The sequence below is a fragment of the Adiantum capillus-veneris genome, chromosome 30 (genome assembly GCF_014529385.1).
Source record: "Adiantum capillus-veneris isolate H3 chromosome 30, ASM1452938v2, whole genome shotgun sequence".
In the NCBI taxonomy this organism is placed as follows: Eukaryota; Viridiplantae; Streptophyta; class Polypodiopsida; order Polypodiales; family Pteridaceae; genus Adiantum; species Adiantum capillus-veneris.
In genome coordinates, this window is record NC_140960.1 from 66,016,071 (window position 1) to 66,088,159 (window position 72,089).

The 72,089-nt window shown below is 40.0% G+C and overlaps 1 protein-coding gene and 4 pseudogenes across 1 annotated transcript; 4 read left to right on the forward strand and 1 right to left on the reverse strand.

Moving 5' to 3' along the window:
• Positions 1-27,282: 27,282 nt before the first annotated feature.
• Positions 27,283-28,152, reverse strand: LOC147418110 (uncharacterized; annotated as a pseudogene).
• A 4,773-nt stretch (positions 28,153-32,925) lies between these two features.
• LOC147418111 (uncharacterized) lies at positions 32,926-33,916 on the forward strand (annotated as a pseudogene).
• A 1,666-nt stretch (positions 33,917-35,582) lies between these two features.
• On the forward strand, positions 35,583-36,324 carry LOC147418112 (uncharacterized). Its single transcript, XM_086507069.1, has 2 exons — positions 35,583-36,145; positions 36,252-36,324. The coding sequence occupies exons 1-2, from the start codon at positions 35,583-35,585 to the stop codon at positions 36,322-36,324; spliced, it is 636 nt and encodes a 211-aa protein (XP_086363195.1).
• A 230-nt stretch (positions 36,325-36,554) lies between these two features.
• On the forward strand, positions 36,555-37,076 carry LOC147418113 (uncharacterized; annotated as a pseudogene).
• Positions 37,077-55,019: 17,943 nt separating this feature from the next.
• Positions 55,020-56,448, forward strand: LOC147418114 (uncharacterized; annotated as a pseudogene).
• Positions 56,449-72,089: the final 15,641 nt, after the last annotated feature.

Genomic DNA, 72,089 nt, shown 5'->3' on the forward strand with positions numbered 1-72,089 from the left:
CTTGCAAAGTACAAAGTTGTTGGAGCTGCAAGCAGCCTCGAACATGATGTTGAAAATCACAAACTTTTGGTAAGCTTGGCGGATATTTTCCTGTATTGATAGGGAAATTCTTATTTCACAATATACCATAATTAAAAATGAAATACAACTTGTGCCTATTTCCCAACCTTAACCCTCCTAAGGTCAGGACCTTATTAAACCATGCTCTGATACCACTTGTAAGATTCCCGATCCCACTAACACCAAAAGCGGGATGGTACCATTGATAGGTCTTTAGGCCTACTAAAGTCAGAGTCCTTAAACAATAAAAATTACAGGGAATTCACCCTTACCATTGGCAATGGTTTAGGTTTATAGCCCTAGAAGAGACCTAGTCCTGTCTCGCAGTGGAAACGGGACCCTAAAAAGAAAAAAATCCGGCCCTATGTCTTCATCCTCTAGATTAAGGTTTCCTTAGCCAACACTTTTTTCCCCCTAGCATATGTGAGGGCACAGCCATTGGTGGATTCCTCATCCAAGAGAAGAAGTTTCTAAATATTTTAGTGCGCGGGAATGGATAGTTACCTGACTAATCAGGTCCACCCGTCCATGATTGACAACCTTAGTCAATCCCCACTTACCACCCCGCACTCACACATGATTCTATTGTTGTTTAATTACTACCACATTCCTTTCACAATTAAAAACAATGATTCCTTTTAACTTTCCAATCTGCATTTCCTTAAGACAACCATTGAAAACAGTATTGAAGACATTATATTAGAAAACAAACATCTTTAAACTTAAGACAAGGTACTGTCATTTTAAAGTATCACTGACCAGTACTAACTTGTCTCAAGACCACCTATACAAGGGTGAAAAACGGCACCCATTCCTTATTTATATAAACCTGGGTGAAAAACGTCTTAGTCCGGGCGCACATACGCCAAAACGAGTTGCCCATACAACCGGGCGGTTCCTCTAGGATAAACTTAAAAGTACTATCCATAAACATAAACAAGCACGGGGTAAAGACGCCACACGTGCCGAGGTAACCGACTCCTCCATGATGGTATCTCCATCATTACTCATTACTTGGAGTAAAATATTTCCAAGGAATCTGAGGTGTCTTGAGACAAGCTATCTTAAAGATGGTCAAAAATTTCTTTCCTAGGTCAATCAGTCATAACCCAATCATTTCTTTCCTAGTTACAACCATTGCTCGGGGGTTTCGTAGAAGTTACCTTTCATTTACAGCCAGTTTTATCCTTCCTAACCTTACGTATGCAATGCTTAACTTAAAATGAGCTTTAAAAGCTATTAGTGAACATAATAGAAATCCACCTGGGACTGCTCGTCCATGTGCTGTGGGGCATGTGCCCGTAGACTCTCCTGTGTTGGCCTATGGCTAGGCCCTGCTTCATGGTCATTAGTTGCTTTGTTGTGCTTGTTACTAACATCCTCTTCTTCAGTCAGAGGATTCCCCCTAGTTCTATTGGGAGCCATTTTGGCAGCCTTATAAAAAGACTTAATCCATTAGAATATTAAATGAATAGCCTTTATTTTCTTTGTGTACCAAAAAATAAGGATTTTTGGAATAAATAGGGATCTTTAATAGTCGATTTGATAAGTTATTCCTCCTATAACCTAATTATGCTATAAGTAATTTTTTTCCACCCTTCAATAAAGATTTTGGACCTCGTTTATTTATTTAAAAATTAGATAAATTTATTTCCTAATTTTTCTTGTCCATTATATACAAAAATCGATTACTTTTGACCAAAATACGTACCTAAACTATTTATCTAAGGTTAGAATAATTTTCATAGATTTATCAAGGTGTATTCCTTCTCTGGGATTGATATCAAAGGTTTTTGGTTTAATTTACTAAATTTCCCTTTTTATTTTTTCCAAAAATTAGTGTAATTTTACTGAGATATATAGTTAAACTAATTTTCTAATGGTAGCATAATTACCACGAGTTTCCTAAGGTCTAATAAACGTCTGATAAATATCTTAATTCAATTAAAATCCATTTTTTAATTTCCCCTATTTAATTTGGCTAAAAAAGAGAGTTTTTCTACTAAAATAATTAACTAGATTAATTATCTAAGCTTCTCCTAGTTATCATGGTTTTCTTAACACCTAATTAATCCTTGAAAAATATATCATAGAATTTTAATTCAATTTATTAATTTTCCCTATTTAAATTACTCAAAAAGCAGAGTATTTCTTCTAAAGTAATTAGCTAGATTAATTATCTGAGCTTCTCCTAGTTATCACAAGTTCTTAAACACCTAATTAACCACTGATAAATATATCACAACATTTGAAATCCATTTAATGATTTCCCTTATTTAAATTTTTCAAAAAACAAAGGATTTCTGCTAAAGTAATTAGCTAGATTAATTATTTGAGCTTCTCCTAGTTATCAAGAGTTCTTGAGCACCTAATTAACCCCTGATAAATATATCAAAGTAGTTTAATTCAATTTACTAATTTCCCCTATTTAAATTATTCAAAAAACAGAGTATTTCTACTAAAGTAATTAGGAAAATTACTCAAAAAATTATAGGATAATTTTCCTAAATTACTGAATATCTAATTCAACTTTGATAATTTATTCAACTTAATCTAAGCTTAGTTAATATATTTACCATTAATTCATGGTTAATTTGGCTAATTTCAGTCCTAATATGATAGGATAATTAATTAGCTTAATATTACTAAGCTTAGTTATAATAATCAGAAGAGATTAATTAATTAATAGAGGTTTTATGATTATACATAGGCCTAATCTTTGATTTATTAACAAATAGCTTAATCTAACCTTGCTAATTAAGAAGGATTAGGCTAATTACCGTTAGGGTTAATCAATTAGAGATTAATCTCTAATGATTTTTGCATAGTGTTCTCTCTAGATGAGAGAGGGAGTATCAAGGCTCCGAGTCTGTGAAATTATGAAGAGAAGCTTTTTCTAGGCACCAGGCAATTTCTGGTAGTTTTTCCACATTCCAAGCAGCCCCCCAGCTTGCATTTTGCGCCATTTGCTGCTATCATTGTCCTTGGCAGGTTTCCCCAGCTTCCACACTCCCCCCATACCTTCCAGAATTTACTTGGTTGATTTTTGCAGATCCTTAATGATGAAAACTGGAATTTTCTAGCTAATTCTAGAACCTTAGTGTAAAGAGTCTTTGTTAATGATTAATACTGGAACCATCCAATTTTTGTTACTAATTGAATTTCTATTGTAATTTTCCAAGGCCCGTAACTTTTTCAGTTTTTATCAGATTCAGATTCTGAAAATTTCTAAACATAGTAAAGCTCTGCTTATGATTCCAAAAATACCAAAATTAATAGTGTTTGGAATCCTTCAATAGTGTTTTCTATTAAGTTTTGCAAGCTTTATACAATCTTTAAGGTTTCAAAAACTGGAAACCTTACAATCACCCCAACTTAAGGAATTGAGATGTCCTTATCTCAACGGAAATTGGGAAAATCCTTGTGAAGGGATACTTCATCCTCCCAGGTGGCGTCCTTGGTAGGGTAGTCCTTCCATTTGACCATATATTCTCTGATACCCTGTTTCTCAAATTCCTTTCCCTAGTGTCAAAAATACAATCTGGTTGGAGTTCAAGAATTCCTTGCTTCTGCATCACAATTTGTTCATCATCTAGAGTATGATTTGGATTTGGGATGTAGGGTTTTAGAAGACTGATATGGAATACATTATGGACCTTGAGGTGCTCATGTAATTTTAGTTTATAAGCTTGATCACTGATTACTTTAATCACTTCATACAGTCCACAATATCTGGGGCTTAGTTTTTTGTATTTTCCCAAGGATAGAGTGCTTCTTTTTGGCCGAACCCTTAGGAATACTTTATCTCCTTGTTTGAAAACCCGATCAAACCATTTTTTATCAGCATACTGTTTCTGGAAATCCTTGGCTGCCTGAATGTCTTGCTTTATGGCTTTGGTTTGGGCACCCATCTCCTCCAACATTTGCTTTGAAGCTTCTACTCTTGTAGTAGGGTCAAAAAAGTTTAGGGGTGATATACACTCATGCCCATAAAGAGCATTGAATGGTGACATCCCAATGCTTTGATGAAATAAAGAGTTATAGGCGAATTCGACCAGAGGAATCCATTTCCGGGGTTCCCTACCACAATAGGCTCTAAGGATGTCTTCAATAACTTGGTTCACTCTTTCCGTCTGGCCATCTATCTGGGGGTGATAGGATGTACTGAAACATAGCTGAGTTCCTAAGGATTCAAATACAGCTTTCCAGAATTTTGAAGTGAATTTTGCATCTCTATCACTGATTATTCTCTTAGGGAGCCCGTGCAATCTGAAGATCTCTTTGATAAAGAGACGGCTTATGTCTGATGCAGTGTAAGTTGTTTTTACAGGCATCAAGTGGGATACTTTAGTCAACATATCCACTACCACCATAATGGAGTCGTAACCCCCTTGAACAGTGGGAAGGCCTATTACAAATTCCATGCTAATGAGTTCCCACTTCATTTGAGGAATGTCTAGAGGTTATCCTTTGACAATAAAGACATTGTCTAATGTAACGGAGTATATCTCCCTTCATTCCTGGCCAGAAATAGCTTTTCCTTATGGCATTAAGGGTCTTTGCACAGCCGGATGGCGGGCAACTGGAGCGTTATGTCCTTCATAAAGGATTAACTCCTTTAATGTTGGATTTTTAGGAATGTAAAGCCGATACTTATAAGAGAGAAGACCCTCCTCAAGTGAATAATCCTTGATTGTGTCTTTCTCCTTTGCTTTTAGGTCCTGTTGATTGATAACCTGTAGAAGTCTTTGATAATCCTTATCTTCCAGGGAAGCTTCCTTAACCTTGTTGAGGATTGGATTGTCAACTGTGAAAATAGCCCCAAGAAAAACCTTACGGCTAAGAGCATCAACAACCACATTCTCTTTCCCTGGTTTATATTTTATTTCAAAGTCATATTCCTGTAAGAGTTCTATCCATCTTCTCTGCCTCATGTTGAGTGTTGCTTGTGAGAAAATCCATTTTAAACTCTGATGATCGGTGATCAATTGAAACTTTCCTCATAGAAGATAGTGCCTCCAGAGTTTTAGAGCATGGACGACAGCTAGAAGTTCCAGATCATGAGTTGGATAATTCATCTTGTGGATTCTTAATTTTCACGAAGTAAAGGCGACTAGTCTACCTTCTTGGTTTAAGACTCCTCTTATAGCAAGACCGCTGGCATCTGTTACTACTTCAAACTCTTGAGTGAAGTCAGGAAGTTTGAGTACAGGAGGTGATGTGAGATTTTGATTTAATTTGAAGAAACAATCCTCCTGTTCTTTTTCCCATGTAAGTTTGGCTGTCTTTTTAAGTAGCTGCATCAAGGGGGACGGCGATAACTGCATAATCTTTAACGAAGATTCTATACCATCTTGTAATGCCCAAAAATCCTCTAATCTCACTAACTGTTATGGGTTGTGGCCAATCTATTATATCTTTAATCTTTGCGGGGTCTACTGAAATTCCTTCAGGGTTTATTATAAAACCAAGATAACCAAGAGTCTGGTGTGGAAAACACACATTTACTCATCTTGGCATATAACTGATGTTGGCGTAGAAGATGAAGTACTTTACGTACATGGTCTTCATGCTCTTTTTCATACTTAGAATATACCAGGATATCATCCAAAAACACCAACACAAAGTCATCCAGATATTCTCTGAATATATCCTGCATGAGACGGTTAAAAGTGGCTGGAGCATTCGTAAGACCAAAAGGCATCACTATGAACTCATAATGCCCATACTGGGTGTTGAAAGCAGTTTTGTAAATATCTACCTCCTTAATCCGGATTTGGTGGTAACTTGATCTGAGATCAATTTTTGTGAATACCTTGGCTCCATGTAACCTATCAAGCAATTCATCAATGCGAGGAATGGGATACTTATTCTTTACCGATACCTGGTTAAGCCCCCTATAATCAATGCAGAGACGTAAGGATATGTCCTTCTTCTTTTGGAATAGAACAGGCGCTCCCCAAGGTGAAATGCTTAGTCTTATGAATATGAATCCCTGTTTAGTAAGCTAAAGAAGCTGTTCTTTTAATTCAATAGCTTTAGGGAGGGACATTTTGTAGGGTCTTTTTGAAATTGGTTCACTACCTGGGAAGGTTTCGATTTCGTGGTCTATATCCCTGGGAGGAGGTAAATTCAAAAGATCTTTCGAAAATATATCCAAAAATTATTTAAGCCATTCTGGAGTTGGGTTGTCCCTTGAATCGTTTTCCTTATTAAGTTTTACTAAAAAGATGTGTTGCCCTTTACGTAACCCCTTCAGAAGTCGACTGGCCTTGACTAAATGAGCCTTAGGTTTCCCATTTAATCCTTGTACTAATGTTTCTTCACCTAAGTGATTTTTGAAGGTTAAGTTCCCTTGAGCACAGTGAATTTGGGCTTGATTTTTTATTAGCCAATCCATTCCTAGGATACCATCATAGATTCCTACTGGAAGAGTTCGAAAGTAGGATGAAGTCAGGGTTCCCCCTAGTTCACACTCAACTTTCCCAGCTATAAATTGAGATAGAACCTCTTTCCCATTTGCTAGTTCTACTACTAATTTCTTGGTAGGATATTGGTTCAATTTAAGTTTCCTTAAACATTTAGGGGAGAGAAAAGAGTGTGTGCTGCCACAATCTATAAGTAGTTCAAATTTTTCACCTTCTCTGATTGCAGTGGTTTGGATGACAGCATACTGTTGCCGAGCTCTAGGATTATCAATGGCGGCAAAAAGAGTAGCTCTTTCATCTTCCTCATCCTGCAAGGTAGGATCTCCTGCTGCAACATAAGCTCTGGCTCCTCTACCTCTTCCTCTGCCTCGTCCTCTATTGCCACTACCTCTTTGATTATTTCCTTGTCCTATTTGAGTCTGAGAAGTGGTTCCAGTAGCAATTTGTGGATTTTTCCCCTCAGGACATTGACTCCTATAGTGTCCCATTCTATTGCATCCACAGCATCTGACGTTCGGGAAAGTCTTCTCTATAGTGGTTGTAGCTGACACTGCCCTCCATTGACCTCCTTGATTATAATTCCCCCTTGCTCTTCCTCTAAAGTTATTGTAGTTGTAATAGCTCCTGGCAGGGGGGTTTCCTTCAGTGGCAAGTGGTTTAGCTCTTAGAAGAGCATCTTGAATAGAGGTGGGTCTCATAGCTTCCAGGCGGTTACTCAAGGATTTGTTTAGACCCTGACAGAAACGAGCAATCTGTTGTTCCATAGTCATTGGTGGTGCGTAATGTCGTAAAGACACATATTTGGTGTAGTACTCTTCCAAAGTAAGCCCTAATTATTTGAGGGTGAAGAACTCATTCATCTTGGTAGCTTGGTGAGTTGGAGGAAGATATCTTTCTTTCACTGCTTGCTTCATTCTTTCCCAAGAGGGACTAATGGAAGGATTATCTCTACAGTATTGTTTCCACCAGAGTTTGGCATCTCCGGTGAGTCGAAACATTCCTAACATTGCCTGATTTTTCTAAAGCAGTTCCTGCTGCTTAGAAATAATCATCCATGGCGTCGAGCCATGCTTCAGCATCACGTTCTAAGTTGGTTCCTTCTCCCTTGAAAGTTGGGATTTTAACTTGTTTTAACAGTAGTTTCTTTTCCTGGGTGGCAGTATAGAGAATTTTGGCAATTCCCTGAGTTTGTAATTAATGAAAATGCTTTAGTGATTACACTACTTTTGTTTTGTCATGCAAGTTCTCTAATTTATATACTTTTTAAAACACTAAAAACAGAAATCTGACACCATTTCAATTTAAACTACACAAGCATGTCATAAAACCATGGTATATACAAAGGTTGATACAACGCTGACACATACTATGTACAAGATGGACTCATACTATATACAATATAGACTCATGCTATTGAAGGAGTACAAGCGGAAGTGCGACGCGAGAGAGAGTGCGAGAAGAAGAGCACGACGATATGGTGAACTCGCTCTACTGTAATGTGTAGAGCATAGTGAGTTCTTATTAGGTTTTAACAAAAGAGTATGTGTACATACCTGGCGGCCCGCCCACTTACCTGGGCGACCACATTGGGCTTTATACCCCAACAACCTCCCACTTAAAGTCCAATGTGGTACTTTAAGTGTGAGAGAAGCTACTATACAAGCTAATATACAAGAGATGTAGAGAAGTGATGTACTACCCTACACCTAACTGCTTGAGAAAATGCGGAAAGCTCTCTGAGGGAAGTCCTTTTGTAAGTAGATCAGCAGGATTTTTTGTGGTGTGAACTTTGACAAGCTGAAGTTGCTTATCATTCGAGCATTTCCCTGATGAAATGATACTTCACATCCACATGCTTTGTCTTTGAGTGATAAACTGGATTGCGAGCCAATTGTATAGCACTTTGACTATCACAATATAACACATGCATCTCTTCTTTGATTCCCAAATCTGTTACTAGTCGATTAAGCCAAATTGATTCTTTGCATGCCTCTGATGCTGCAACATATTCAACCTCTGTAGTAGACTGAGTAACACAATCTTGTAATCTAGAACACCATGATACTGCTCCACTAGCCAATGTAAAGACAGAGCCTGACGTAGAACTTCGGTTGTCTAAGTCACCTGCATAATCTGAGTCTGTAAAATCCTTTACACTTAGCTCTTGAATCCCATAGCATATACGCATACTCTTTGTAGCTTTCAGGTATCTCAATATTCCTTTCACTGCCTCCCAATGTTTCTTGCCTTGACATGTATCGACTTACTAATCCCACTGCAAATGCAATGTCTGGGTGAGTGGCAATCATTGCATACATCAAACTACCCACTGCAGACGCATATGGAATCTTATCCATTTCAGCCTGTTCTTCCTCAGACACAGGACAATCTTGTTTGCTAAGTTTCACATATGGTGGCAATGGAACACTCAATGCCTTTCCCTTCTCCATATTGAAACGTTGCAAAACCTTGTCAATATACTCTGTTTGAGAGAACCAAATCAACTTCTTTGATCTGTCTCTCTCAATGCGCATACCAAGTATATGACTTGCCTCACCCATGTCTTTCATGTCAAACGATTTTTCCATCTTTGACTTCAAAGCTGAAATTTCTTCCAATTGCTTGCCAGCAATCAACATGTCATCCACATACAAAATAAGGATCAACCAACTACCATCCTTAGCCTTCTTTGTATATAGACAGTGATCGAACTCACTACGTTTGTAGCCTTGAGAAAGCATAAACTTGTGGAATTTATGGTACCATGCCCTCGGTGATTGTTTTAAGCCATAAAGACTCTTTAACAACTGGCATACCCAATCTTCCTTGCCTTTCTCAACAAACCCTTCTAGCTGCTGCATGTAAATTTCCACATCTAAATCACCATGCAAGAACGCTGTCTTGACATCCATTTGGTGCAACACCAAATCTAATATGGAAACCAATGCAAGAAAGCATCTCAATGTAGTCATTTTGACCACCGGAGAGAAGACTTCATCAAAGTCAATGCCTTGTTCTTGCTTAAAGCCCTTGGCAACAAGCCTTGCTTTGTACTTTGGCTGACTATCATGAGCGGTGATCTTATACCTGTAAACCCATTTACAGGGTAGAGCTATTTTGCCCCGTGGTAATTTAACTAGCTTCCATGTTTGGTTTTTATGCAGAGCTGTCATCTCTGACTGCATGGCCAATTTCCAATTCCCGGAGTCCTTCATTTGCACTGCTTCCTTGTTACATGAAGGCTCATTGCAATCAGTCAACATGACATAGTTCATAGATGGAACAAACCTATCAAGAGGTTGCGTGACACGTCCAGATCTACGCACAATAGGTGGCTCAAGCTCAGCCACAACCTGTGGTTCCAATCTATCCTCTCCTTGCTCCTCTTGAGCCCTGACATTTTGTCTTGCACGTGCAGGTCCATCTTCTTGGAAGACAACTCTTCTAATCTCCTCAACCCTCTCTGGTTTAGAATGATATTTGGATTCATTAAGTGAACATCATTGCTGCGGACAACCTTTCTGGATTCGGGATCCCAAAGTCTGTACCCCATCTCACCAGAATTACCATAGCCTAGAAAGATGCACTTTCTACTCTTTGGCTCAAGTTTGTTCCTAAATTCCTTTGGAATGTGAGTATATGCCTCATAGCCAAAGACTCTGAGATGCTTGTATGAGGGCATTTTGCCTGACCATACCATCTCTGGCACTGAATCCTTCTGCAAAACCTTGCTTGGAGATCTATTTACAAGATGAATAGCTGTTGATACAGCTTCAATCCAAAACCCATTTGGCAGTTGTGCATTAGACAACATACTTCTGACCTTCTCTTGTATGGTCCTATTCATCCTGTCAGCAACACCATTTTGAGGAGGATTGTAAGGAGCAGTAAGTTCACGTTTTATACCTTTTGACTCACAAAAGTCCTGAAAGGTCTTTGAAACATATTCTCCACCATTGTCAGTGCGTAAGCATTTAAGCTTCTTGCCACTCTGATTCTCCACAAGTGTCACAAACGTTTTGAAAACACTAAACGCTTCATCCTTATTCTTGAGAAAGTAAACCCATACTTTCCTCGAGTAATCATCTATAAATGTCATAAAGTAAGAAGCTCCCCCTAGAGATAGTTTAGGCATAGGTCCACACAAATCACTATGAACAAGTGCCAACTGTGTATCTCTTCTATTGCTTCTATGCTTATGTGGCTGCTGTGTTTGCTTACCATACAGACAATGTTCACAGAATTCAAAATCATTAAATGAAAAGCCAGGCAAATAACCAGAACGAGACAAGATTTCCATTCCCTTCTTGGACATATGTCCTAACCGGCAATGCCACAAAGAAACGTTCGGCTGCTCGGTTACATTGATTACATTTTTAGAGACATTTGATACATAAATCATGTAAAGTCCTCCAGACTTTACTCCATGTGCTACTGCCATAGAACCCTTGGATATCTTCCACATGTTCTGTCCAAAAGTGGTGACGTAGCCAGCATCATCAAGTAAACCTGTGCTGATCAAGCTCTTTGTAATTGCGGGAACATGTCTCACATTCTTCAGCGTGAAAGAAGAGCCATTCTGAAACTTCAATTGAACATCTCCAACACCTAAGATCTCACATGTCTGCCCATTGCCTAGCCGAACATGATCTTTAGTGGTCACATAAGAAGTAAACCACTCCTTGTTTAGAGACACATGAAGTGATGCCCCTGAGTCTACAATCCAGTCACTCAGTGAATTTCCATCAGATGCTGTAAGAAGAGCTGAGTCCATTGTATTCTTCAAGAAGTAGATGTCTCCTGACACTAGACTGTCATCCTCTGCAACAGTGTTTGTCACATTTATTTCTTGAATCTTCACTGAGGACTTGTTCTTCTCACCATGGTCTTCAGCTTTCTCTTTGCCTTTTTCTGCTTTCCATTCTCTATAGTCTCTTTTCATGTGACCCTTCTTGCCACAATGGTAGCATTCTATGTCACTCGTGCCTTTAGCACTGCGGGACTTGCTACGAGACTGATTCCTCTTTCCAAGTTTGTACTTTTCTTTGGTCCTTCCCCTGACAACTAAGGTTGTTCCTTTGCCTTTGTTCATTGTCTTTCTATTGGTTTCTTCAGTAAGCAGACTTCCTTCTACACCTGCTATGTTCAAACCATCTGGAGGTGCAGAATTACTCAAAGCTGTGCGAAAAGTGTCCCAACTTTCCGGCAATGTGATCAACGGAACATAGCTCTAACAGGTTCATCAAACTTGACACCTTGAGCTGACAACTGACTATAGATTGTGTTGAATTCATTCACATGATTGGACATAGGTGTCCCTTCTTTCATCTTCAAGTCAACAAGCTTCTTAAGCCAGTATACCTGTGAAGCTGCACTCTGCTTCTCATAAAGATCACTCAGCTTTAACCATGCTTGATAAGCCGACATCTCGTCTGCTACATTGAAGTAAACGCTTTCTGCCAAAGTCAGCATAATGGTAGAAAGTGCCAATTCATCCATTTCGCTCCATTCATCTTCGTCCATATCTTCTGGTTTTATCCCCTTGAGCTTTATAGGTTTTATCTGCTTCTTTTGTACCAACACGTGCCAAATCTGTTGCTTCCACAATGGGAAATTGGTTCCATCCAGCTTCTTGATATTGTAAAGAGCAGTGTCCTGTGATCCAGCCATAGCTACACTTCACAGTAGTTTACTTTCCTGGGAAAAATTCGGCAGAGTTTCCCCTGTAAACTGACCTCTGAACCAATATCAACCTGTCAAATGAACCAAGAAAGCTTCAGATTCTGCATAAATTTTGGCAGAGTCTCCTTTGTAAAATGGCTCTGGTGTACTCAAAAACAGACCAAAAACAGCTCAAAAAACACTGTCTCTTTGACACTATAAGCTGCGGGTAAACCTGTCCTGCACATGTACTGTCTCTCACTGTCCTGTCACTATCCTGTAAGCATAGACTGTGAAAATGCCTCAGCGGCAGTAAAGCAAAGATGCAATCCCAACTGTCTAACTCACAGTCAATACATCCTCGCTGCCTATCTAAGGGTGCTCGAGAGATCACTCCAAGACCTGTATCACCGAAAGGATCTCAACATTCGAGAATCCCCCAACTCAATAAAACCTCACTCGACCCTCAAAAAAGGCTGCAGTAAATCTGACAGTACATAGACTTCCCACAAAGTCATACATCCACAAATTTCCCATTGTATGCTGTAACCGCTGCGACGGTTGTTTGCTGCGTGACTCACAGCCAGCAAACCCTCAACAAACATACATCAGCTCTGACAATACATCCCATGTGGAAGTACCTGCAATGTCAAGATGAAATCTGGAATATCAAGCAGCAAACACAAGCTACCTGATGAACTAGTGGATGTCACCTGCAGTCTGTGTGTAGATGCACCCGTGTCGTATGTGACACGCCTCCAAGAACTGTGAGCCGTCCTTCGATGTGTAGACAGCCACAAATCAACACTCTGGGAGTGTCGATATCCTCAGCACCTGCAGTCGTAGGCCGAAAACCCCAAATTTGCAGAGTCGGATCTGCACCCGCCGAGACCACGTAGTCGAAAATGGCCTACGCAGACCTTTGTCGAAGCCGAACGGTGGCCGAGATGACCTCAGAATGAAATTCTGACAACACCAAGCCCTTCGGGTCCGCCGACAAGATTTGGGGCCGTGTCTTCGCCTGTCGAATTTCACTCCAATCTGAGTTTGTGACTCTAGCCTCCTGCAGTGCTGCCCCGAGCCTCGATCTGAGCTCTGATACCAGTTGAAGGGGTACGAGCGGAAGTGCGACGCGAGAGAGAGAGAGTGCGAGAAGAAGAGCACGACGATATGGTGAACTCGCTCTACTATAAGTTGTAGAGCATAGTGAGTTCTTATTAGGTTTTAACAAAAGAATATGTGTACATACCTGGCGGCCCGCCCACTTACCTGGGCGACCACATTGGGCTTTATACCCCAACAACTATATACAATATGTGATTCCCGAAATCAACATCCTCTTTACCATTGGTGGGTCTGACAGGGGATAAAAAAACATGACGTCTTTTGGTCCCCTAAACCTTGGGCCTACCCTCATGGGACTGATCGTACCTGGGTATACTATTGTGGCTAACTGATCATAGACCCACTGATTCTGTAACACTTCTACCCCATCTACCACAATGGTAAGGATCTGAATCTTGAGTCCCACTGAAGAAGAAAACTTCGATGGTCCGAAGTGTTTCTACCCACTTGAGTCTTTTTAGATTGAGTGTCGATCCTTCTAATTGTCCCGCATCAATTAGGAAAATCCCGCCAAACTGTGACCAGCTGATTCCCCATGTAGGAGGAGGGGAAAACATTAAATCTAACAATTGCATGATGCTCTTGCGAAGTACAAAGTTGTTGGAGCTGCAAGCAGCCTCGAACATGATGTTGAAAATCACAAACTTTTGGTAAGCTTGGCGGATATTTTTCTGTATTGATAGGGAAATTCCTATTTCACAATATACCATAATTAAAAATGCAATACAACTTGTGCCTATTTCCCAACTTTTACCCTCCTAAGGTCAGGACCTTATTAAACCATGCTCTGATACCACTTGTAAGATTCCCAATCCCGCTGACACCAAAAGCAGGATGGTACCATTGGTCTCTAGGCCTACTAAAGTCAGAGTCCTTAAACAATAAAAATTCCAAGGAATTCACCCTTACCATTGGCAATGGTTTAGGTTTATAGCCCTAGAAGAGACCTAGTCCTGTCTCGCAGTGGAAATGGGAACCTAAAAAAAAAAATTCCGGCCCTATGTCTTCATTCTTTAGATTAAGGTTTCCTTAGCCAATGCTTTTTCCCCCTAGCATATGTGAGGGCACAGCTGTTTGTGGATTCCTCATCCAAGAGAAGAAGTTTCTAAACATTTTAGTGCGCGGGAATGGATAGTTACCTGACTAATCAGGTCCACCCGTCCATGATTGACAACCTTAGTCAATCCCCACTTACCACCCCGCACTCACACATGATTCTATTGTTGTTTAATTACTACCACATTCCTTTCACAATTAAAAACAATGATTCCTTTTAACTTTCCAAACTGCATTTCCTTAAGACAACCTTTGAAAACAGTATTGAAGACATTATATTAGAAAACAAACATCTTTAAACTTAAGACAAGGTACTGTCATTTTAAAGTATCACTGACCAGTACTAACTTGTCTCAAGACCACCTATACAAGGGTGAAAAACGGCACCCATTCCTTATTTATATAAACCTGGGTGAAAAGCATCTTAGTCCGGGCGCCCATACGCCAAAACGAGTTGCCCATACAACCGGGCGGTTCCTCTAGGATAAACTTAAAAGTACTATCCATAAACATAAACAAGCACGGGGTAAAGACGCCACACGTTCCGAGGTAACCGACTCCTCCATGATGGTATCTCCATCATTACTCATTACTTGGAGTAAAATATTTCCAAGGAATCTGAGGTGTCTTGAGACAAGCTGTCTTAAAGATGGTCAAAAATTTCTTTCCTAGGTCAATCAGTCATAACCCAATCATTTCTTTCCTAGTTACAACCATTGCTCGGGGGTTTCGTAGAAGTTACCTTCCATTTACAGCCAGTTTTATCCTTCCTAACCTTACGTATGCAATGCTTAACTTAAAATGAGCTTTAAAAGCTATTAGTGAACATAATAGAAATCCACCTGGGACTGCTCGTCCATGTGCTGTGGGGCAAGTGCCCGTAGACTCTCCTATGTTGGCCTATGGCTAGGCCTTGCTTCATGGTCATTAGTTGCTTTGTTGTGCTTGTTACTAACATCCTCTTCTTCAGTCAGAGGATTCCCCCTAGTTCTATTGGGACCCATTTCGGCAGCCTTATAAAAAGACTTAATCCATTAGAATATTAAATGAATAGCCTTTATTTTCTTTGTGTACCAAAAAATAAGGATTTTTGGAATAAATAGGGATCTTTAATAGTCGATTTGATAAGTTATTCCTCCTATAACCTAATTATGCTATAAGTAATTTTTTTCCACCCTTCAATAAAGATTTTGGACCTCGTTTATTTATTTAAAAATTAGATAAATTTATTTCCTAATTTTTCTTGTCCATTATATACAAAAATCGATTACTTTTGACCAAAATACGTACCTAAACTATTTATCTAAGGTTAGAATAATTTTCATAGATTTCTCAAGGTGTATTCCTTCTCTGGGATTGATATCAAAGGTTTTTGGTTTAATTTACTAAATTTCCCTTTTTATTTTTTCCAAAAATTAGTGTAATTTTACTGAGATATATAGTTAAACTAATTTTCTAATGGTAGCATAATTACCACGGGTTCGCTAAGGTCTAATAAACGTCTGATAAATATCTTAATCCATTTGTTAACCTCCCTTATTTTATTTGTGTAAAAAAGAGAGTTTTTCTTCTAAAATAAATAACTATATTAATTATCTGAGCTTCTCCTAATTATCACGGTTTCCTTAACACCTAATTAATCCCTGATAAATATATCACAGCATTTGAATTCAATTTACTAATTTCCCCTATTTAAATTACTCAAAAAATTGAGTATTTCTTCTAAAGTAACTATCTAGATTTATTACCTGAGTTTCTCCTAGTTATCATGGTTTTGTTAACACCTAATTAACCCCTGATAAATATATCACAGCATTTGAATTCAATTTACTAATTTCTCCTATTTAAATTACTCAAAAAATAGAGTAAGTCTGCTAAAGTAATTAGCTAGATTAATTATCTGAGATTCTCTTAATTATCACGAGTTCTTGAACACCTAATTAACCACTAATAAATATATCACAACATTGAAAATCCATTTACTAATTTCTCCTATTTAAATTGCTCAAAAAACAGAGTATTTTTGCTAAAGTAATTAGCTAGATTGATTGTCTAAGCTTCTCCTAATTATCATGGGTTTTGGAACACCTATTTAATCCCTTATAAATATATCATAGCATTTTAATTCAATTTACAAATTTCCCCTATTTAAATTACTCAAAAAATAGAGTATTTCTGCTAAAGTAATTAGGAAAATTACTCAAAAAATTATAGGATAATTTTCCTAGATTACTGACTATTTACTGAAACTCTGATAATTACTTCAACTTAATCTAAGCTTAGTTAATATATTTACCATTAATTCATGGTTAATTTGGCTAATTTCAGTCCTAATATGATAGGATAATTAATTAGCTTAATATTACTAAGCTTAATTATAATAATCAGAAGAGATTAATTAATTAAGAGAGGTTTTATGATTATACATAGGCCTAATCTTTGATTTATTAACAAATAGCTTAATCTAACCTTGCTAATTAAGAAGGATTAGGCTAATTACCGTTAGGGTTAATCAATTAGAGATTAATCTCTAATGATTTCTGCGTAGTGTTCTTTCTGGATGAGAGAGAGAGTATCAAGGCTCCGAGTTTGTGAAATTATAAAGAGAAGGGATCCTTTTATATCTTTTTCTGGGCACCGGGCAATTTCTGGCAGTTTTCCCACATTCCAAGCAGCCCCCCAGCTTGCATTTTGTGCCATTTGCTGCTATAGTTGTCCTTGGCAGGTTTCCCCAGCTTCCACACTCCCCCCATACCTTCCAGAATTTACTTGGTTGATTTTTGCAGATCCTTAATGATGAAAATTGGAATTTTCTAGCTAATTCTAGAACCTTAGTGTAAAGAGTCTTTGTTAACGATTAATACTGGAACCATCCAATTTTTGCTACTAATTGAATTTCTATTGTAATTTTCCAGGGCCCGTAACTTTTTCAGTTTTTATCAGATTCAGATTCTGAAAATTTCTAAACATAGTAAATCTCTGCTTATGATTCCAAAAGTACCAAAATTAATAGTGTTTGGAATCCTTCAATAGTGTTTTCTATTAAGTTTTGCAAGCTTTGTACAATCTTTAAGGTTTCGGAAACTGGAAACCTTACATTCTCTATCTTTTTACATGGTATCAAAAGTTGGTTGTGGCTAAGGTGTTGTGAGTGGAAATCAGGAGTAGTAAAAGAAGAGGTTGAGGGCAAGCATTAGGGAAAATTTGGACTCTCAAAGAGGCCCTATAAGGCGGTTTGACTTTGCCTCTCTTATCGTGGGCAACCCCGTGAAGTACATAAACGCTCTGTCAAAACCCTATCAACCAACATATCATTGAAAAGGTCTTAGAAAGTAGGTTCTACATCCCCAAACTCCGATAAATTTGGAGTTGCTTTGTAAAAGTTATGGCCTCCTTGCTGAAGCTGAAATGTGGGGAGAGATTCCATTTATAAGACGGAGTTGTCACATCAAAATTGGAATCTTCTAGAATATAAAGACCATATTAGAGAGTTTGATACTTTAGAGATAATTTGGGAGTCACCAATGTCTTGAAGATTTGGCCATATGGACAAATCTCAAACTGTTTTCTAAAACAAAGCCTTTTAGGAGGTGATATTCAAGAAGATTTTTCAAGGAATGCTGTCAAAATTTGGCTTAAGGTCTTGTTGAAAGTGGGAATTGGGAAATCCCCAAATTCACTGATATGATTTATAAGGAATCTGATGGCATGTTATGTATCAATGGATAGATCTCGCTGTGTACATTTTCTAAATCCAAAAGGTCCAACAAGTTTTGATTTCATTTGTCAAAATTTTACCGTGCGCCCATTTTGGACAAGAGGGAGAAAGTCAAAGTCCTTATAGGGCCGGGGGTTTTATTTTTGCGAGCTTTCAGTTTCAAGCTTTTACAATTCGAACTGTTTTTTCGAGCTTTTAAACCCAAATTTTACACCAATGATATCTTTAAATATCATTGTATAGTGGAAATACTCAAAACCTTACAGTACAATCCTTCAACTACCAAACACTTTTAAGAAATATGGAAGCATGGCTATGCTTATGCAAAATTAAACTTTATAAAAAGCACCATTTGTATGTATTTTTGAGGCTGTACTAAAAACGTGGGCTCCCACATGGGATTTCTTTCACATAAACTTTTATTTCCATCACTTTAATGATTTTGTTATCTCGCAAAAATCAACACACAAGCCAATGGTGTCAACATAATCTAACTACAAAAGAAAGCTCCAATCAAAGTCATCTCCACATAATGTGGCCGTCATGTACCAAAAAAACACAAATGAAATATCCAAATGAAATGTATGGAACATACCAAAATGCCATGTCAATGTCATATGGCTGCCATGTACATAAAAACATAAATCAAAACATGAAGATGTGTACTGTCAGAATAGAGTTTCCTCAACCAAATGTGCATCCGCAATCAACATTTCACAGGTCCACATGCAATATTGGTCAAACATCTTTCATAGAGCACATGATCTAGCTCTAGACACATGCAATGCATCATATCTTCTGCAGAAGCTCGACCCAAACCACCACACCCCGCAAACAAGTCCAAAACATAGTCATGAGGCTCAGTAAATGTTGCCAGCAACCACCTGACCATATAAAAAATAAATTAGAAACCGAATGCAAACACATATATACCATAACGTGGGCTAGTATCATACTTTGGACTAGTCTTACCGAAAGAACAAAGAAGAACGCTCTGCCCCGCCTCTAAGAATAACACCATCAATCTCAATGGGGAAGACTACATCATCTATCACGTAGCTACAATCTGCTGGAAACAATCTCTCGAAAATTTTCTCCCCTGCCTCTCTTTCATAGTGTGGCACAGGATGGCCAATACGATACCAAAGACACATGGTAAGATCAAGTACCTTCATAAATAAAAAACTCAAAAAATGAATGGCATAGCTACAATGTTTTTAGTTAGGAAATTAAACTATGAAACTAAGTTTGTTATCTCACCGCCTCTCTAGTGAGTGGATGCCGATATGCCTTCTTATTACACATGAGAGTCCATGTACGTAAGAGCACAAGTCCTACCCTAGTTACATCTGCAATAAAATCTTCAATATGCTTGGCCATGCACATGGTGACTAAAAACCCCTCATCAGCCAAAAACTCACGAGCAACATCCATGCACCCTGCGACTAGACCCCTAGAAAATGTGTTCCACTTGGGAACACTCATGTCCTCTACAAAACTGAATGATGACATGTAAGCATACAACCATATTTAGTTGTAGGTACTAGTCCAAAGAAAAGTTACTTACCCAATGCGATTGGTCCTAGACCATCCACAAGAAAACTTGTAGGAAAATCTGCAAAGATAAGCCTAGCAACCTCACGACATGGCACACCATCTCTGCTATATAGATTTGTATTCTGTGTCGCAAAAAATTTGTTGATGCTATAAGAAAACCAAACATGAATTATGTTCAAAATCATAGAACAATGCAAGAAGAAAATGCAAATAAGTAAGCACTATGAAAATCTACCTATCAAGGGCAAACTTATCAATTTGTGATATATCCACAAGCAAAACATCTACAATAGTTTGATAATGGAACCCTGCAAGCATTATCCAAATTAGCTTTGAATTAGGAAATATGGAAGACAGATATGCTAACAATTTTCTTAAACTTACCAACAGATCGTGTGATCGGCCTTCTTTCCCAAGCCTCTCGCCCAAGTGAAGACTCTGCAACAAACGAAGTAGTGTGCACCAATGAGAATGTAGTGGGCACATTAGAAGAGGGTGCCATATGGGGTATAGTGGTTCCCAAAGAGGACATGCCGGGCTCTGTAGATGGCACAATGGGAGGCATTGAAGAAGGAGTGGATTTCCTTGATGTACTTGGAGGCTCCATTTTCCCTTTACCCTTCTTGAGTACATTTCTTGCTAGTGGAGTACCTTGAGAGCCACTCTCAATGGTGTTTTGAGTAACTCCTTGAGAAATGGGAGGGAGAGACTCTTCTTGTGTCTCCTGTAAGTACTCATCACTCTCATTTTGAAAACCTTCACTCAACAACTATATAGCACAATATCACATAAATTAGTACTAAAGTAAGACATATACATTCTCAAAATAAAAGAGCCACTAGTGTTAAGATACTTACTCTTACGTAATTCAAACTCTTGCTTTGGAATAACTCCTAGTGGATAATCCAACCACCAAGGAAAAACCTTGGCTTCCCATGTTGTCAGATTCCTTTCAATCAAAGAGGGAGAGAACATTGTATTCTCATCACATACATCAATCCACTCTCTAGTGAATAATGGGGCTTCATTCAATTCCCGCGCCTCAACGCATTGCATAACCCATTTACACAAAGAGCCCGCCACCCATCATCCACTTTGAAAAGCATATAAATGCAATGGTATAATAAATGTCATGTATCAAAAAAAAAAATGTCAGAGTCTCCTTTGTATGGAGAATACTTTTTCAAAATAAACCATAAACCCTATCTGGGGCTCCCACATAAGATTTAAGTGTTTTCAACATAGAGATTATACACACGCGTATTGTCAAAAGAACCATCCACCCCATATCGGGCTTCCACACGGAATTTAAGGATTTTTTGTAAACACAAAATGATATTTCATCATTCTCAAAATGACCTACTGTCACCAAACCATGGCAAAAAAATGAAATGCTCTTTTTTTGCAAAGAGTGCAAGTGGAAGATGCAAACCTGTAAATCACTCTCTTAGCCGACAACACAAACTCCGGCATCTTCTCACTAGAGTCGGAAGACTTCACCGCATCCATTAGATAAATAAAAGCCTACATACATAGTAACAATAAAAAAGCACACTCAACTTGATCTTGTGTAAATTAAAACATGTCTATATTCTTTTAAAACCAATGGTCAAACGTCTACCTGCAAAATATGATTCTTCATGCTCATCTTGTAGAATAGGTCAAAAGAATTAAGAAGTTGTGGACCGTCTACTTGCATCCTTTCAATCATAAGTGTAGCCTCCCCATGCAAGTGAGCCCAATAAGTCTCCTTTTTCATGTAACTTCTAAAAATCTTGTAATCACAAAAATGAAGATATTGTGGATCCTTAGACTTAGTGAGGCTCATGAGGTGCAAAATTATCTTCTTTCTACAAGCAATAAGAACCACATATCACTTAATCATATAGAAAAACAAAATGGAATGAATACAATTAAAAATGAGAAACTAATAGCTTCAATACCTCTCAGGAGTGATTTTAGAGCTTGTCAAACAATAATCTTATCTCTAGTGATCTTTAGCATTCCAGGTTCATCCCATTTAATGCTAAAAAGCAACTTGAAGAACTCATCACCATTAAGAGGATTGGCGATTGACAAGTACTTGTAGCCCCTATCTTTCAACCGTTCCTCTTCTACCTTTGTGGCCTTGTCCAGTCTCTTCTTCTTCTCAACATCATTTAGTCCAAGTGCATCTAGCTTTGCTCTTTCTTTGGACATAAATGCAGTGAACTCATCCTAATACAAAACACTATATTGAAACTATAATAAAATTTTACATTAATTACCCAACATGTAGAGTAGGTATCACCTTCCACACAAGTTGAGATATCAATCCACATGGAGTGTTGTACCATGGTGCAGTACCATGGTAATACCTTGCCTCCACAGTCATCTCCACCCTAGCCCATTCTCTCATATCAGGGGTCATTTTTTGAAGAATTGAATCTTTATTTTCCATGCCAAGTCTTTGAAACATATAAACTTCATGAGTGATGTTCGGCATGACATGTGCCCTGGAAATGCTGCAGAAAAATTGAAAACAAAGAGTTGAACACAAGCATTGCTTGCAAAAAAATGAGAGTCAACATGAAATTAACAAACTTATGCATTGGAAGTGTCAAGTGCAAGAAGCAACTCTTCTTCTTTTTCTCTAGATAACTCAAGGAATTGGCAATGAGCACTAACATGGTATTGACCATTGTCCGAGTGCTCTATCACACACAAAAAAATCATCATTTGTAAAAACAAAGATTTACAACAAAAGAGTGAAAAAGGTGAAAGATCTTACTATCTTTGATTCTCTTCCACCATGTTTCTAGCCTATGGTTGCCATCCCATACCAGAAACTTTTTTCCTTTGAGCTCGTGCCATTCTCTACCAAGTGATCTCTCGAACTCAGCATTTCTTTCCCGCCAAAGTGGTCCCCATTCCTCCAAATCTGCTGCGGTCACGGGAATGATATCTCCTCTAGAATCCCCAATGGACACAAGGAAATGCCCCATAGTTTCTAAATACCCAACAAAATCAAATGAGGAAATGAGCCATTCTACATCATCTCTAGCAAACCTAACAGCCTCATGCACCATGAGTCGACAAAGTGGAACCATGTCTTCTTCTTTACATAAAACTGACTTAGAACATCTTTCATCAAGCCAAGCCAAATTTGCTTGCCTAGGTCTTTGGAATGCTTATTCTCCTCATCAGGATTACTATCTTCTTCATTGTCATGATGATCTTCAATGTGAACATTGGTCTCTGCATAGAGAAAACAAGTGACAAACATTCAATTGTCCAAAAACATATGCAATTAGGATTAGATAGTGTAAAGTATTTAATTTACAAAAATTTTGCCAGAGTCTCCTTTGTACGGAGACAACTTAAAAAAAAAAACCCCGCACACCCTATACAGGGCTCTCACATGAGATTTAAGGACCTTTTCTCCAACATAAACAAAAACAATACTTAATATTTTCTCTAGCAACTATCAATGGTATGTATATAAAAAATTGTTCACCCTTTCTTACTACACATATAAAAAAGGACTAGTACTGGATTGGACTGATACTGGTACTGAACTGAACTTGACTAGTACAGTACAGCTACTTGACTAGACTAGATTGGTACTTGACTGGACTGGTACTGGGTGGACTAGTACTCGATTGGTCTAGTACTGGACTAGATTGGACCAGACTACTACTAGATTGGACTTCATTGGTACTGTACCAGACTAAACTTGATTGATACTGGACTGGACTAGTACTAGATTGGACTGATACCGGTACTGAACTGAACTTGACTGGTACAGTACAACTACTGGACTGGACTGGATTGGTACTTGATTGGACTGGGACTGGACTAGTACTGGGTGGACTAGTACTCGATTGGTCTAGTACTGGACTAGATTGGACCAGACTACTACTAGATTAGACTTCATTGGTATTGGACTAGACTGATATTGGACTGGACTCGTACTGGGTGGACTAGTACTGGATTGGACTTGACTGGTACTGGACTGGACTACACTGGACTTGACTTGTATTGGATTGGACTAGTACTGGACTAGACTAGACTGCTACTAGACTGGACTTAATTGGTACTGGACAGGACTGGTACTGTACTGCTACTGGACTGGACTGGCCTGGTACTGGTATAATGTAATGTAACTATATACTATATACTTAAATACCATATATTTTATATATACTATACTATATCCATTTTAATTTTAAAGCGCTTAATTGGGAATATAAAAAACTATACTCTATACTATATAAATAATTTTTAAAAAATTGTATATTTTATAACTCCTATGTTCATTTTTTTAATATGCGCGTATTTGGGGAGATTTTGAAATCTCGATAGGTGAACAGATGGATTTGACAACATGCTGATTCAAATGTATCTTAACGGCTATGATTGTGCATATCTTAAAGAGTGAATCTTCCAAATCTATTTAGAACAGTTTTCAATGAATGAATTAAATGTAGAACAGTTTTCAATGAACGCAGCAATAACTTTTTGCAGCTACATACTTTTACACTTTCTTTGTACCTTATGCACATTCTCTTCCTTCTCTTTTCGACATTTTTTTTACCTCAAGTATTATTCCTCCCTGTCTGTCTCAAACATGACAGCTACAACTACAGCAATGCTTTCATGGACGATTAATGGTGCTCATATGGATTATAGAGTCTCATTACAAAATGGAGATCTTCTACTTAGTGAATATTTTCTTCAAATCCTATTGCCTCCTTCTATTCAGTTTGAAGGCTTGCAAGCAGTCGTTCAGACAGGGAGCTCTGAGTCTAAGGTCAATGTGTTGCCTAGATGGGATCATGAAGATCAAAAGCATTACCTTCTTGACCATTCTCTATCCTCAGCTTACCACATTCTTCATTCAGATGACTATGTTTATGTGACTGACATTTTAGAAACAAATGAAGAAGTCGGTGATTCTTCTATGTTCACTACACCATGTAACAAAAGCTCGACTCCGTCACATTTAAATGTTGATATTGATGAAGGTACAGACACGGTTGTTTTGGAGACAGTGGAGCTAACCAGGTCACCCGGACCCTTTCAAGACACACAAGATGGGGTGGAGCATACAATGCAGGAGTATTCAAAGGATATATCCATCATTTCATGGATGAAAGAAAAAGGTAAATCATGCAGGTTGTCTAAACTTTTAGAGATTTGTGGAACTCCCAAAAAGGTTGACGAGCTCCCAAATTTTTATAATGGAAATGTTTGTTTCGAGCTTCCTCCAATTCACAACAATAAAAGGATGCTCGGTATGGAGCAGAAGTACGACGGTCACCTTTGTTCTCGCCCAGCATTGACCAACATGGCCATAGATTGCACTATGCGTTTGAGTTATTGTCTTGGAAGCCTTCAATGTTGCAGAGTGACATGCCCTTTTTACCTTGATGAAAGGAAATACAATAACGCCTTCTTTCATGGACATCTGGACAGACAAGTCAGCATGGGCTATCCTGCTAGCGAAGGTAAATCTAAAATAACCTGCCACTATTGTGACATAACGGTCACTTGTTCAAATGTTTGCAAGTGTATGATCTATTATGTGATGCCAAGGGAAACAACAATAACACGTTTGGTGATCCATCTGGGAGTGCATGACCACAATGTACAGCTAGTTACTAGAAGGGCATCTCTTGAAAAAGTGCGCAATCTTGTTAAGACAGTTTTAAAGATTGAGAAGGGGGGTCCTAGAAAAGTACAGATGTTAGTTGCTCGTCAAATGCTATTTCAATCATTGACTAAAGAAGATGATTTAGAAGCCACTGATGTAGAGCTTAACCATTTTCTTGAGGAAATGATGCCCCTTGTTCAAAATAGGGGATTCAAAAGTATTTTGTCAAATGAGAAAGCTAAACAGGGTCAAGTTGTTGGTGATGGATACGACAAAATACTATTGCTACAAAAACGGTGTGTTTTTCCATTCATGGAAGTCGTTTTCCAGGCCAAGGTGGACCTAACGACAAATGTTATGTATTCAAAATGTCCACAAAAGGACATGCTTCTGGAGTTGAACTAGTCAATAGAATGAGGCGAGGAGGGACAAGAGATTTGAGTAGTGCTTGGATGCACTTTGATCATACTCATCGAATTGAAGGATGGGCAACTATGTCCTGCTCGGTTTATGATCCTAGGTAAGTGAATTCATAAAAATATGTTAGATAGAATGTTTGATATAAGACACATGTTATTACTTATTTGTTCTATGTGTACAACATGCGAGCATTGAAAGTGATTGCAATATGTGAATGTAAAGAAGAAGACGAAGAAACACAAATCTTGTTTTGGAGAAATTTAAACACAGTTATGGAGAGGTGTGGGCATGAACCCACAGACTTTGTTGGATTTATGTCTGATGAAGCTGGGGCAAATTGGCTGGCAATACGAGTTGTATACAATGGTGGACGGAATAATGTAATGGAGGGAAGGGAGCGCTCGTGTCTTTTCCATTGGGAGCAGAGTCTACACAAACATACAAAAAACCATGTCGCTACAGATAGACAAATGCATCACATTGAAATGTGTGAAGCATGGCGCTTAGCAAAGACTACAAATGAGGCCTCTCATATAGCTTCCACAATACGAGAATGGTGGGTGAAATATGTGATAGGGCATAATAAAAAGGCTTTAGAGAGATGGTTTAATTGGTGGGAGCAACGGATTGCCCATTGGGGAAGCGCTGAGACAATGGTATATCAATCATTTTTTTGGTTCTTATTAAATACTTGAAAACAGAGATTTACATTTATATGGTTTTAATTGTTTTGTATTTATAGGTCAGTAAGAGTCCATGGGAGAGAGCTCAAATTCCAAGTATAAACTTGTCAGAGAGCATCCATGCTAGTTGGCTGGCAAGTGAAGGTGGTAAACGTAAAATCTCACTTTATGATGCATGTGCCAGTGATGTTTTGAATGCATATATTCAATGTGCAAAAAGATTGGGATACACCACAGGCAGATACATCGGAACGGGCCCTTCCATAGAAGCAATGATGGCCAGTTCCAAACGTAGAGAATCTCCAAATCCAAATCATTTTACGAGTACATTAAAAGGCTTGGTTTCTGGTAGTCCTTTGTATGAGGAGCCTGTGATGGAAGGTGACAAAGAGACAGTACAACGGAAGAAGAAAACATGTGCAGTCGGTACAAGCTCACATAAACCTGGATCTGTAATGGAAGAAAGACACTGAAAAACCAGAGGGAGACCACGGAGTATACATTTTGATAGAGAGGATAATGAAGAAGTATATCACTACTAGCCATAGGGGGGGTTTGCAAGGGACTAATAATTGACGGGTGTCATTTAACCGATGACGAATGCGTCGCATAGATGAGGTTTCAGTCGTATAAGCAAGGATATTGCACTTTGTTTGAATATTGCACTTTGTTAGTGCCTGCAAAATAGGTTCAGAGCTATGTTTCAAAAAACCAGTTCAATGTGTGAGTGTGCATGTGTGTAGGCGTGCAGGTTGTGTGTGAAGGAGACCTTAATACTGCGTGCATGTACAAGAGTGTGTGTGTGCGCGCGCACATATGCAATGACAACTCAAAAGCAAACCTCCATCATCACACAACTTCACCAGCATATAAGTAAGAGTGCGCATTGATATAGACAGAAGAAGCGGAGCGCAATATATAAAGGGGAAAAATCTAGCTTCAAGCAGTGCATGTGTATACACCTATGTGCAGCTTGGCAACAACTAAGATGCAGGTGTTGTTGTGGTGGAAGGATACACCTACATCTTGAGATTGAGACGATTGGTTTTCGTATGTTTTGGTAGGGAAGACCTCCTTCTTATCTTTAACAGGCTCCTTTGAAGCCTCCGTTTTTGGCACATGGTAGAGGCTCGTCTTGCTATCAAAGCGAAGAACGTATGCCTGATTACATCCCTCATAAAGCCTCTCCCCCAGTGTGTCAATAATGTAGTAAGATTCTTTGCATACCTTCAATAGGAAAAAATGATCATTCAAGCTCACAATGTAGAGCTGAAATCCCCCATTGGGCTGCAAGCCTACACTTTGCAGATCTAATGCTGCCCAAATCTCTTCAAAAGACTTCGCGCCTTGCAAGAAATAGTTGTAGGTGTCATCTAGCCCCTCAGGTTGGAAAAAGCCAATGAAGGAACGCTCATGATCCACTACTAGTGGTCATATTCTTGCGTTTATGACAGTCTCAAGGTCAAAGTGGCCATCCACAAACTTGCTTCTGTAGGCCTCAACATCAAATAGCTTCCACCACTCTGCACATCCTTCTCAGATGAGGGTGTCATATTCGGCCTTGATGGGCATACAATTTGGGTTCTTGTGTAGCCAATCAGTGATCACTGCAACAAGGGCAGTGCACGCACTCTCACCAGCTACTCTTTCACTCCTCTGATCAATAGAGGCAAAAAATACAGATGTAGAGAACTTTATGTTACCATCCCTAATCACCAAATCTTTATGTTCCTAGCTTCCTATAGTGAAAAGCTCCTCTCCAAAGTCCAAGCATTCAGATATCGTTGAAGAAAGCATTGCTTTCTCCTCATTCTGACAAACACAAAAAAAACTTATTTCCATATACAAGAGCTTTTGGACAAATTCCTAAGAATTCTCACATTGTGACCTACCATAACATCATGGGCTTCTATAAGCAAGGGCGCCGCATACCTAGTTAGCAGGGATCACCGACCTAGTGGGTAGGCTGGTGGTCCCCAAGCACACTAGCTAGGTATGTGGTGCCTCCCGAGTGGAAGCTTGTGATGTTAAACAGTACATGCAAACAATGAGAAAGATCCCATTTTCCTACATAAGAAAATGTCAAAACTTCTTGTGATAAATTAGGTTAAGTTAGCAAAGATTTTGTGCATTTTTTACATTAGACTAGCCTTGGCTTTGCATTATTCAAGGTACCTCATCCATCAAAACAGATATAATCGATCCAAGCATATGACTCAGATGGCATGATGGTGTATTGCATTCTTAAAGGAGTTGTGAACAAGACAGGCTGGGTTCCGCACACCCCAAAATGCGAAGATGCATTGACGGAGAGTCACCTTGCACCCAGATCATCAACACCGCAAAATACAACTCCTCCAAAGAAAGGCATAAAAAATGGTGCTACCTCTAATTGTGCTCTGCCCCTTCAAGCTCATCATTAGAACCTACAGAGCTTGCCAAGAGCTCCAACAAGAAGCATTACCGAGGAGTACAGCGTCGGCCATGGGGCAAATATGCAGCCGAGATCCGAGACTCTGCAAGGCAAGGGCCCCGTGTTTGGCTAGGGACCTTTGACACGACTGAGGAGGCAGCTTTGGCATATGATCGAGACAAAGAGAAGAAGAGAGTGAAACGAGAAGCACCAGTCGAAGATGGAGTTGTAGGCATCGAGCAACAATGTCAACAACGCAAGCGCATGCAAGAGCCATCATCATCTTCACCACCATCGAGTCTGGTAGTGAGATTTGAAGGAGAAGGGGTGAAGATAGAAGAGCTAGATGATGTGTTTTCTTTGCATGAGTTGCCCGAGTGTTTCTTGCCTTTCATCGCCCCCTCATTTGCTAGTGCCATGGCTACCCTGGCCAACTGCGCTGCAACCTCTCATTTGGCAGCCTCTCATGTGATAGCAGAGTGCTTGTGCCTGTGTGTGTGTGTGTGTGTGTGTGTGTGTGTGTGTGTGTGTGTGTGTGTGTGTGTGTGTGTGTGTGTGTGTGTGTGTGTGTGTGTGTGTGTGTGTGTGTGTGTGTGTGTGTGTGTGTGAGAGAGAGAGAGAGAGAGAGAGAGAGAGATCTCAGTACGTGTTGTTCCGACCATCATGAAGGACATGGTGGCAGTCCATGAGAATTAGGCGTTGGTTCCTGTTGGGGGAGTCAATGAGAACCTGCAGCCTCTCATTTGGCTAACAAAGAGTCGAAACTCATCAGCGAGCTCATCTACAGAGTCGACCTTGAAGGCATATGGTATTGCACAAGATGCTGATATGGACAAAAGAATTCACTTGATATTGTTATTCAATTGTTGTGCTTGGAACTACCTTGATCGATATGTATGCCTAATGTGGGTGCACTTCATCGATCACAAAAAGTACTTTAAGAGATTCCTGTCGCGGATGTCGCCTGATTGCGGGATATGCCTAACTTGGACAGGGCTCAGGAGCTCTAGGATGTTTTCAATGGAATGGGGCGTCGTGCTTGCCACTGCCTTGGTCGACATGTATGCCATATGTAGTGCACTTCATGAAGCACACGAAGTGCTTGAGGATCTTTCTGTTTGAAATGTCGTCTCTTGAGATGCACTGATTGGGGGATATGCCCAACTTGGGCAGGGCCAAGGAGCTCTAGTCGTTTTTTAGTGGATGAAGTGAGGGTGTCTCTCTAGACGCAATCACATACGCTCTAGCCTATTTTCAGCTAATGCGAAGTGAGGGTCTCTCTCTAGATGTAATGTTATATCAATCAGTGCATTGATTGCTACAAGGTTAGGTCAAGAAGAGAGAGAGAGAGAGAGAGAGAGAGAGAGAGCTTTTTTAAGCAGATGCAGAGAGACTGTATCTCTCCAAATGCAATCATGTATAGTGGCACCTTGAGGACATGTGGCAGTACACAAGATGCTGATATGGGCAAAAGAAGTAATGATGACATTGTAGGTGAGTGGTTGTTGAAAGAAAACGTTGTGCTTGGCACTGCCTTGGTCGACATGTATGCCAAATGTGGTGCACTTCATAAAGCGGAAAAAGTGCTTGATGAGCTTCCTGTCCAGGATGTCATCTTTTGAAATGCACTGATTTCAAATGCACGGCTGCCACGCACAAACCCTCTCGATCTAAGCCGCGAGAAGAACCTCTTGGATGCTAAGGAGCCAATCCCATCTTCAAACCACAACATGGATCTGAGAGTGCCACTCGAATGGGGCTCCCCTGCCCACTGGAGCCACCCCCCTCCCAAACCCAACAGAATGCCAGGAACCGAGGCTTACATGTTGATCTCCGAAGGAGAAAGGAGCACAAGCCAACTCCTACTGTCAAAAAATGAAGAGCCAGGGCAATCGAAGAGGATTCTGTAGCCAGGTGCCCCCACCTAGGGTGGTCCTCCGCATCGGCCTTAGCCCACAATCCACCCTGTCTCCACTGCAAGCCCACGTGTTGTCTGTCAACCCACCCCAGCGAGCCTTCCCTGCTCTTAGTGGTGGGCAAAATGAGTAGAACGAGCATGTAGAGGTGAAGGCTCTTGAACCCTTGTCTTGACCTCAGCCCACAATCCACGCTGCCTCCACTGCAAGCCCATGTGTCGTTCTTCAACCCACCCCAACAAGCCTTCCCAACTATTAGTGGGCGAAACGAGTAGAACGAGCCTATAGGCGAAGTCTCTTGAACCCTTGTCTTGACCTCTTACTTTAAGTATACTTTTTGTGATCTATGGACTGCACCACATTAGGCATACATGTCGACCAAGGTAGTGCCAAGCACAACCACTGACTAACAATATCAAAATGAATTCTTTTCTCCATATCAGCATCTTGTGCAATACCATATGCCTTCAAGGTGCAAGTGTACTTGATTGCATTTAGAGAAGAAGAAAAAAAAGAAGAGGATTCTAACGTCGTAGGAAACTATCCCAAGAGACCTCAAAGATCTATCCGACGAGTTAAACTCAAGATCTGTTATTGAAGAGAGATGCCCTCTCTCTACATCTGTTGAAAACAAATCCCTCCCTTCCTGACCTGATAGTACTGCAATCAATGCACTCCTTGAGATAACATTGCATTTCGAGAGATGCCATCTCTCTGCATCAGCTCAAAACATTCTAGAGCATATGTGATTGCATCTAGAAGAGAGCAGGACTGTAGGCTATCATAAGCTGGCAGTTGTAGGTGAGACATTGAGGGTGACGGCCTAGCCACTTGTCCTAAAAGCTCGAGTCGATCTGCTTGATGGCCTCTAATTGTTGTTGCTCATATGTGACTACATCTAGAGAGATATCCTCGCTTCATCCAATGAAAAAAAGACCAGAGCTCCTTGGTCCTGCCCACGTTGGGCATATCCTGCAGTCACTGCATTTCAAGAGACATCTCGGACATAAAGCTCCTGTTAGGTGCAGCGGAATGATTGTTTGCGCTTTGTTCAAGATGAGTGCTCCGAATTGTGCTCAAGATTCCTTTTTTTTTTATGGAAGGTAGAGTCTTTCGTTCTGAATGAGAAAATGCTATGATCACAAACAAAGTGAATGGACACTGTGCATGCAAGTGAATGAGACTGAGAGATAGAGAGAAGAGAGATACGACACCAGAGACATTGTAAAACCCTCCTCCGAAGGTCCCACTCTCCTCGGCGAGAGTGGTCTACTTTTTTATTGCACAAAGTGGTACAATGCGTATGCAATGGACTGATGCAACCTGGGACCTGCTGATGATGATGACGGTGATGGCAATGACGAATTTAGGGCTGAAATATGTGGTCTTCTAACTGCTAAAATTCTGCAAATCTCTGGGTTGTTTCGGGTGGCTGAAAATGACTGTTTTGCTGCGTTTTTATGGCTGAAAACGGGGGTTCTTTGCAATGCTTCAAGGGGTTGATTTGGTATTGTGTCTAATGTTGAAAACGCTGCTGCAAGTGCTTTATCAACGGCTGATCCGGGGTAATCCCTTCAAGGGTGAGAGAGAAGGGAGTAGCGATGGCTGGGGTAATCCCTTCAGGGATGGGAGAGAAGGGAGTAGCGATTGGCTGATCTGGCTCCGTAGCACAAAAAACGCAGCCTGAGAGGTGAAAATGCTGTTGTTTGTAGAAAACACAGCCACCAAGGGAGAGTGATCTCAGTTTTGAGGGAGTTTTTCGGGACGGAAGCAATTAGCAGGGGATCGTCGGCTTAGGAGAAGAACCTCAATGTCTGATACCATGTGAGAGTAGGCAGCGAAAGCCAAAGCAGAAGCGCTGCCAACAATAGCATATAGCTCAGGTTGAGTCCTTTCCAGGAATACATCCAGGTCTGCTTCACTTTGTCCACATCTGCCATATGGTTATAAGTTCGTGCTGCATTCGACCACAAACCATCAAATCTCTCATATATCTTACTCTTGCATTGAATTTGTTACTGAGCGTGTTTCTCTTTTAGTTTTGCTACGTGATCTTGCATTTGATTCATAACCTTTTGAAGCATCTGTAGCATTTTTTTTGATATATTTTGTTGTAGTCCACTCCATTCTTGGCTGCTTCGACCTCATCTGTAGATTCTTGATCTATTAATATTTTTACTTGCATTGATGTTACATGCAGACACGATGTTTGTGTTAGTTTGACATATGGTTTGTTTTAAATATACAGATACGATGAGTGACCAAGGTCATAGAGTGAAGTTGACGTTCATCAAGACTTTGCTACGTACCACTGGACTATCAGTAGAGGCTTTGACGGAGGCTATGTCAGATTATATGGAGATGGATGACGCCAGTTTAGACAGAACCATCGAGTTTCTTGGGCGATTCAGTTTGCCCGTACGTCCTGCAGAGGGTACATCCTCCTAGTCACACGCAAGAGTGGAGACTTCCTCTCATGCATATCAGACCATAGCACATCGGTAATCTTCTCGATTGATAAAGTAGTAATGTCATTCTTTTTTTAATATAGAAATCTTAATATATGTATTCCCTTGATGTCTTTGTTTGCTTAGGACTCCTATTCCAGGTACATCACATCATGAGAGTAGGCGGCTTACTCCTAATGTACCTCCTAGTACTCAGTTGACACCTGATTCACAGGCTAGTGGCCGTCAGTCTCGGAGGTATATCTATTATGGTGATTATGGATTAAATATCAAGTAGTTTTTAAGAACTCTCATCTAATCTGCCGTATGTTTATATTGCATGTAGGCATCACCGGCAGGGTAGCACGCCACCAGGCCGATCGAGTCGTGAGACACCGCCTCAGTCGCCAGCTCCCCCATCAGTGCCTCCACCTCCACCAATGCGCACGTGCATTGGCAGCTTGGGTGTCACATGCGACATCTTGCCTGACGGGGCTATCCTCCAACTCGGAGCCGGCATCGCCCTCAAACGTCGGATGAGAGACCTTTGCTCATCTTATCTAAAGCAGGTTCATATACCATGGAAGTAAGTATTAATTAACATAAAAAATATAAATTTTAGTTTGCTCGTTGAATTACTAATCGGCTTTATTTTGCACTGTAGTGATCAGCATGAGGATGACAAGAAATATGTTCTCAACACACTAGAGACAAAGTATGGGACAGGATGGAGTCACAAGTGGATGGTCAAGAAAATGTGCAAACTCATGGGTCATCGACGCGACGCTGCACGGTAAGTAGAAATAAAGAAATATTTTTAACATATCTCTCTCTCTCTCTCTCTCTCTCTCTCTCTCTCTCTCTCTCTCTCTCTCTCTCTCTCTCTCTCTCTCTCTCTCTCTCTCTCTCTCTCTCTCTCTATCTGTCAAGGTGAAAATCGGTCGGAGCTGCTCTCTGAGTAGGTGTAGCGTATAGTAGAGGCAGGCTGTAGGCAACTCTCGCAAGGGTGCACCATGCACTGTTGGGGTGCATGATTTTTCCTCTCTTCGCCGCTTGGGACCATATGAGACAAATCAAATGTACATGGTGTCCAGCCAAATGAGCATCCTCAACACTTCCAGCTGTCCCAGAATTTTCGTGTGTTGATGGCACAAGGTCTAGAAAAGGTGCATTCGTTGCAGCAGCCACTCCTCTTAAATCAAAATCTTTATCTTCCCAATGCTCAGGTCCTTGACCTGTGGCCCCTCCTCCAAAGATGCTGCAAGTGCTTATTCAATTCATTTTTCCTCACTTGTTTCACAAGAAAGTCCACAACTCCCTTTGACAAGCATTTGAAAATGGAATTCAGGGAGTCATGAGAGGACATCATGATAACCGGAATGTGCTTGAGGGCCCCATGGTTCATAATTCACCCCAATAGACCTATGCCTGATAAATAGGGCATCCGACCTCCATCAGAACAAGATTGCCTTGGTTTTCTGGTCCATCAAAAGCTTCCATGCTAGTAACCCATTGGAGGCAGGTGTAACTTCATAGCTGCAATCGCGTAGGAGAGCACCAACTGGATCAAGGTGAATGCATGGAACTGATGCAAGTCTAGGCTATGTTGGCAATGACGAAGGGGATGACGACACCGTCCTAAGGGCTGAAATCTGCAATCTCGTATCTGATGTCCAAAAACGTTGATTCAAGGATTGTTCTGTAGGTCTTTGACGCTGAAAATCTGCAGGTTTAGGGCTGAAAACTGAGGTTTCTTGGGGCTGAATGTGCTACTCTATAGGGGATCAATCTGCTGGTCTTTCATTGCTAAAAAACGCCATGCTAAAAATTGTCAAAAATGCTTGGTGATGGGTCTCCAAAAACGCTAGGTTGCTAAGCTTCTTCTGTCGATGGTTGTTGAGCTTCTACTGTCGATGGATATGCATCTACACTAAGTCACTTCATAGCTGCAATTGCCTAGGAGAAATGGCCTGACTAATTCTATTGTTTTAAGGGCCAATCTGTTTTTTCTAGCTTTTGGATATGGCCTCACTAAAGGCATGGTTCAATGTGGACGTTGCCCTCTTATGCTTTGAAAGAACGATACGACGCGTGAGGGAACGCTTTGCTGGATGGAGTGAAGGAAAGCTAGGATATGACTGGGATGCGGTGCAAAAGGCTATGTAGACCTCAACTCAGACACTCTCGAGGATGACTAAGAGTTACTACAAGGATCTAGAGGCGATGCGGCTGGAAAGTAGAAGAACAAGAAAAGAGCTCAAGAGAAAGAAAATGCTTATGGATGCCGAGCTCCGTCGGCAAGAGCAAGTGATGACCTGGTTTTTTGAAAAGGTGTCGATGATGCATGCCAAGCTGAGCAAAGAGGAAAAAAAATCAAAAGAAGAGAAGGAGACGGATGCCCCGTGTATGGACGAAGGATAAGAATGTATGGATTTCCCGTGTGTGGACGAAGGAGAAGAATGCATGAGTGAGGAAGAGTTGACGAAGAAATTGGATGCGATGTTTCTCGGCTATGTTGATGCCCATTATGAGGAAAAACTATTGCATGAAACCAGAAGTAGTGCTAGTCATACCCTGTTGGATGGGGAGTTGTTGGCTTGCGGGTCATACTTAAATGGTGGGTATTGTACCAGTGAAGAAATTGAGGAGGAGCACAGGGTGAACCCTGCGAACTCCTATCCCCCACACGAGAGGGGAGAGCTAGAGCATGCGACACGCAATGACCTACAGGCTGCTACCTTCGAATTGCCCGAGAAGGGGATTGTGGAAGTCCATGGCAATAAGCCATTCGTATGCGAAGAATTGAGAGGAGATGTGGCAAACCTAGAATGTGGCACTGTGGTCGTGATGCTTGATTGTGAAGTGAAGATAAAGGATGTGAGCCAGGCAGGGTCTGCTGATATGCGTATAACCTATGGTATACCGCTGAGTTGGGGTGTGTGCATGAGGCCGAACCCCTCAGAAAATGGTGTTCACAGTATGGTTGCGAATAGCTTGGACCAGATGGCGGTCGGGAAAATAGGAAGGTCAGCAAAACAAGCCTACTGGCTTGGAGCACACATGGGAAGGATGATTGTGGGATTACCCGGAAAAGGTGGTTAGCAAGGTGTGACTGGGGTTATGAATTGACAGTGGTGCAAGGTCATTGGGTCACAAAGGAGGTCATGGAGACCCGATTGGGAATGTCCCTGAAGGGGCCTTATAGACTAGTGTATGCGAGCCATAAGCTAGCTGAGGCAAACCCAGTGGGATTAATCGCCGCGTGGTTACAGTGCGCCGCGTGGTTCGATGATGGGTGTTAAAAAATGCGACTGCCCGAGTCATGTGTGGCAAGTAGGGATGCTTGGGGTTGTGGATAGTGACCTACTGGAGGTGAAGGTATGCATATGGGACCCGGGAGAAGGTTACCCATGCGGGGATGCATTTGTTTACAAAATGACCCGAATGCGCGGAGGTGCTGAGCTGATAGCACGCTGGAATATACTTGGCCCATGCGGGATTAAGCCCGAAGGGTTAGAGCCATTTGCTGGTTCTGATAGACGGAATGTAGCAAGACGAGTGCTGGCACAAATGCAGGCCACACATGGCCGTTGGATCCCACCTCGACAAGGCAGGTTGCAAGAGGATGCGGAGTGAGTCAGGTGGACTCAACATCATACCAGGCAGCCAGGGACTAGATCGCATAATCGGGGATGTACCACAACCAGGAGGTATCAGGCTGAGTTGGAGGGCGAGCAAACAACTAAGGTGCAGGGTGAGATATGCAGGTACGAGAAGAACAGCAATGCTGGGGCACGTTATGTATGGCGGATTTATTTCCCCTCGAAGAGACGGGCGAGCCTCGAAGAGACAGGCGAGCCACTGAGTGCGAATGCAACACGGCTACGCATTGCAAGAGGGCGGGCTCCGATGAGCACCATCCCGCCTTTCATTCAGGGAGTTGTGTTGTGGGAGTGATTAGGCACATACTATTATACCTTAACTGGTATTGGCTCGAATGGGGTTATTAGACACCGGGCAGTGGGTTGTATGCCAGGCAATTTTGGATGAGATTACTAGCAGGTGTACGGGCGTGGGGTCCCCAAGTAAGTAGTGGGGGCACACTGATGACGGTTATGCTACTGGTATGGTTGGCACTTCATGGAGGTTACAATCAAGAGCTATGCAAAGGGAGGAATTCCAACGGGGAGAAAATTCTACAGAGAATCACTCAGAACATACCTGAGGGCATGACGAACGTGTTGTTGGGGTATAGGAGCCTGTGCCTTGCCCGATCGCCCACATTCTGGGCACCCAATGACTTGTTTACCTTATACATAGCATAAGTGTATAGGGGGTTGGTCACTCATTGAGTCTCCCCACCCATATATGTGTGTCGTGTATCTCCTCTCTCTCACTCTCCATCTGTGGTGCTCCTCGATCCCCTTCAATTGGTATCAGAGCCTGGCAGTAGAGCTTGGCGACGTCGGATCGGGCAATTCGACGTGGTGGCATTGCGGTGGAGTTTGATCGCGGAGTTTCACGGAGAGCGATTTTAGCTTGAGGCGGATTGTCTTTGGAGCTTAGGAGCTTGGTGTGGTCAAGCTTGGTCGAGGAGGCGGTTGTGACTTCCTTGGTGAGAGGAGATTTGAGCTCAGTGTAGCTCTATAGAGAAGTGATCGGCGGAGGAGAGCTTGACATTCGAGTGCTTGGATGTTGTTGTGGTAGAGCTCTTGCATTGGAGCTTGCATTGAGAGGACTTGCATCACGCAAAGTGGAGCAGGAGCCAAATATACATTCAGGTCTTTAACTTGTCGCTTTCCTAGGATTAAGAGCGAGAGCATTAAATGCTCTTTCTTAATACTAAGATATGGGCGTAGATTATAGTTAATAACTACCACCGGCCATGTAGATCATTTACTTGATTTTATAGAAAATGGATTCACACCATCTGAATGCTACACCCATCTTTAAATTACGTGATTCTTTTGCGAAATCTGGCCATAGCGAATCAATATGCTCAAATGAAGGACTATCCTACGGAATTCGCATTACTCCATCTTTGCTCTTGTGCTCCGCTCAATAAGCTTAGCTAATTCGGGACTTTGAAACATATGTTTTATACGCGGAGCCAAGGGAAAATGTCTCATTACCTTTCTAGGGACCTTACCTTTCTCATATTTATAACGAGGCGTTTGACATTTTGGGCACGTCACATTGTCCTGGTACTGATGTCTATATAAAATACAATCGTTGGGACATGCATGTATAAAAGAATAGTCAATTCCAAGACTACTTATCATCTTCTTCACCTCATCGTGTGATGTAGGAAGGGAATTGCTTGTCGACAAGAACTTTTGAGAGACTAGCCTGCAAGTTGATTAAAAATATGATCAATAACAAGAACCAATGTTTAGAGTGTAGCAAACAAATATGTTAGATGTATACATACTTCAATAGTGTTGAAACGGATACATTACTCCATCCAAAATGGTTTTGAAAATTAAGAATAAGTAAGCTTGCACTTAGTCGTTTTGCACTTAGTCGTGTCAATTGGCTTCCTTCGTAGATATGCTTTAGAGCTTCTTCTCGAAGATACTTATAGTTGTTAGGAATATCGCTCGCACTATCATTTTGATGCCAATCCTTAATAAAATCAGCCATGGCATCGTCATTATCAAAGATATCATCACATCCATTAAAGTCCTCAGAATATTGTTCCTTTAGTCTTGCATACGTATTAGGATCACTCCTACGTAGGATCCTCATGCACTCTATTGACATTTGAGATACATCATGTGAATGTTGATTTGTGACGTTATCGATGTCATAATCTGGAATGTGCATATTTGAAGGTAAAGAAGATTGTATCAATAGCATGCTTATATATAAAAGGAGAGAGAGATGTGCATGGAATTAAATAACATTTGGAGACAACAAAAAATAATATCAAAATAAATTAGCGACACTACGAAACGTAATGCAAATTAAAGTGTAGAATTAGGGTACAAGAGTTCAAAATACCATTAGGAATTGTATACAATGAGCTCTTAACCCTCATCTGTTAAGGGTTCTCGTGGAGGTCTACGCCATCCATAATTGACTAGCAATTCATCACTAGCACGTAATGATTTAATAGCATGGACAACTATATATCTTGGTACATCCCTAGTCATGTGTCTTGGTTCATGACTATTCTCACACTCCACAAATGTGCAATTGGTTCTTGCACTTCTCCCTCGACTACTATTGATTAAACCTGCTATGTTTCCTTGAGAGTAAGGTCTTCCATCAACATAGAGTCTTTGGCCATCTGCATGTGTAATCCCTCTAGCAAAAGGAGAGGCTGCATTGAGACATAATCCATTAGTCATGCTCTGGATGTAGCGAGTGAGCTAATGCCACGGACCCCATCTATATATAGGTCCACAAAAAGACATAAGGGTGACCTCTGAATGAGGGGGCACATGCAAATCCTGTGCAATAAAGACGCCTCGTCCCACTCCACTAATGGTGGACGGAGCAATCATGCAGCGATTGCCCCAAAAGCCAAAAACCACTCCATCTGAAGGAAGTGGTCCTCCCTGCCAGCCTCCGTATCGTCTACGATCGTAGCTCTGTATTAGATCCTGTAAATGAGTAGGAAATGGATGATCTCCACCCATCTCAGCCTCCAATGGAGGAGGTAGAGGATGTCGAGAAACCTCGAGCTGCAACAACTGACAAATGACCTATCCTTGCCGTGTGCGAGAGACATGTGCACCACTAGTAGTAAAGTCATCCTCGCCATCAAGTGAAGATACCTACATATATAATCTAGTTACATTATATATTTTACTCTTTGATTTTTAAAACTCCAATATCAAACAAAGGGAGATAAGAAATATATCATAGGTCGATGTCGCTCCTTAGGTGGTGGTGCTTGCTCAAAAGTACCATAAGTCATTTGATGTGAAAAGAACTCCCGTCGTGGCCTACGATACATGCCACAACAATGAGCACACCAGCATATAATAGGCTCATCATAGTAGAAATCATCGTAAACGGGTTCATGTGCAGTATCGGAACTATGCGCACCCCGGCTACCACTAGTAGGAGGTGGTGGTATACCCTCTGATTGATCCGAATCTGGATTTCAATTACCATAAAAAAATGAGACATTTATCAAGTGACCAAAATAAAAAATTCAATAAAAGTAACAAAACATTGAAGTCTAATAGTTATATGGTATATTCTGACACTTATTGTAATTTAAAAAATAAACAGGCGTTATTGTATGGTGCCGTCAAACAAGAGAAAGGCAACCATTTGCATGGAGACATGGCAATTCTTCCGCAAGGAGATGCGTCTACGCATTAATTTTCCCTAACAAAAGGTGTGTGCCTTTGGTAATATATATTAGAATTAATATGAACTTTCCTAGATTGATTCTAACTTTCTCTAATTTATGTTATTTTGTTTATTCAAATTTGCTTAAGAGGCAGCAAGAAAGAGAGTAGCTTTACGTCACACATCTAGACTAGGGCGGATGGGACGGGATGGATTTGTGGCCACATTTGTGAGTATAAACCATTCACATTTTAATTTTTAAAGGTAGTATTATTGAATGCAAAAATTAATAATTCTTTGGTTGTGTCTTAATGTAGACAAAAGACTATGGTCGTGCACCGACGGCACAAGAGATAGAGTACGCAACATATTGTGGCTATCGTGCTTTGTGTCAGACACTTACTGACACTCCAGATCCACTTGTACGTATCTTTGTTTTTCTTTGTAGTTTTTTTCATGGTAACTGTAATAGATTCTTTTTTTATTTCACTAACTAATGCAGGAGCAGCATGGTGAGGCTGATATGACAGAGGTGGCTCAACAGGAGGCCGAGGGGCGACGTCGAGTGGCTGAGAGGAGCAGCGGCCCAATCACTGGCCATGATGGTGACAATCACAGAGATGGGGACAGTCATAGTCCCACGGTTCGGAGCAGTGGTGGTGGCACTAACGATCATGAGACCGATGATAGTGATTCTTCCAGTAGGTATGGATCACATAGTGATCCTGCGTAGAGATTTCTTTTGCATATTTGGGATCGTTATATATGTATTTTTCAGTGTGCATTACTACATCGTATGTGATGAGATTTGTTTTGTATATGTGAGGATTGATCACCACACATTTTGGACACATGTACATAAACTTACTGATGATATATACTGACATGTGTTTGTTGCATCACTGAATTTGTCTATTGTCAAACAATTAATTATTTGTCGATAAGATAATTAACCTAAGTAACCATCTCAATGTTATTTATTTGTCTTTATATATATATATTTTTTACAGATGGATTGAAATCATGTTCATTGTGCTACCAAATGATGATGTGGCATGTGAAACCTAGTCCTAAGTTTTTTGTTAGTTGCTCTACTTCTCAAAATTAAGGCATTTTGATCTTATAGCACTCTTGTGCAAGTCTTTAAGAATACAAAAGAAATATCGCTACGGATGATAGTCTTTCTGTTCAGTTGTTGTCCTGGTTTTGGATCACCGCCTGTGGCTTTTCGCCCGGTCGGATTACACATTGTTCAAAAGGTTTCTAATGTTTTTTTGAAGATGAAGATTTGAACTATGACGTTTCAAAGTACCAAGAATCATACGCTCCAAGTTTCAAGTTACGTACCATGTACCATGCACCAACTACAAGCATCATACGCTCCAAGTTTCAAGTTACATATCATGTACCATGTACCATGCACCAACGACAACTATCAAGTTTCATTATGGAACCTGATACCAAACTCTAAATCAACTGCCAAATCTAACACTATTAAGTTTTCTTGATTTCTATGTCAGGCTCTAGTATTAACAAGCTTTTGATTTTCATATTTTTTGTAAAGGTAGCAGATTTTACCCTAAGTGTCAGATTCTACATATCTTGTACCAAATCAAGTACCAAGTTTCAAGTTGCAAGTACTAAGTACCAAATCAAGTACCAAGTACCAAGTACCTTATACCAAATCTAACACTAAAGAGGTTTTATTATTTTCATGTTAATTTATTACAATACCACAAAGTTACACCGACCAATTAATACCATGGACCATGTACCAATTGCAAGTACGAAGTTTCATTATGGAACCTACAGCCAAATTAAAGCAAGGACCAAGTACCAAGTACCAAGTACCAAGTATCAACATGTACCAAGTACCAAGTACCGACATGTACCAAGTTTTCTTTATTTTCATGTTTTACCCACATGTCCCGAGTTGTATGAAAAAGGGAGAAGTTTTTTTTTTTTTTTTGGACTCTAGAAATGGTCCATCGGCGAGCCGTTGGAGCTCTTGTGATCCCACATGGAATTTCCATGTACCAATGAGGCATATGGTCAAGCTATACGGCTCGCTAAGAGCTCAAACAACTCGTTGATATATGGATCGTTCTCAAAGTCCTCGAGCAAAAAACGCAAAGAAACAATACATCAGTCAGCTGTTTGAGCTCTTGGCGAGTCCTGTAGCTTTCCCACATGCCTCTTTGGCACGCGGAAAAGCTATGTGGATTCGCAGAATCTTAAATGGTTTGAGGGCCTGCTATTTTATTTTGATATATATTTTTAATAAACAAACATAATCATCTATCTTTTATTTAATTTAAAGTTCTAAATTAAAAAATTAGCAAAAAGAGAGAGAGAGAGAGAGAGTTGTTTACCATAATTCATCTTGAAGCCAAAATTGTAAATTTATATCGCTCACGTACGCACCGGTCCGATCACGTCCGCTCTACTATGCGAAATGCCAACAAATATATGAGCAACGAGAGCAATCACAAATGCAAGAACACCGGCGCAAGAGAGAGAGAGTTAGAGTTTGTGGGTGTGTGTGTTCCGCTCGAGAGGTAGAGTTTGTATGTGTGTGTAGAAGATCTAGAGAGAGAGATAGCATTAGAGCTAGATTGTTGTATGTTCTGTGTGTGTGTGAGAGAGAGAGGGAGCGGAGAGAGATCACTTATATAGTCATTGCGTATTCAAAGCGTTGCTGATGCGGTCTTTTTTTTAAAAAAAAAACAATTCGTCACTTAAGTATCTCGCCGCTTATGCCACGCGCCGCTTATTCCACGCATTTTTCCATGCGCCGCTTATGTGACGAAAAGTAAACATCTTATTTCTTTTTCTTATGCGACGGTAACTCATCGCTATAGCCCTCGTTAATGTGACGTACAGTAGCGACGGCTACAGCGAAGCCTTTTTCCCTCGTTAATGCGACAAAAATTCGTCGCTGTAGCCGTCTCTATAGGGGGGCAAATGTAGAAGTGTATGTTGTCACTGACAATGAAGTAGGAGATAGCATTCTAGTGCAGCCTGGGGAGAATTTAGCAAGGTTTATTCAAGAGGTCCAAGTTGCCCGCGAAGAGTGGGCTTTACGAAGGATGCCAGCCAATTGCATGAGGAAAATTTTTGGAATGGTAGGAAAGAAAAGTTGTGGTAACAAATTACAAAGCCGTAATGTGGGAATGGTTGCTCCTTGTTTTTGGTCTGAGAGAACTTTTAAAGACAAGACAATTGCACAGTGGATATGGTTTTGCAATTATGAAGTAGGCCACACACAAAAAGTACAGAGGCAAGTTAAATTCTCACCTGCCGTGCCTACTTTCTGGCAAGTGGATATTGGAACCAATTTATCAAAGGAAGAGAGTGAAAGCTTGGTACAAAGTGGATTTCAATTTGCACATTTTGCAACACTACTACGACGCATGAACAATACAAATGCTACTCTTACACAAGGACAGTAGTAGCAGAAAGCGTAAGTGGAGACATGGTATTTCCAAAGAAGCGCAAAAGAGATTGGAGTCAGCTGCAAGCATGGTTGCAACGTTCTTGGATGAGAAATTAGAAAGTGAACAACACATAGTTTTTCGAATATTGACAGAGAGTTGTTATGATGTACACATTAAGGTAGAACCTAGTTGCACCTGTCTCGATTTTCAGAAGAGAGAATCTACACATAAAGCGTTTTTGTCATGTAAGCACATGTACTATGTGTATGTGCATATTCTAGGGCTTCAACCAAAAGAGCACATGGTCATTAATCAACCTGCACTAACTCCCACAGACCTTGCATTTGTATTAGGGCAAACCCGCAGGATAAAGCCTGTGGTATAGTTAGCCTAAATCTTAGAGATTGTCCTGTAGAGGTATGCATTGAAGTAGATTTCTCTTTTGTATTAGATGTGGAGTAGCTTTTCTAGACATATGAGACTTTATTTTAATTCCTTTTAGTAAGAGAAGCATGCTTTGTGGTATCTATCTAGACAATTGTACAAGCTCAAAATTAGGGCTTTTGGAATCTTGTACATGTTTTTGGTGTGTATCGTTAAAAGAGACTCAAAATCTTAAGCCAATTTTTTGTGAGATTATTAAATATTTTTTGTCGTGTATAATATTGTGATGTCTTTGTTTTGGATTAATTTTTTGTGTCGTTAGAAAAGGCTCTAAATCTAAAATCAAAAAGCTCGCAAAATTGGGTTTGATTGCAAAAGCTCGAAATTGAAAGCTCGCAAATAAAACGCACTCTATAGGGCCCATTTAAGAGTCCAAAATTTCCCTAATGAGTTTTTGTATTCTCCTCCCTTGTGTGCTGGTACTGCACTCACCCCCAAGATCTTTGAGAGGCACTAACAAAAATCTTTGAGAGGATCTTTGAGAGGCACTAACAAAAATCTTTAATTGCGATGATTTGTGTGGGAGATCATGTGACTCATGATTATGACAAAATTTAGGACTGAATTTGTGCAACCAGATCTTGGTTATGAGTGCATTTTACTCTCCATTTCAGAGTTAGAGTATGTTCACCTGTAGAAATGCAAAGGGTTGGATTTTTGCAAATCAACCATTTTGGTGTAGCTAGAAGCTCGATTGGTGATACAATTTTTGTAGGTACTATATGTAGTATGAAGCGTTGTATTGGGTGTATGTATGTATATTGTGGTTGTACATTTGGACTCAATACAAAATATGTTTGGTTCATTGCATGTTGTGTGTAAATGTATTATCTTCTACAAACATTATGACAATGACGGAATCAATGGTATTGTTACTAATAGTGAGAAACTAGACAAGAACTACGTTTTTGCTTAGAAGTTATTATGGCCAATTAGTAATGGGTAAAGATTACCCTACAATGTGGAAAAATCTCTCACATGCTACATTTGGCTCACGACAAATAAGGTGGCAAAATAATGTAGGGCTAGCTTTGTGGGGTTGGGAGGGCTCCAAAGTAGGACTAGGGCTCTAGAAGAGCTACAAAACTTTTGGAGGATAGAGAGAGAGAGAGAGAGAGAGAGAGATGAAATCCATGGCTGACTTAAACTTGATTTCCTTTTTTAAAAAAATCTCGATCCTTCTCCCTCCCTCTCTCTCTCTCTCTCTCTCTCTCTCTCTCTCTCTCTTCCAAAAGATAGACTTTGCTGAGAAAAAGCAACAATTTTGTGCGGGATTACCTGAAGAAATGGCCAAGTATGTCAACTCCCAACAGCCTGGTTCTATCACCGAAGTAATCCACCACACCATGGTTACCTTCCGCATCAATTTCCAACAAGGGGCTAGACAGAATGTCAAACCCATGGAAAACAAAGACAAAAATGATGCAAAGGGGAAAACCAATGCCCAAAATTCTTCCCAAGGCACTTCAACAACAAGAATAGGTCCAAGAAGAAGGGAGTTTACAAAGGTTAAAACAAACTCTCTCATGAAGAGCTTGAAGCTTTCCGCAAGGACCATAAGTGTTTTAAGTGTGTGGAACAAGGACATGGCTATAGTTCTTGCCTTAAGAAAAATTCTCACAATGAGACTCCTAGGGCTTCCACCATCGAATCTCCAAAAGAGGATGATCATTGCAAAGGATCATCTCTCTCCTATGCTTGCGGAAAGGTAAGGGAGCATGATGCCTTCATCTTGTTTGACCCTGGCTCTACTCACAACTTCATATCAACGAAGCTAGCCACCAAGTTGGGCATTCAAGCTTTTGAGATTGGAGATATTGTAACAGTTGACACAGCTTTCAAGGGATAGCAAGCCTGCATTACTCCCTTGATTGGGAAGTTGAGGCTTCATGTCCAAAGTTATGTCGACAAAGAAGACTTTTTCATCTCTCCTCTCCAACAAGAGGATGCTATCCTAGGGGCACCATAGTTTGATCGCATGGCTGCCAACATGAAGTTCCCTGAAAGGAGAATCTACTTCACCTACAGGGGAAAGAACATGTATATGGATTTTAATGAGTCTGGTCGTACTATACCACTTGTAAATTCACCAGCTTTTGATAAGTCGATGAAAGGCTCGGTTTTTGCGTACATGATTTTTGTCAAAGAATCCACTAATGACGCTTATGGTTTTTCAAATGAAAATGGTAGGAATCAAGAAGAGTTAGACTTGTCTACTTTTCTAAATGGATTCCAAGATGTTTTCATTGATGACATCCCTATGGACTTACCTCCAAAGCGAGGGGATGATGATCTCCATCGAATTGAGCTCCTACAAAGAAGCTCACCGCCTAACAAGCCTCCTTATTGAGTTTCCCAAGTCCTTTTAGTGCAAAAGAAAGATGGTACATATTGTATATGTGTGGACTATCAAGCACTAAACCATATCACTATCAAAACAAATTTCATGTGCCTCGGATAGAAGATCCGTTTGATAAGTTACAAGGCTCTACCTACTTCAGTAGGATTGACCTTAAAAGTGGCTATCATCAGATAAGGATAGTGGATGAAGATATCCTAAAGACCGCGTTTCGTACAATGTTTGGTCTTTATGAATATCTAGTCATGCCTTTTGGATTGACCAATGCACCGGCCACATTCAATCGTTTGATGGAGAAAATATGTAGACCCTACCACAAGTTCACTTTGATGATATCATCATCTATTCCAAGTCCTTGGAGGAACACAAACAACATCTCCAAATGATTTTTCAAGAATTGAGAAAGAACAAGCTTTTTCTCAACCAAAAGGAAATCAAATTTTTCCTTCAAGAGATTCAATACTTAGGTCATATTATCTCTCAAGATGGTATTCGTATGGATCCATCGAAGTTAGAGGTAATAAAAGCATGGCCTAATCCAAGGAATCTACATGAGCTAAGAAGCTTTATTGGTTTCTATGCATAGTATAGATGCTTCATAGAAAAATTTTCTCAAACAATAGGACCATTACATGACTTAACAAAGAAGAACGTTAAGTATTCATGGACTGCTAAGGAGCAAAAATCTTTTGACACGCTCAAAGAGAAGCTTACCTCTCAACCAGTCCTCATGCTTCCGGATCTCCCAAAGCCATTTGAGGTCCAATGTGATGCTTGTGGTGATTGCCTTGGAGCAGTCTTGCTTCAAGAAGGGCATGCCACAGCATATGAGAGCCAAAGGCTCATTACGAATGAACAGGTCTTGGGCATTTATGAGAAAGATCTTTTAGCTGTTCTACATGCCCTAGACACATGGAAGCACTATTTATTGGGGACTCCATTCATTTTACGAACAAACCATCAAAGTCTCAAGTACTTCATGATGCAAACAAAGCTTTTCGACAAACAAATGAGGTGGGAAATTTTTCTTTTGCAATTTAATTTTCATATTGCTCACATTGCTAGTAAGCACAATCAAGTGGCCGATGCACTATCACGACGACCAAAAGTTAATGCTGTGTATATAGCAACTCACAATGATCTATCTTCTATGATAGATGAGTATGATATTGACCCTAACTTTAAAGACATAATGTCAGCCCTTGCTTTAAGAAAGAAAGAGGACCATTCACCTTGCAAGATGGTTATCTTCTCCATGGCAATAGGCTATGTGTTACCCACTCCCTTCATGAGAATTCATGTATGAATCCCATGCTCCTTCCTATGTGGGGCATAGAGGCATTCAACCTACTCTTTGAGGAGTAGAGACGTATTTCTATTGGCCTACCCTGAAAGTGGACATACAAGAGTATGTTTCAAAATGTGTGGTATGCCAAAAGACTAGGTACGATAGAGGGAAGAAACTTGGATTACTCCAGACATTGCCCATCCCTAATTCACCATGGGAGTATATCCATGGATTTTATCTTTGGATTAACACTAGGTTGGTAATGGGACACTTTTATGTCCTGGGACACTTTTATGTCCTGTTAAGTGACCATTTTCCTTGAATTATGTCAAGAGTTTCAAAATGGATTTTGAGGTGCTATCTATCTAGAAATTTGTCTCATGAGCTGAAAAAAACTCGACATTTTTTTGGAATGTCAATTCCATCTTTAACCTTGTCCTTGCACAACATTTCACAACCTAAACTGTGTGAAAAAACGGGTCCTGTTTTTGGCTTTTTTTCAACTTTTTGCAACAATACCACTCTAGAATTCATGTTTGTGAGGTCTATAATGCTAGACAACTATCTTAATTAGTAGTCCTCAACATGTCTTGATGCTTCTAGGGAGAAATAAATGTTAAAGTTGTAAGTTATGACCAAATTACCAAAATTATCAAATCTTGTTTTTTAGCCAATTTTAGCTCTTCTATGATTTTTTTGGTGGCTTTCATGATATCCAAATGCACTTTTGATTTTCTATGTCGCATATTGTAACATAAAGCTAATATTCCTTGAGTTTTGGGGCACCTAATACCCTATTTTGCAAGTAGACAACGATGGTTGATTTTTTCAATTATAGAAGAAAACGAAACATTCTAGTATATCAAGTATAGCTTTTTCAATATTGTTAGTTTCTTGTGACAACTACATGCATTTTGTAAGTAGTAACCATATCTAGTCATAAGGAGCAAATTTGGCTAGATATTGAATAGTTTCTATGGGATTCTACAACTCATAATGTTGAACCCAGATTTTTCATGTTTGCTGTATTTAGCACTTCATCTTTGTCCCCATGATTCCCCTTGGTAAGAGATGTATTATTTTTTTGACATGCTCCATGGATCCTTATGAACCTAAAGGACAATAGGGAACTAACAAAACATGCATATATTATTTGTATTGAGCGTGGCTATAGAAACTTTGATGATAGGTTTGCAGAATGGTAAAAATTCAACTTTTTTGTACCTATTTCTTTTGGCAAAACAAAAAATAGTGAGTGAGAAGCAATCATATGTTATGATCACCAACCCATTGAAGTTCACTAGGGAATTTATCTCAAGTCCTACAAAAATCCCTAATCTTATTTTTATGCAACAAAACGTAAGAAATGACTGTTTTGATGAAAATGTACTGGTCCATCAACTTTGAAGGCTTGGTGTGACCAAAAGATGAGAAAGTTTACAAGTTTCTTATTTTTTTATATGTGTAGTAGGCCTTGAACTATAACCTCATGAAAGGATTTTACAAAATGAGTGGATCTACTATGGTTTTGGAGGTTTTTTTCAAAACCCTGAAAGGACACTTTTATGTCCTGTTAGGTTACCAACCTAGTGTTAACCAAGTCTATCCATGGGAATACAGGAATATGGACAATAGTCGACAAGTTTAGCAAGCAAGCACACTTTATTCCAATCAGAAAGACTAATAAGGCACACCAAATGGCAACGATCTTCATATCTCAGATTTTCAACACCATGGATTGCCAACATCCATCATGTCAGATAGAGATCCTAGAATGACCAGTAATTTTTGGAAAGGTCTCTTTGAAAATCTAGGTACAAGATTGAATTTCTCTTCGGCCTACCACCCACAAACGGATGGCCAAGGTGAGATAGCCAATCCTATGATACTCGATCTACTAAAGACTTATGTTGCAGAAGTAGATCAACGATCACAATGGGATAAGTACTTACCCCTTGTAGAGTATGCGTACGATAATATTGTCCATACTACTACAGGAAAAGCACCTTTTGAGATCATAGAGGGAAGACCTAAAAGTCCCTTGCTACTTAAAGTACATGGGAAGATCTTCGTTGTTGATGAGTATAGCCGTGACCTACAAGAATCTTTTCAAAAGGTTAAGGAGGCTATATCCATCTCTCAACAAAGGAAAAAAGCTATTGCTGACAAGCACAGAAGGGCCTTAACATTCAAAGAAAATGATTGGGTCTTAGTTAAGTTTCCCAAGGCTGGATTGAGGCAAACCACAGGCAAAAATCCTACGGCCATCAAAAGTATTATGCTAAATTAACAAAAAGATACTATGGTCCTTTTCAAATCTTGAAGCCAATCAATGACATGGCTTATCAAATCAAGTTGCCCAACCATTGGCTCATACACAGTGCTTTTCATGTTAGCCTACTTAAGCCCTACAAAAAAGAGCCACCAATAGAACCAATTATTGAAGACCCTCCAGAAATCAAAGACCAAGAAGAGGTGCTACAACCAGAATCTATCCTTCGGCATGAAGACAAGGTACTACGGCATGGTAAGATTATCCGACAATATCTTATTAAGTTAAAAATTATCCATTTGAAGATGCTAGATGGATGCAAGGAATACAGCTTAATGATAAACTGCTTGATTAAGGCATCCTTGAGAAGTGCAATCTCATCTTTTGACTTCTTGGGTATGAACATATCATCCATGTACAAAATCAAAATGATAAGGGAACCATCATTGAACCTCTTTGTGTACAAGCATTGATCCTCTTGGCTCCGTACGTAAGCCTAGGACTGAATGTACTTATTAAACTTGATGTACCATTGCCTTGAGCCATGCTTTCATCCATACAAAGCTTTTTTAAGTCTACATACAAGTTCTGTCTGTGTTGACTTCTTAGGCTTTATCGCAAAACCCTTTGGTTGTTTCATGTAAACAAGATCTCCATGAAGAAACGTTGTCTTTACATCCATTTAGACCAATTCCAAGTCCTACTAGACCAAGCACAAGACGCAAGGTAGTCATCTTGACCACTAGAGAAAATATTTCATCAAAATCCATGCCTTTTATTTGCTTGAACCCTTTAGCAACCAATCTTCCTTTATACTTAGGCACGGGATCATCTGTGATATACTTCTTCTTATACACCCATTTGCATGGCAATGCTTGTTTACTCATAGGTAACATTATCAATTCCCAAGTTTCATTAGCTAAAATCGAGTTATACTCAGATTGCATAGCCTCTTCCCACTTATGCTATCATCCATTTGAATGGCCTCTTTGTAGCAAGTGGGTTCATCATAATTAGTGACTAGTAAATAGTCCAATCCTGGCTCAAACCAATCAGGTGCACAAGATGTACAAGTAGATCTCCAAAGTATCTGACTGCTGGATTTTTCTCTCTCTAGAGCAACATGTGCGTGTGTACTAGTGGAAGGTCATCTCTAGCACGTCCAAAATTTTGTGTAATTGGCAGTGAGGAAACATCTTCTAATCATACTCTACGATACTCAAAGTCTTTCACCTGGATTTATATGCATCTTAGACTCATTGAATATCACATGTGAGTTGCATATGACCTTCTTAGATTCTGGGTGCCAGAGACAATATCCCATCTCTTCATCTACAGCATATCCAATGAAGATGCACTTGTGTGATTTGGGGTCCAGGTTTTGTCTAAGCACTTTTGGCAGATATGAGAATGCTTCACACCCAAATACACGTAACTTGTCATAATTGGGCTCTTTGCCTGTCCACATCTCCTACAAAACCTTGTTCTTTAGTGGTGTACTAGGTGACTGATTGATCAAGTAAGAAGCCGTCGTAACAGCTTCTCCCCAAAATTCTTGAGGTAAAATGGTCGTAGACAACATAGAAGTGACATGTTCCTCAATGGTTCTATTCATCCTCTTAGCCACACCATTTTTGGTGGGGTGTGTAAGACATGGTAAATTGTCTTCTAATGCCTCTTTTACTGCAAAAGTCCTTGGACTTGAAGGAGATGTACTCGCCTCCATTGTCACTGTGCTAAAATTTAAGCTTTCTACCAAATTAGTTCTTGACCAATTGTAAGAACTCCTAAAAGACAATAAAAACGTCGCTCTTGTGCGTCAAGAGATAAACCCACGCCTTTCTAGTAGAGTCGTCATGAATGTATAAATCTCCCTTTAGAGATTTGACTTTCATAGGTCCACACAAGTCGCTATGAATGAGATTTAGAGGACTCTCTAAATCCTTGTCCAAAGGCACTGATGTCAACCTAGTCTGTTTGTCATAGATACAATGCTCACATGGAGAGAAGTTAGAGTAATCTAACATAGGGATATAACCAGAACGCTGCAAGACTTTCATTCCCTTTTGATTCATATGTCCTTAGCCGGCTATGCCACAACTCTATGGATGGCAGCTCGGATACACAAACAGAATTCTCTTTCACAGAAGAGACCTAAAGTGAGTACAATGAGCTAGACTTCTGGCTTTTAAGCACGACCAAATTTCCCATTTTGATATTCCAAGGACCATGAGCAAATATGGTTGTGTAACCCAAACCATCCAGCTGTCCACCAACTGATTATGAGGAGTCAAAACTCAACTCAAAAAAACGCATAATCTGCTCAAAAGAACCAATGGGCATCAACTTCTCAAAACCACTATTGTCTGACCGTCAACTCAGCATCAAAAGCACAAGAAATTGTTGAGATACATATCCTGTGGCGAGGGTACCATAAGAGGGGAACTCCACCTACGTGTATCACCAAAGGTATCTCAACATTCAAGAATACCCCAGCTCAAAGAAAACCTCACGCTATCGACCCTCCAAAGGCTAATGCAGATGACATAAAAGGACTAGAGACACTCTCCTAAAGGGCTCTTTTGGTCCAAGTCTTAGACTCACTTCTGGGCCGGTAACAGTAGGAGCTCAAAAACCATTGACCTTCTGGCAGCCCAATATTAACTAAATGGCTATAAGATATCATTAGTAAACAAAGTGATAAAAGAGCTTGACAATGTCCTAATTCCAATCTGTAAATCTGGGCTTGAGTGGAATGCCTGGAGATGGCCCAAAAATTGTCTTCTATGGAAACCCCATTCGAAAGCTGGGTTGAATGATTTGTTATTTGACATTCGTTTTATTTGTGAATAATGGTCGGTTAATACGTTCTAAAGATTTATTCGTGCATGTTATTCGCTACCACGTCAGCTTTTTGCAAAAAAAACGTTTTATTGCTTACATATCGATCGATAATCCATCGATTGATATTTAATCGATTGATAGGCTGTCGATTGATAACATTAATCTATCTATATATTTTTGATTATCTATACAATATTAGTATATAAAGCTCAATATTGCGTGTTTTAGCTACAATTCCCTTCACCAAAGTATTAGGTTACCTCCGGCATAGAAAATTTGAGTTGTCAACTTTAAAAATCTTTGATTTTTTAAGAAAATATTATTTTTAATGTTTATACATTAAAAATAAAATAATGATATAGATTTTAATTACTTATAATTCTTAACAATAGAAGTTATTCTTTAACTCTATTGATAAGATTAAATAAATTACTCTAAGCAATAGAGACTATACTTTAGCTCTACTTGTTTAAGAATAGATAAATAAATAATTGTTTGCAGTGCGAATGTATAATTCTAAACATTAAAAGCTATACTCTTAGCTCTATTTGTTTTAGAATAGATATTGAAAGTGATATTTGATGGTTAAAATCTATCATAGATATAATATGTGCACAAATAATAGTGTTAGTTCATACATTTTGGAACATATACACATACATGTAGGGTCTTTTGGTTGTCATGAACAAATGTTCTTACCTCCATATAGACATAGAATAAGTACACTTAGTGTCTCTAGGTTGTTATGAGATGATTGTCTTACTTCCAAGTGAGGTTTAAGGTATGAAGTAGGATTCACTTGGTTGCATAGGATAGGTCCACATAGTGCCTCTTGGTTGTTATGAGATTATTCTCTTACTTCCAAGTGAGGTTTAAGGTATGAAGTGGGATTCACTTGGTTGTTATCAAGCTTATGATCTTACCTCTAAGTGAATATGGTGGATTACCTATAGAATTCACTAGGTTGTGATCGAGCGAAAGCTTTTACCACCTAGTGAATATTAGTCATGCATAATACTTGGGAGTCACATGGATGTTGTCGAGCTCATGCTCTTACCTCTATGTTGATATAGAAATAAGAGACCTCAATTATTTTATGGTCGATTGGTTGTGTTTAAGCAGTAGCTCCTACCTCCAAGACACATAGATAGTGGAATGTGAGATGACTCCATTGCTCATGTAGGCTGTCTTGAGCAAACACTCTTTACCACCTAGTAGCCAAGAATGATATATCCATTGGTGATCTTCCCTAAAATATTAACACTATTCATTCATCCTTTTAATTTAGCAAATCATATCTATAACCTTTTATCTTTCTCATTGCGCTATTATGGTGGAAAATTATAATCATAGTGTATCTATTGATTGTAGGATATATTTTGTTGAAGTCAGAAAGCATGGTGCGAGGAAAAGAGTGGTTGTATGTGGAGGAAAAAGAGAGAGGCAAAACAGTTTCATTTTTGGAATGCAAACATTGTGGGCATAAGTGGCACGGCAACACAACTCGCATCAAAGAACATTTATTTGGCACTAGTCCCAATGTGAAAGAATGTAGAGCACCACCTAATGACATATGGGTCCATTTTGCAGGGTATGTAAAGAAATGAAAACAGGCAGGACTTCTTCCTAAGAGACAAAAGGGCATGACAAGTACGTCATCTGTCAATATAGAATAAGTGAGTGTGGATCAAGAAGACATGCGAGCTAACCAAGGACCTTCAATGGGAACAACCCGAACACCTCAAAGTCCTTACACTTTTCCAAATGGTGCCATGGGAGGGAAAGATGCTAGTCCCAGGACATCCAGCAAAGCCGGTACGCTTGGGACTCTACAGGCAGCATTCACTCAACAGGACATGCTCGAATTGTATCTAAAGTGACACAAGCCTTCATGGCTTGTGGAATCTCATTCTATTTCATAAGAAATTCTATTTTCAAATATGCCCTAATGTCAACTGCAAAAAAAGTATTCATCTATCCTAATTATAATAAAATACGAACAGAGTATCTTGACAAAGTGAAGAGCAGTACAAAAGCGATTCTCAGGCAAACATTGCTTGACTTTGTTCCAGCATTTGGTTGTACCATTGCCCTTGACGGATGGACCATCTGTCAGAAAAAACCATTGATGAATGTCATGGTAATTTGTCCAAAGGTGCAATGTTTTTGGAGGCCATTGATACCTCATTGAAAAAGAAGACATATACTTGATAAAGGTATATGAGAGAGCTATTGCTTGATTGGGTGGACCAAAGAATGTGACAGCTATTGTTACAGATAATGCTTCAAACTACAAAGGAGCGAGTTTAGCCATTATGGAAAAGTACTCAGAAATTACATGGATTGGATGTGCAGCTCACACCCTGAATTTACTTCTAAAGGATATGGGCAAATTATCATTCATAAAATAGGTTCTTATTGACGCCAATCACATAGTCAAGTTTATACGGGAACATCAGTTTACATATGCTTTATTTCGCTCCAAGTCTCCGAAAAAAGCACTTCAAATCTTCTGTGCCACACGATTCGCTACATCATACTATGTTTTGAATAATCTCATTGAAGTGCAAGCGGCTCTTACAGAAGTTACTATTGTAGATCGCTGTTGGGAGGCTTGGCTCAGCAAGTATCCAAGCCATCGCAAAGTAGCTCAAAAATGTGTGTCCTTGGTGCAATCTCCTCTCTTTTGGCGGAACATTGACAAACTTGTTGGGGTTAGTAAGCCTTATGTGGCACTACTAAGGGTTGTCAACACAGATAAGTTTATCACTGGTAAGGTTTGTTTGATCATGTCTAAGGTGTTGCGTCAAACCAAAGAATACAACCACTACAGTGCAAGAGAGAGATCACAAATCATGCATCTTGTGGCAAAACGATGGGCTCAAATTCACACACCATTGCATGGTGTTGCATTTGTCTTGCATCCAAAGTTCCAGATGAACGGACAAGCCTCCAACCAAGAGGTGATGGGAGACTTTAGAAACGTCTACTCGTAGTTGTTGCCAGGCGACGATGGCATGGATGCATTCCAGCAGAGGGTGGATTATGCTGATAAGAAAAGAACTTTCGAAGTTCCTTGGGTTCTTAATGGCGTAAAATAGATTTCAGGCCCAGTATGATGGAAAGAATATGGAGGAGATGTAGTTGAGTTACAACACGTGGCGACCAAGGTGCTTTCGGTCGCGGCATCTAGTGGTAGTTGTGAGCACAATTGGTCTTCCTATGACTTTGTGCACTCAAAGCGCAGAAATCACTTAAGTCCTGCTCGTGCCACAGACCTTGTGTACGTCTTTCGTAACATGCGTCTCCTTCATGCACCCACAAAGATATCCCACACGTGCGACCGAAGTACACTTTGGAGTGCTTCAAACTCATGAAATTGTGGCGGAACAGAGGTGTAGTGATGATGAGATGGAGTGGGAAGTGGCTACAGAATGTTCAGACAACGAAGAGGTTGATGACCTAGTGCCTGTGATAGATGGTGAAATGTAAACATATTTTCATGATAATGTATCTCACTTTTTCTCATTGTAACTCCTTATTGATTTATATATCTCACTTTTTTTATTTAGTAGCAACAAAATAAAGTATTGAAGAGAATTCACATAAACATAAGTATTGAGGACATTGCTTGGAAATCAAATAAAAAGACATTTCTTGACTCTTAAGAAAGTCATCAATTAGCAACTCTAGAACAAATTCATTGCCATAAACATAGAGAGAATACAATGCATCTCGAAAGTATGAGGTAGAGAGTGTGAGCTCTGTGACAAATAGAAAGCTCCAAAATCAAAATCGATCGAAAACGTATCAAACAAAATTATTTTTTATACAACCGTATCGATTGATATCAAACCGATCGATAAACTATCGCTCAATAAAGTATCGATCGTAAATTATTCAAAAAATTCACGTATTTTACAATAATACGCAAATAATGACAAGTTATTCGATAAAAATTGCATTAATCGGTCGAATAAATGCAACGCAGTTTGAAAGTCATATACCATGCAATCATATGCGAGAATAATTTGTCTAGCCCCCTTAACAAAATATGGAAGAGACTCATGGCCGGATGAACGATGGGAGGAATTCATGGAGAACATCTAGAAGCCAAATTTATGAAGTTTTTTAATGGAAGATAATGTCGGTGCTCTACTAACAGAAGGGATTGGGTTAGATCAATGCTTGGGGTGCAGGATAGCTAGTGAGGATCTAGCCCACCTATTCATAGAATGCCAGGAAATCAGAGGCCTAGCACAGAAAATTTGCAAGTGGGTCCAAAGGACATGGCATATCAGATTCTTCAAGACTGATCTGTTCCTTGGTGGAAAGATTTGAGGAAGGCCTACTCTTCTCATCTGCACTCTAACTGCCAGGTACTTCTTCTTTCATCGCCATGTGTTTGAAGGAGACCTTGAGGTGGCAAGATTATCAAAGATTATATAAGAAAGTAGAGTGGCGATCTTTATGCTCAGATACAAGAAAGACTCAAAAAATTGGTCAAGGGCTACCCATGCTGTGTTTTCAACCTGCCATAAGTAAACCCTAGAACTATAGTTCACCTACTTTGTTAAGCCAATGATGATAATCTTTGATGAGAGGTGATAGACATCCAACTTGTAATCTCTAGCACCTCATAGCTTGGCCTGAACTTTTGTTTTGTAATTTTATGATGTAATTAATACAACTCACTAATAAATTGTGAGTTTTGCAAAAACAAAAAAAGGGAAGGGCAAGGCACAAGAGATTTTGATCTATGTAATAATGTAACGGCTTGTTCGGAATGATTACTTTCCACATCATGCTAGTATGTGACCCGTGTGTTGCTATGGCCAAGATAAGCATGGAAATTGGATCTCTTTCCTCTCTCTCTCTCTCTCTCTCTCTCTCTCTCTCTCTCTCTCTCTCTCTCTCTCTCTCTCTCTCTCTCACACACACACACACACACACACACACACACACACACACACACACACACGCACGCACGCACACTGAGTCATATATAAGTAGGTGTGTGTGTGTATATGTGTGTTTGCTTGCCCACATGTGAGGAGAATGGAATTGTGGTCCTTGGAATTACTCTAGCAAGATAATAATGCATAGCTATACCTTCTCTCTCTCTCTCTCTCTCTCTCTCTCTCTCTCTCTCTCTCTCTCTCTCTCTCTCTCTCTCTCTCTCTCTCATATTGAGCACATGGAGTGCTTTTAGCCAATCAGTTGTGACCGACTCATCCTTCACACAACTTCTAATAAATTCAAACTACCCATATCTCCCTGCCCATCAACCAATGATGATGTACCCAATCTTTACCAACTTGCTATTGTTGTGCCATGCTACCAAAACCATGACTTGCCAATAGATAGGCTACCCTCTATTGGTTGAAGCAATACAAGTTTTGGTCGGTGCCATGCTTCAGGGTCACTTTTGTATATATATATATATATATATATATATATATATATATATATATATATATATATATATATATATATATATATATATATATATATATATATATATATATATATATATATATATATATATATATATATATATATATATATATATATATATATATATATATATATATATATATATATCAATTCTAGATTGACTTGTCGTTCAATAAATTTTATATGCCTCAAAATGATGCCATAAGCATGCTCTCTCCTCTCTCTCTCTCTCTCTCTCTCTCTCTCTCTCTCTCTCTCTCACACACACACACACACCTTGACATAGATATAAATATCTATATCTTCTCCAAATATGTGCAGTTGAAGTAGCTGGAGGTAGTGGCTCTTAAAAGAGAAAAAAACATTGCTAGCTACAGAAGAAGCCCATTAAATGCATCCAATGCTTGAAAACTACATCCTTGTATCCCCAATTAAGGTCTTTTTGTATTTACCATTACATGAAAAGGACCCATTTGGAAATTTTGCTTCAGTTGTTTGAATACCATCATAACATGTAGATAAATATCTCTTGCCACATTGGCCCCCACAATGCTCTTATGTACAGGAAAGTTCCATTGATGATGATGGGATAGTGGGATAGTGCATGGATAAGAATGTACCCCCATGTTTGAATAGGTGAATGGTCTCTCTCTCTCTCTCTCTCTCTCTCTCTCTCTCTCTCTCTCTCTCTCTCTCTCTCTCTCTCTCTCTCTCTCTGTGTGTGTGTGTGTGTGTGTGTGTGTGTGTGTTAGCAGTGGCTAACACAAGCTACACCAAATATGCATCAAGCGGGAGATATCTATGGTTGTGCATAATATTTCCACTCACTTTGTATAAGTCTTGGGCTCACTTGGAGTTTCAAAGTTGTAAATGCTAGTTTGAGGGCTCAAGCTTAAACCCATAGTAGAAGGGATTGTGGTGAAATCCTTTAAAAGGAAGCCTTTATACAAGGAGTCTTCATTCTTGAGTATCCACTCTTGAGGATCCACTTTTGAGAGCTCCCTCTGTGTTGAGTGTTCACTCTATGACCTAGCCTTGAGCTTAATGTCTATGCTTGAGAGGCTAGTGCTAACCATTGTAATTAGAGTAACTTTCTTCTTGATTAATCTAATCCTTATTTTCTCATTAGTCTACTTCTTCTCTACATTTCATCTTGTCATGAAGTAGTATTACACTTTCATTATTCTAGATTTGAGAGATGTATGTACGTCTTGCTATTAACCACTCCTAGTCTTCCATAAGCATTCGATTTTTGAGATTTAGCATCACTAATTAGGTTGATTAATTTGGGTCTTAATCTTGTAATTAGTGTGTGTGTGTAGTGCTAGAGGTTTTTATGAAGCTCTAGCACTATTCACCTTGTGTGTGTAGCTCTTGATGAAGTGCCGTGATTGAAATGTGGTAATTAGTGTGTGCTTATCATTAGTGTACTTGGGGTTTTTAGTCTATGGTAAGTTGGACTTCGGTGGACTTGATGTGTGTAGAAGATTGATTGATTAGTGATTAGAGTGGGTTTAGAGCTAGTCTTGCCATGGCTAATCTCTACTTGCATTGGAGAGGTGATCTCTTGAACCCTCTATTTCTATTCATCCGATGCTCGTGCTTCCATGCCCTAGCCGGGTTGCCAATCCACGGATTTGATAATTTTGTGTGGATTGCGATTAGGTCGTGCTACAACGCCTCCCAACTCTCTCTCTCTCTCTCTCTCTCTCTCTCTCTCTCTCTCTCTCTCTCTCTCTCTCTCTCTCTCTCTCTCTCTCTCTCTCTCTCTGACACACCTGGTGATGGTGACACACACAGAGTGCACACGCGTATGCGTCCACACACACAAACAAGCTGTCATGCATACAATTTTGTCTACTGTAGTTTTCACGTTTTTTGGAGAAGGCTCGATTTGCACAAGCTACGGGGTCTCTCTCTCTCTCTCTCTCTCTCTCTCTCTCTCTCTCTCTCTCTCTCTCTCTCTCTCTCTCTCTCTCTCTCTCACACACACACACACACACACACACACACAAAAACATGTTAACAAGTTGTCAGGCGTACGCTTTTGATTATTGTAGGTTATTGGGAAAGAAAAGACTTGCATCAAATCTGGACTACTTGAAGGCTCTTTAATGCGTCTACAACAAGGAGGACGACCCAACAAGGACTCAACAGCTCAATTTCGGTGTTGATCCAACATGCCATGCAAATCAACCAAAAGGCGACACATGGAGGCCCTCTCCTTGCTATAATTTTTCAAGCTACATTATAAAGAGTATAGATAATGGATTATTGAATAAAACCAAAAAACTATTGTGTATCCGAGTGCTCGAGGAAAACCTAGGTTTAGTATAATCCCACCTACAAATTTTCTCGACTATATCTAGTGCACCTTGGAGGCCCCTGCCATGTGACATAAGGAAAGGGCTAGGAGGGGATGGAAGTTGGAGACCAAGACAATGCAAGAAAGAGAGTGTATTGGCAACCAATAAAAGGGTCTCTCTGCGTCTCTCTCTCCATCCATAGGATGGGCCACACACTCGTAAGATTTAATTTGAAGATTAGGACACCCACAACAATTGGAGGAAAAAACCTACGTTTAGTATAATCCCACCAAGTTTTTGGGAGGAAGTATTGTGCCTCACTCCAATTTAATGCCACCCCCCTTACAAATTTTTGAGATTTTTTTAAAAAAGTTTCTTTTTTTTTAAGTGCTTGGAAAAACCTAGGTTAAGTGCAATCCCACCTATGAATTTTGAGATTCACCTTTGAATTCTAAGTCAACCCAAAGGCAAGAGCAAGAAATCTAACATAGAGACCTTCAAAGATAGCCAAGACTTTCCAGAGTCGCCTCCCATCATTCACCTTTGTTGTCTGTTGAGGTCCGCTCTTGCCTTGGGCTTGCACACCTTCTGCCTCAGACTCAACGGATCAAACTTTTTCAATTATGTCAATTCTTGATTTTTTAGACATCCATGTCGATTCTCAATTGTGGACTTTATTGATTGTCGCTTTGTCATTTGCTAATTGTAAGACCAATGCTAATTCTCCCTTTTCTCTCTCTCTCTAGTGCTGGTATGATATCCCTCTCACCCCCTCTCTCTCTCTCTCTCTCTCTCTCTCTCTCTCTCTCTCTCACTCACACACACACACACACACACACACACACACACACACTTGGTCACAGCAAGAGATTAAAGAGTAGAGAGAGAGAGAGAGAGAGTACACACGATATACGTGGTTCACCCAATGTGAGATACATCCACGGGAAAGCAGCCACTTAATGGCTTTAGTACTTCAAACAAGAAGTAGGTTACAAAGGGATTATACCCTTAATAGAGCTCTTGCCTTGCTTCACTCTCACCACCTCACACCCACCTTGTTTCATCAACTTCACATTGTGAAATGTGTGTAGAAATGGCCTCCTTTTATAGGCCAAAAGGGCTACTCTCTCTCATGAGAGATAGCCATGGGTAGCCGCCCTTTTGTAGATAAGTCCAAATCGGACCCTTCAATCTGCCCATGTGTGGCTTCCCTTGAGAAGAAAATTCCACTTTTGAATTGGCCACCAGCCATCGGCCATTGACTACCGGCCACCGACCAACCGGCCAACCAACTGGTCGTTTTCCAACCACTATTCAGCCCCGCCGACCGGCCATAATATTTCAGCAAAAAGGGATATTCCGACGAAGAATTTTGGTTTCCGGCGAGTGATTTTGGTTTCTGACGAGTGATTTTTCTTCACGCACAATGGCTTCTCCTCATAGTAGGGGCCTTACAAATGTGCGTTTTTACCGCAAAAAATTACAAAAGTTAAATCAGGCTCCATACTTAACAATCTTCCACTTGGAGACTAATCTCCAAACCAAACCTGTGACTGTTTTCCATCTTGGCTTCTTATCCTTGAATGCCGATTGAAAATGAGCAAAAGCTCAACTTCTCCTTGTTGACCACCTTTGTAAACATTTCTACAAGATTTTCACTTGTATGCACCTTTCCTAGCTTTAGTTGTCCCTCTTCCAAAAGAGTGCATATGAAGTGATATCTCACCTGAATGTGCTTTGTCCTTCAATAAAAGGCTGAGTTCTTTGCAAGATGCATAGCGCTTTGGCTATCATTGTACAAGACACAATTTTCTTGTTTGAATCCAAAGTCTTCTAAGAATCTGTGAAGCCATAAGTTTCTTTGCTTGCCTCCGTCATTGCTACATACGCTGCTTATGTGGTAGAAAGTGAGACCGCTTTCTGCAGCTTTGAAGCCCAGCTTATTGATGAGCCTCCAATCGTGAATACATATCCAGTAGTTCTACTTTGAGTATCTTTGTCATCTGCCATATCTGCTCATTATACCCTTCTAAAAAAATATCAATTCTTCCAAAATACAAAGCGTTTGGTGTTGTCCCTTTTAGATACCTAACTATCCACTTCACAGCTTGCCAGTGCTCTTTACCGGGTTGTCCATGAACCTACTTACAACTCCCATTGCATGTGCAATGTTTGGCCTTGTCTAGACCATAGCATACATAAGAGAACCTACCACTGCAACATATGAAAATTTAGACATATAGGCTATCTCCTCTTGTGTCTTTGGACACATATCCTTGGTTAGTTTAAAGTGACCAGCCAAAGGTATAGAAACCGTTTCTGCATTTTTCATTGCAAACCTTTCTAGTACCTTCTTGATGTAATCCTCTCAAGATAGCTTTATTGTCTTCTTCGTCATTTCCCTTGATATCTTCATACCAGGTATCCTCTTTACAACACCTAAATCTTTCATTGAAAAAGATTTAGACAACTCTTTTAGGTCTTTGATGTCCTACATGTTAGCACTTGCAATCATCATGTCATCAACATACAACATTAGCATGATGAACTTCCCATCTCCCAAATTCTTCGTGTAGACGCAATGATCCGAGTTGCATCTTGTGAATCCATGATCCAACATCCATCAATCAAACTTCAAGTACCATTGTCTTGATGCTTGCTTTAAACCATACAAGCTCTTCTTTAGTCTGCAAACCATTTTCTCCTTACCTTTTACTTTATACCCCTTTGGTTGAAGCATGTAAATTTACTCCTTTAAGTCATCGTGAGGGTGAGGGAATGCCGTATTTACATCCATTTGCTCAAGGTTTAGATCATGAGTAGCCACAAGGCTTAAGACAAGCCTAATTGAGTTCATTTTTACAACATGAGAAAATATTTCATTAAAGTCAATACGTTTCTTTTGAGAAAACCATTTTACCACAAGCCTAGACTTGTACCTTTTCTTCCCACCTTCTTCTTCCTGTAGCTTATACACCCATTTGTTCTAAAGTGCCCGCTTACCTTTAGGCAACTCAACCAACTCCCATGTTTGATTGCAATGTAATGAGTCCATCTCCACTTGCATGCTCTTCATCCATTCTTCTTTCGATTTGTGTTGCATAGCTTCTTCATATGATTTTGGCTCTCTAGAATCTGAGATCAAGAGATGGTTGAAGAAAGGAACGAACCTTTCTGGAGGTCTACTTGCTCTTATAAATCTTTGGGGAATAGGTTGAGACTCCTTATTTGGTTGACGTTGTTGCACATTGTCACTGTTTGCAGTCCTTGAGTCTTCACCATCCTCATGCTCCATGTACTCATCACCTATTTCTTTTGCTTGTTTTCTTTCCAAGTAATCTTTGTACATATTTTGTTCGTTAAAAGTTACATCCCTACTCCTAAAGACTTTACCATCTTCAGGATTCCATAGGCGATACCCAAAGTCACCTTCTCCATAGCCAATGAAGAAACACTTTTTGGACTTTGCATCTAGCTTTGATCTTAGGCTTCTATCTATGTGCATGAAAGCCTCACACCCAAACACTTTGAGAAATGCATAATTCACCGGTTTACCCATCCATGCCTCTTCTGTAACTCCCCCATCCAATGCCGTTGAGGGTTACCGGTTGATTAAGTACACAGTCATACTTACAGCTTCCACCCAAAGCTCAAGCGGTAGGCCTGCATGTAGCTGCATGCTTCGTGCTTGCTCCATGATTGTCCTATTCATCCTTTCTAAAATCCCATTTTGTTGAGGTTTCCTGGGGGTTGTCTTTTTCCTTTGAATGCCATTGCTAGCACAAAAGCTTTCAAAATCTTGGCTGCAATATTTACCTCCATTGTCGGATCTGAGACATTTAACCTTGGTACCTACTTCATTCTCCACAAAGGCTTTCCACCTTTGAACTATGGAAAACACATCAGATTTATTCTTCATGACATAAACCCATGTTTTTCTAGTCGCATCGTCTATGAATGTTACATAATACAATGAGCCACCAAGTGATGGTGTACTTGCACGACACCAAACATTAGAATGAACCAACTCAAGTTTTTTATTTTTTCTTTCATTTCTTGATTTTTAAAATTTGACCCTTTTTTGTTTACCATAAACACAATCTTCACAGAACTCTAAGTCCACCTCTTTCAAACCTGGTAGAAGCTTCTTTGTTTGAAGGATTTGCATTCCTTTGACACTCATATGCCCAAGCCGATAGTGCCACACTGCACTCATATGCCCAAGCCGATAGTGCCACACCGCACTGTCGACTTCCGTAGCTATTGTATAAGTTGAAGATTGCATGCTAACAGTACACAAATAAAGTGTACCGACATTTTCTCCCTTGGAAAACACCAAAGATCCCTTTGAGGTCTTCCACCATTTGCTTCCAACTGCAATGGTGTGACCTTCATCGTCCAATTGTCCTGTAAAGATCAATTTTTTGTGAAGAGAAGGAACATGCTAAACATCTTTAAGCTTCCGTTCATTTTCGTTAGCAATTTTGACACAAACTATACCTTTGCCAACAATTTCACAAGCTTCATCATCTCCTAAGTATACATACCCAAAATTACCTTTGGTGTAATCTTGAAAATGTTGCTTGTGTGGTGTTGCATGGAATGAAGCCCCGAAATCTACTATCCAGGAATTAGACACATTGTCTAATGAGAGAATCAGAGCATCTTGCTCTACTTTTTGTGCCACATTGGCCTCCGATGTTGGATTTTTGTCTTGAGACTCCGGCTCCTTCTTCTTCTTGGACCAACAATCCTTCTTCACATGGCCTTTCTTGCCGCAGTTCCAACATTCAAGAACCGACTTTGTGCGTGACTTGCTCCGTCTTAAGTGATCACAACCCTTTTGGTTTTTGAACCTCTCCTTAGGCCTTCCTCTTGTTTCCACTGACAATGCAGCACTTGATGATTCTCTTGTGCTTCTCCCTTGCATTTCCTCGCTTAGGAGAACACCCACAACATCATCAAACTTAAGAGTATCTATGCCAGAAATAGAATTACTTACAACCATCACAAGGTTGTCCAAATATCCGGTAGAGACGATAGTATAAGGAGAGCTCACACTTCGTCCTCATCGAAATTTATTTTCACCGATCGAAGTTGACTTATGTTGGTGTTAAAGTCATTTAGGTGTTCTACAACTGATACCATCTTTAGTTTGAACAAGCGCTTCATGAGAAATACCTTATTGGATGCTGATGGTTTCTCATAGAAGTCCTCAAGTGACTTCATCAAGTCCTACGTGGTCTTCATCTCCAAAACGTTGAAGGCCGCTGTTGACGCCAAGCTTAATCAGATTGTTCCCAGTGCCTTTCGATCAATGGCAATCCATGCTTCATCTGCCATCGTTGCAGGCTTCTTTGCAAGACCGCCTAGTGGAAAATGGAGGTCCTTCTGGTAGAGATAGTCTTCAATCTTCATCTTCCAATGCTGATAGTTTTTGCCTTTGAACTTCTCAATCTTGAGCTTCCCTTCCTCCGCCATTACTCCCACTCAATTCAAGGAATCATTTCCTTGAGATAATTTAGCTACGAGCAAACCTTGCTCTAATACCAATTGTTAGGAAATATGACGTAGCTAAGTAGCTAATTGAGTAGATTACTTAATGGAGAGAGATAATTTTCACACACACACAAGAGATTATAGAGTAGAGAGAGAGAGACAGAGAGAGAGAGTACACACGATATATGTGGTTCACCCAATGTGGGCTACATCCACGGGAAATCAGCCACTTAATGGCTTTAGTACTTCAAACAAGAAGTAGGTTACAAAGGGATTATGCCCTTATAAATAGAGCTCCTGCCTTGCTTCACTCTCACCACCTCACACCCACCTTGTTGCATCAACTTCACACTGTGAAATGTGTGTAGAAATGGCCTCCTTTTATAGGCCAAAAGGGTTGCCCTCTCTCATGAGAGGCAGCGAGGCAGCCATGTGTAGCCGCCCTTGTGTAGACAAGTCCGAATCGGACCCTCCAATCCATCCATGTGTGGCCGCCCTTGAGAAGACAAATCCGCTTTTGAATTTGGCCACCGGCCATTGAATTCATCCACCACCCATTGACTTTCGACCCCGGCCACTTGCCATTGACTACCGGCCATCGACCAACCGGCCAACCGACCGGTCGTTTTCCGACCACTTTTCAGCCGCCGTCCAGCCATAATATTCCGACGAAAAGGAATATTTCGACAAAGAATTTTGGTTTTTGGCGAGTGATTTTGGTTTCCAACGAGTGATTTTTCTTCACACACAATGGATTCTTCTCATAATGGGGGCCTTGCAAATGTGCGTTTTTACCACAAAAAATTACAAGGGTTAAATCAGGCTCCATACTTAATAGCTCTCAGCTTCTAAATTCGTCAATCATCTACATGCTTACATATAATCCATATAATGTAATTAATGTCCATGTTGGAGTAGGTGTGGAATTTCAAGTGATCTTATCTTGTAGGATCGGAGTATAGTATAGTAACCACCATGACAACATAGTTCACAAATTTGTGGTGACACATCAACCAAAATCATGAGATGTCAGGTATGTAGTTTTCATATAGCACCTTACTCTCCTCCCTGAAGGACCCCTTTATCATACAACAATTGGGTATTCTTACATCTAAACCTAGTTCAACACATTAAAGATGGGTAATCTCGCATCTAAATCTTTTTAACGTAGTACATGTGATTGAGCAATAAACATTGAAATTTTTAGGAAGCATTTACTACAATTGATGGGGAATTGGTCCACTTGGTGGACCAACCTCCACCAATTGGATCTCTCCTCTGGGATGGGGGAGGGCCACACACACACACATATCTACATGGGTAGAAGATAATGTCCCATTCTCTCATACTTATTGACTTGCCGCACTATTCTATGCAGTTTCAAACTTGGCATTTACCTAGCTCTAAACACTCTTTTAATGAAAATTATATATACCTTCACTTACACAAAATCTTGCAATCAATATTGTCGCACTCTCTCTCTCTCTCTCTCTCTCTCTCTCTCTCTCACACACACACACACACACACACACACACACACACACACACATACAAGGTGTGTTGTTGTTTAGTAATGCAATGCAAATGTGGAAGGCTTTCTAGCAACACTCCAATACCTGAATGAATGGCACGTCAATTCCCCCCCCCCCACACACACACACAAAGACAACGGGTCTCTCTCTCTCTCTCTCTCTCTCTCTCTCTCTCACACACACACACACACACACACACATGGAACACGGACACATGCATGTAGCTGTTGATCTTTGAGCACTAAGGTTGGAGATCATTTACGACATGGAAGGTCTATGCAAGCCTACACAGGGAGGTTCATTAGGGCATGGTTACTCAAGGCTTAGTTGTCTATAAGCTTCGATAGTTTTGACTAAGGTAGGCACGGAAATTCAGAATGTCACAAGGAGCAGCAAGTAGTGAGGGAGAATGAGATGCAAATAGAAGAGAGAGAAAGAGGACTAACCAAAAACAAACCGGCATAGCTTGAAAATTATGCTCTTTTAGGCATGGTAAGTTGGTGAAAAGCTACACTCTATCAAAAATTGTGGGCTAATGTAATGGGAAACTTAAACCTCGCATTACCATAGCCTTAGATGACACATGGGTGGAATTTCTTTATGGCCTTCAGAATCAAGTAAAGCCACCCTTCAAATGGCTTTAGAAAACAAAAGCCTTGCATGACCATAGCCTTATGACACATGGGTGGAATTTCTTGATGGCCTTCAGAATGCAAAGTAAAGCCACCCTTCAAATGGATTTAGAAAACAAAATTAATCAGTTGCTCGGCTGGGGAATCAAGGAGGCCTCGAAATTCTGAACCCTGTGGCCCATGCAGAAGCTTGTTGCACCAAATTTTTTGTTTCCTTGGCTAAACAGGATCAAGTTTGGGTTGTCATGATCAAAGATATGATAGAAGCAGCTCAACTTGGCTCGAAAGGTGAAAAGTGGAGAGGGGTGAGGTTCATGACAAGCTGTTAGCCCCGACGTGGACTATCCTAAGACAGGGGGCAGCTCAGGAGAATTGGTAAGAAAATGCAACAGAGCAGCAAGAGTCTTAAAGTGGGGGGAAAAAACCAAGTACTTCAAGAACTCCATTTTGCATTGGTCCCCCTGGGCTTTCTAAAGCTGTAAATCTGTCACAAATTACCTATTGGATAGAGACAGCTAGGAAGCTGAATAATAAGGGTATAAATCGATTGGGGCACTTATGGGACAATGACAACAAGAATTGGAAAACCATTGATCTTCTGGTTACCTGGTTACCCAGTACCAACTGAATAGCTTAGAGGTCTTGCTAGTCCACAAAGTGAGTAAAGAGCTTGACAATATAGTGATGCCTATCTGTGATTCGGAGTTTGACTAGAACGCCTGGAAATGGCCCGAAAGCAGTCACTTAGTGAAACCCCACACTAAAGACATTTACCATACAATGATGCATAAGAAGAATTGGTCTAGCCCCCTCAACAAGATATGGAAAAAACAATGGCCGGAAGAAATGTGGGAGCAAGTAATGGACAACATCTGAAAGCCAAAGGTTCCGCAGCACGTGAAGGTATTTTTATGGAAGGTAATTTGGGGTGCTCTACCGACGGGGGTGAAGATTCAGGAAAGAGGGATTGGGTCAGATCGATGCTTGGGGTGAAGTTTGGCTAGTGAAGATTTGGCCCACCTCTTCATGGATTGCCCAACTATCAAAGGCCTCACAGGGAAAATATGTAAGTGGGTCCAAAGAACATGGAAAATTGGTTTTTACAAGACTGGTCTATTCCTTGGAGGGAAGAATTCAAGTGGTCCTGCCATTCTCATCAACACTCAAATTGTCAGGTACTTCTTCTTGCATAATACATAGCAGACAAGGAACCGTCATGTGTTTGAAGGAGGTCTTGAGGTGGCAAGCTTCACAGAAATTATACAAGAAAGCAAAATGCTAATTCGGACGCTTGGGCGCAAGCAACACTGAAAGGATTGGTCTAGGACTACTTGTGCCTTGCTGTCAGCAAAGGGTATGCCTAGGATGGGGGAAAATTTTTTGTCTATCGGTAATTAAAAGATCTTAGAAGAACATGATAATGGATCTTATGTATCAAGGATAAGGGGGCGAGTTGGTTGGGATGGCTGCCCTGATAGCCGATGTAATTATGGTCCCTAGATGATGTCATGGCTCAACACAAGCATGACAAGACCTTGTATTTTTTTGGGTTGATTAATATAATTCACTCATAATTGTAAGTTTTGCACACAAAAACAAAAGTAGTTAGTGGTCACCCTTGACACTTGAGGGCTGAAGTGAAATTAGATGGCCGACCTAAGGACTATAAATATTATAAATATAGACAGAGTACTAAGTTTTTTACTTTAGATTTCTAGGATTAAGAAGTCTTCTCATTTTACACCTTTCACTTTTGTTTTCTTAAGGTTTCCTTTGAAATGCACCAGAGTGTGACACGTGGAGGTTCTCTCCTTATTTGAAAATTTTAAGCTCCACTAGTAAAACGATGCCGCCTTTGGTGGCAGCATGGTCCCTATTACCCTCAAGCCTCATGCAAAACAACCCGTACCGTTGCATGACGTCTACCATGCCAACCCTTGTGGATGTAGTGTATGCTTAGAGAACGCAACCACACACATAGATAGCACCACATCAACATGACATAGAGAACATCTACAGAGGCACACCCGCCTTTAATGTGTGCTACCAAGAGCACCTACAACTCTCTCTCAGCCATAATATAGATGTACACGATAAAGTCAAGTGATGCTGTCTGTAATTATGTAATGGCTTGTTGGGAACGATTGCTTTCCACAATAGATGTAGACAATATATTTTTTTTTAAGGTGCACTTAAACTCGTACATTTACCTTATGTAAAAGTAGACTGTCTTTTGAATTTTAATTGTTGAAATGGCTTTCACTTTCTGCAACCTTATCCTTTTATCGTCGACTTTTGTATTTTAAATTTAACACTTCTTTGTATTTTGGATTACCTTATATAAACTTATATAAAGTAAACAGCTCTTTATCTTTGAATTGAAAGGTTTTCACTATCTACATTCTACCCTTCACTTTTGTATTTCAAATTTAACCCTTCCTCTTTTTTAATTAGTTTTTCTTTGAGGAACCAATGATTGGCATGTGAAGGGGTTCTTTGGCCTTTAAATTTTTTAAACTAAGTATATAGAATATAGCTGGTTAATACACTCCCCCTATTCTCTCTCTCCCAACTATTGCGAACAACTACTTTGCACCTACTCCCTTCGTCTTTTCCCTCTATTCAACCAAAGGCATTTTGCAAGATACCTATAAATGAAAACCAAAAAGGGATTGTACCCTCCTATTAATTGCCTTCACAGCACCTATTAACCACCAAGATTCCTTTACATTTATCTATTTTCTAAGTCAAATTTTTAGTTTTTTTAATACATTTATTGTCTCTGAGCCTCTCACCTAATGTTTCATGCCACACATTAGTTTGTCACGACATAATTTCCCTTAAAGGCAATTTTCACAAATACCTCTCTGTTACATGCTTGTGAAGCCATAGGAAACTACGCAAGGTCATTGAAAATTGTAGTTGCATGACTCGATCATGAGTCCACACAGGATGTGGACTTTTTCCATTGGCATAACCACAACATCACTTGTTATTCCTGCAATGCCATCCAAAGTATATATTAAAAACTTTCCCTGGCTCTGCCCATGTCAGTGTGACAAAGGTCCTTGCCATGTGCCTTCCTCCCCACAATCCTCGACTAGTACCTACTTTTTTGTTCCTTTAATTTATCGTTTCAATTAGTATCACTTGACTTTGTCGTCTACATCTATTGTGGAAAGCAATTATATCCAACAAGCCATTACATTATTACACTAATTTAGCAATCGAGGTGTTGAACATTCAATAATTTTTCAAGCACTTTAAGAAAGAGTACAGAAGTGCTTTTTTAGAGTAATTTTTCAAAATTTTGAAATTCAAACTTACTCAAATTTTCAAAAAAAATATCAATATTGGTCTTTAAAAAATCCCCTTGAAAAGAAAAGGCCAAATATATCCTTAAAAATCAAATTTTTGTCCCTTCCTCCCTCAAATGTTGGTTATTGCAATGAAAGTGTGTATGCACATATAAGAGAGACACTAACAAAAACTTGAACGTTGAGTATGTTTCTATGAAAAGAGGGGGACATGTGGCGTGTTTACAGCAAAGCTATGCAATCCATGCGGTAGTGCTAGATGCAATTCGAGTTTG

Coding starts and splice junctions, on each gene's coding strand:
- LOC147418112 (XM_086507069.1), top strand. CDS start 35,583: ATGAGTGAGGAAGAGTTGACGAAGAAATTGGATGCGATGTTTCTCGGC. Junction 36,146..36,251: donor GCGGTCGGGAAAATAGGAAG/GTCAGCAAAACA, acceptor ATGAATTGACAG/TGGTGCAAGGTCATTGGGTC.